We start from the raw sequence: 72,089 nt of genomic DNA on the forward strand, positions 1-72,089 counted from the left end.
ATTTTTGTAGTTATGCAAATGAGGCTTGCAAAAGTACAACTGGGCGTGTTTAAAAGTAAAAGTCCAAGTGGGCGTGTATTAGGTGCGTACATCGGGGCGTGTTTACTACTTTTACTAGCTGGGCGCTCTGACGAGAAGTATCATCCACTTCTCTTCAGAACGCCCAGCTTCTGGCAGTGCAGACACAGCGTGTTCTCGAGAGATCACGCTGTGACGTCACTCACAGGTCCTGCATCGTGTCAGACGAGCGAGGACACCGGCACCAGAGGCTACAGTTGATTCTGCAGCAGCATCAGCGTTTGCAGGTAAGTAGCTACATCGACTTACCTGCAAACGCCGATGCTGCTGCAGAATCAACTGAAGCCTCTGGTGCCGGTGTCCTCGCTCGTCTGACACGATGCAGGACCTGTGAGTGACGACACAGCGTGATCTCTCGAGAACACGGCTGTGTCTGCACTGCCAGAAGCTGGGCGTTCTGAAGAGAAGTGGATGATACTTCTCATCAGAGCGCCCAGCTAGTAAAAGTATTAAAAACGCCCCGATGTACGCACCTAATACACGCCCACTTGGACTTTTACTTTTAAACACACCCACTTGGACTTTTGCAAGCCTCATTTGCATAACTACAAAAATGGTCATAACTTGGCCAAAAATGCTCGTTTTTTTAAAATAAAAACGTTACTGTAATCTACATTGCAGCGCCTATCTGCTGCAATAGCAGATAGGGGTTGCAAAATCTGGTGACAGAGCCTCTTTAAAGTAAAAATGCTGTGGATTAAACTGTCCACAGCACAATGATTATTTTTCCCTAGGAGGTGCAGATTCTGCATGCTAATCCAGACAGAACACACAACGTGTGAACAGGGCCTTAACTTAGGTTATTGAACTGAACGTTGGTTGAGTTTGCACTTTGTAATTTGTGTCCGCAGTGGCAGCTACAGGGACAGCTTATATATGGTCAGGGTATGAGCGCACTTGCCAACTCATGGAATGTCCAGGAGAACTCGGTAAATAAAACACGAGACCTCCTAAGATAATAGACCAATCGTCCAACATTTACTTATCGCTCCATGTTCCTCCAGTCTTTACACCCGGGCAGACATCATCCTGATGCCAAACGGTTATTTAGGGGGTCTGATTTTTTGGTCTATTTAGATGGACTGGGCTCTTTATTTAAGCGATCTGTATTCATTTCAGAGTATGATGAAGGGGCCCATATGCACGATTGGTTCAAATTCTATAGGTTGGAGGCATATCTTGCATAAATAAATGGGTGGGACATACAGTAAAAATAAATTTTCACATGGAATAATCCCCGGAGCAGTAGTTTCAAGGATTTGCTTTCAAGGACCAATTTGTTGCCAGGACAGATCACATAAATCGGGTACATTTGTAATACAGAGCGTCTCAAAAAAAAAACAACAAATCATCATGTGTGTAAACAAATGCATATGCAAGATTTTTAGAAGTTGGCTGTTTCTGGTGTCTAAGGCCTCTTTCACACATTGCAGATTTGTTAGGTATTTTGTATTTGTAAGCCAAGACTAGGACTGAATCCTAAATAGGGGAAATATAATAAAAAGATTTAGACTATATTCACAAATTGTGGTCGATTACTGTTAAATCGTGGCAATATGCTTTGGTTTCCCAAAAACGGCAGAGTGTTGCGGTAATTGTAGAAATTAACCACACTTTGTGAACGTAGTCAGAGTGTTGTGCAATGTATGTAATGCCATAGGGTCCGCATAAAAAAAAACATCCAAATACCACGTGTTTTTACAGCTATTTGGTGTGGCTTTTTTTTTTTTCTATGTGGTTGCGTTTTCTATTAGGTTTATTTTGATGCCGTTTTATCCGGATCGCAATGTGTGAGTGGATCCATATAGTCAAATCTTTTCGGGCTAGAACGATACAGTAACCACAGTTATAATAGTAAAACAGCCTATAGTAATAGTGTAGGGAGCTAGGGTGGGGGCACAGGCAGCCTGTCTCACGAGGTCCTAACATTAGCCAGTGTCCTGATGTAGTGTGCGGCAGCGTTGTAGAGGGGCGGGGTAGCTGAGTGCAGTCAGAGTTGGGAGGGTAATGGAAGCCACTTTTAGTTAAAGTAAATGGAACAATCTCCTCTATGCATTGTGTACACTGTACAGCAGTGTCGGAGCTTCCTCCAGCTGTCAGGTCAAAAGAGGAGAGGGAAGGGTAAGGCGCACGAGTCATGGCACAGCAGTTGGCAGAGAAACACCACATCAGGGCCAAGAGGAAGCGGTGTCCCTCTTCTGTGATTTCTGAAACTGGTGATCAGCTACCTTATCTAAAGTATGCTCCTGACACTCTGCACGGCTGTCCTGATTTTTGGAAGCCTAAGGCCCCATGCATACGCCCGTAATCACGGGCCACAATTACGGGCAGGGACAGTCAGCTGCGTTACAAAGTATGGGAGCACGATCCGTAAAAAGCAAGATAGAACATGTCCTATCTCTTGCGGTACACTACTATGGCCTGGACAATAGAAGTTAATGGGTCCGTAACCGCGGCCTGCAACTACGGACGTTTTTTTACAGTCGTGCACACGGGGTCCTAATAGAATCTTCTCTTCCAACTGCCTGCATGACAGATCTTACATAGGTGTAAGCTGTATGCTTGCGGATACATAGGGGAGAGAATTATAGATAAGCCTTAGTGAATCATACCTTGTCAATAGTACTGCCTCATCTGAAATCTGTGTCTCCCATTGTCAGGTATAAACTTCTAGTGGGGGGACAAAAAGACCACCAACATGGAGGTACCCATGAACTGATGTAGGCCTCATGCACACAAAGGTGTGCATTTCAACCCGTAACATACTTGCCTTTTGTATTGGTATTACAGCTTTGTCCCATTCAAGTGAATGAGAAGAAGCTGCAATACCAAGCACAGCGGCTACTAAAAGTACAGCATTGTGCATCACGAACATAAAACGAAGAGGCAGCAGCGCTCGCCGAGAATCAATGCGCCTTCAAACATCTGATCCATAGGAGGTGCAGAGAAGGAGACGCCCACGGATCAAACATTAATGGCCTATCCAAAAAAATAGGCCAGCTTTTTTAAAAACCTAAATAACCCCTTTAACGGTTTGCAATGTTATTCCTAAACTTGTAAGGGTATAGGCACACTTGGCAGCAGGGTTTTTTTTTTGAGCAATTAGGCAGAAAGTGAATCCTTGCAAAGAGTTCCTATCACCACATTCACCCTATTCTAAAAAAAACAAAATAAATCATTTTCTAAAAGGTCACCTATTAAAAGAAAAAAAATAAATAAATATATATATATATTTAAAAAAAAATAAATACCTATGTAAAATAAAAAGGGCAAACATGGTACTCATGGACTTTCACATGGAGCTGGTGAATGTTTATGCTCAATGTGGGGCCCAGCTTTTTCTAGTTAGGCCACGGTTAGTACCGTTTCTGTGTTTTGGATCCATGCCTAGCTTTGGCTTACAAATACTGAAGGAAAACACTGCTTTGTGAAAGTGGCCCAAAAGAGCAGACAACACCAGATAGAAAACCGAAAGGGAACTTACGGTCTAGAAGCAAAGCCTTCGGTTGACCGATAACACATCTCGCAATAAATAAGACGCTCAGTAAACTCCTCCACGTTATTTGTCTCATTTCTCCAGCAGCCCAGCCCAGCTATGCAGCAATACCAGGGACCATCTGTCTGGGATTAATCTCACGTGTTTAAATTGCTAATTAATAATGTTAGTCATGTGGTCAGCTGACTGATAAATGATGTGGTCAGCTGACTGATAAATGATGGGGTCAGCTGGCTGATAAATGATGAGGGCTACACTTATAAATTCGTGCAGGGTCTTAGGGTTTACATACACAGCAGAGTCCAGTGCACGAAGCTGGCAGTGCACGGAGGTTGCAGTACGTACGGAAATATTGTTTTCTAAAGCAACGATTCCCGGTGAAAATATCTCTGTACGTGCGGCGCCCAATGAAGCTTTCCACGATTTTGTTTTCTGTTGTGTTAGTACAAAATCTATCACACGGAGACATACAGAGGTACACAAATGCCTCATGTGCACGTTTCCGTGTGTACAGCATGGATGGCCGTGGAGTGTCCGCAATTCTCGGACCGTGCACACGTTGGTTGCAATGAGCCCGGACCGTATAATGACTTGTTCTATTTTTTTGAGGCCCAGGCTCCCAGCCAATGCACGGACCATGGAAACCACGGTCGTGTGCATGGGCCAATAGAAGTGAATGGGTCTGCAATTCATCTGCATTTTTGCTGATAAATTGTGGACACAAAAACACATTCGTGTGCTTGAGGCCTAAGGCTGGGTTCACACGACCATGTTACGTCCGTAATGTACGGAACGTATTTCGGCCGGAAGACCCGGACCGAACACACTGCAGGGGGTCGGGCTCCTATCATCATAGTTATGTATGATGCTAGGAGTCCCTGCCTCTGCGTGGAACTACTGTCCCGTACTGTAATCATGATTACAGTACGGGACAGTTGTCCTGCAGCGAGGCAGGGACTCCTAGCATCGTAGATCACTATGATGATAGGAGCCCGGCCCCCTGCACTGTGTTCGGTCCGGGTCTTCCGGCCGAAATACGTTCCGTACTTTACGGACGTAACATGGTCGTGTGAACCCAGCCTAAAGGGCTCATGAGTCTCTATTGCACTAAGAGAGACTAATAAGGCTATGTTCACACTGAGTATTTTGCCGAGTTTTTTGACGCGGAAACCGCGTCGCAAAACTCGGCAAAAACGGCCCTAAAATGCCTCCCATTGATTTCAATGGGAGGCGTCGGCGTCTTTTTCCCGCGAGCAGTAAAACTGCCTCGCGGGTAAAAGAAGCGACATGCCCGATCTTCGGGCGTTTACGCCTCTGACCTCCTATTGACTTCAATGGGAGGCAGAGAAAGCGTATTTCGCTGTGTTTTATGCCCGCGGCGCTCAATGGCCGCAGGCGAAAAACGGCACTAAAATCGCCGCGAAAATCGGCGTGCAGGGAGAGGAAAATCTGCCTCAAACTTCCAAACTGAATTTTGAGGCAGATATTCCTCCTGCAAAATACTCCGTGTGAACATAGCCTAAGGGTATGTGCACACACACTAATTACGTCCGTAATTGACGGACGTATTTCGGCCGCAAGTACCGGATCGAACACAGTGCAGGGAGCCGGGCTCCTAGCATCATACTTATGTACGATGCTAGGAGTCGCTGCCTCGCTGCAGGACAACTGTCCCGTACTGAAAACATGGTTACAGTACGGGACAGTTGTCCTGCAGCAAGGCAGGGACTCCTAGCGTCGTACATAACTATGATGCTAGGAGCCCGGCTCCCTGCACTGAGTTCGGTCCGGTACTTGCGGCCGAAATACGTCCGTCCATTACGGACGTAATTAGTGTGTGTGCACATACCCTAAGGGCAGATACAGACGGACGTTGCGTTTTTGCGCGCGCAAACAACGCAGCGTTTTGCGCGCGTCAGCAGCGTGAGCAATGCGCGTTTTAATCATGTGTGCGTGTAATACGCGCGTAAGACATGCGTTTTTCCTGCGCGTGTAAAAAACGCACGCAGCTGTTCTGCTTACGCCAGCCTCAAAAAAGGCCAAGAATGCAACACCCCTGCTTGATGTGTGCACCTGTGTTTATTCATTTGTGTGCTTTTGGTGCAACCCATTGTTCAAACCATTATTTGCGGTTACTTTGTATGCCACACTGCTTTGATGCCACCTAGCTCTCTGGCCCGTGTCCTATTAGCATGGATGCTATCCCGGAGGTTTGGCCAACGCGGTAGCATTCTACGGCCACACCGGCGGAGATCAGGTAGGATGTGGGTTCACCCAATAGTGGCCCAACGCACCTCTAAGGGTATGTTCACACGGCCAAATTTCAGACGTATACGAGGCGTATTATGCCTCGTTTTACGTCTGAAAATACGGCTCCAATACGTCGGCAAACATCTGCCCATTCATTTGAATGGGTTTGCCGACGTACTGTGCAGACGACCTGTTATTTACGCATCGTCGTTTGACAGCTGTCAAACGACGACGCGTAAAAATACAGCCTCGTCAAAAGAAGTGCAGGACACTTCTTTGGACGTTTTTGGAGCTGTTTTCTCATAGACTCCAATGAAAACAGCTCCAAAAACGGACGTAAAAAACGGCGCGAAAATGGCGCGAAAAACGCCGCGAAAAATGCGAGTTGGTAAAAAAACGTCTGAAAAGAAGGGTCTGTTTTCCCTTGAAAACAGCTCTGGATTTTCAGACGTTTTTGTTGACTACGTGTGAACATACCCTAAAGGGCATTTTCATACCCTCTTTGCTGACCTCCGTCGTCACCCTGACAAATTTCGCGCCTTTTGCCGCCTGTCTGTGCCTGCCTTTGATATGCTGCTGGAGCTGTTTCGGCCTGGAATAACCAACATGCGACGCTGTATTTCCCCAGAGGAGCGTCTCCTTGTCACCTTACGGTATGTGCTGTTTTGTTATCCAGGTTACACATTGTTTTAGGTGCTTCACGTCCTACCTAACATGTTGGCTTTGTGGTTTGCTTTTATGATTTCCTGTAGATTTTTGGCGACCGGCAATAGCTACCATTCCCTTCATTTTGAATTCCTTCTTGGAGTGTCCACTATTTACGGCATTGTCCCAGCAACCTGTGTGGTCCTGTGGCTGAGATTGAAGAGCAGCGTGATCCCTCAGCCTACGGCCCAACACTGGCTTCAAATAGCAGTTTGAAACCGACACCCAATTTTCCCACTGTATTGGTGCACTCGATGGGAAGCACATCCGTGTCCGAAAACCCCCCCACTCTGGGTCTCGATACTTCAACTACAAGCAGTTTTTTTCCATAGTCTTGCTGGCCTTGTCGGACTGTAATTTGTGCTTTACAATCGTGGAAATCGGGTCCTATGGAAGCTCTGTGGATGCCCGCATTTTTCGCTCGTCCAGAATGGGCCAGCATCTAATGTCTAACCAACTTGATGTACCCGAGCCTAGCATCCTCCCTGGCACCAGCGGTCCACCCGTTCCTTATGTTATGGTTGCAGATGAAGGTTTTGCCCTCAGCAGACAAGTCATGCGTCCATATGCGCGCAGGGGCATGGATAACCGTAGGCGCATTTTCAATAAACGCCTATGCAGAGCACGGAAAGTCGTGGAATTCGCCTTTGGCATCATGACCAGCAAGTGGAGGGTCCTGATGACAGCAATGCAAATGTCGCCGTCAAATGTGACATGTGTGATCAAAGCCTGTGTTGTGCTGCACAACTTTACCCGCATCCATGATGCCGCTCATGATGGGGAATATATGTTAACATCTGCACCCACCACCAGCCTCGCCCAGGCTGCGCGGCCTGGGCGGCCACCGACATCTGGCCAGCGAGTGCGCCACCAATTTGCGGAGTATTTTGACAGCCAGCCTTGAGATGTAACCTGGCAAAACGTAGCCTTTTGAGGTGTGGTGAAGTTAGTATTATTTTCTCGAACGTGTGTTTATCCCTCTAGTCCTTTTTTGATTTGTTGGGGGGGGGGGGAGGGTTAGGGACTCGCAAAACTTGAAGCCCCTTGACGTGGGTTGCGAGCTTAAAGCTCGGGAGGCGCTTGGAATACCCTTTTTATAAGCCAATAATTCCTGGACATAACATCCTCTTGTGTAGACAATGGATTTCCTGCCCTATATGTCAGCGCCCCTTTCTGGGTGAGTAAAGGTAGGTATGGGCAAACTATAACTATACTAATAACACCTCAGTTCCTGGTATTCCAAACCCCTTCCGACCAACGAAGACCTCAACGATGTGCTGGAGAAATGTCATACCGTCCCAACCTCTTACAACATGGCACTTCATAGCGGTAGGGGCTGTAGAAATGGTGAGCTATGTAACAGAAGGATTGTCCACACGGGAGTGAAATATATAAAACTTTGGCGTTTATGTTTTTGGCACATACACGCCATAACAGAAAAATACACACGCGGGAGAACATAGCCCAACAAAAATTGGCACCAACATGATGCATATCATAAAGAACCATGGAAGGATTCCTAGCCTGTCATGGCTTTTTAACATGTGGCCTTAGAACACACGAGCCCCTACAGGTTGTGATAGGCATGGGGAAGCGAGGTGAAAGCAGACATATCCGCACCACTATGCTGTCCCCGGCCCTGATGAGGATGTTCCTGCACAGCATAGTGGGGGTGATACTGAGTTTGGTAGCCGTGAGGCTGCATGGGAGCCTGTAAACTTGGGGCAGGTAGGGAGTATGGAGGGAAGTGACGGACAGGGCCAGGCATTGGGCCAGGGGAGAGGTATCTTGGGGCTGGAGGGTATTGCGCCATCTGCGATATCCCAGGGGCAGGTTGGGAGGGCCCTGGCAAATGTACCCCCACTGAGGGCATAAAGACACTACGCCAGTGCTCGATAGATGTAAAGCACCGGCCTGGACTAAGCAGGGGGGGTAGCACTGTCGATTAGTGACAGCATATTTGATTGCAGCCGCACCAGCCTATCCACTGGTACCCGCCGCATTAAAGGTGCCATGCTGCGACAAAAAAAGTCGTGATTGTCCTCATCAGCAGCACGGCGCAGGTACTCCAGAACACGGGCGTCCACAAGTGCACCTGCGGGTGGGTTGACAGGGCGTCAGCGGCGGGGTGCTGCATGGCTAGGTGCCACTTGGTCCTGTTGCCCTGCTTCAGGCGCTGAGGCGACTGGGACAGGATCCTCTTGGGTGGGCTCCGGGGTTAGGGTGACCAGGGGAGCGGCGGATTCGGACACCTGGCTACACTCGGGCCGTGCCTCCTCTTCAGACGCATCCAGAGTGTCGCTTGTTCTAGAATATAGGGGAGACGTCAGTTGAGGAACCCAATTTACTGTGCAAACACAAAGCTGCTTTGGCGTATCTGACATTTTTGGTAGGTGACGTTTGCAAAAAGGGCCAATAACGAGTACTTACGGTCGCATGTCCATTATTTCCCGCAGGAACAACAGCTGCTCATAATAAATATAGCGGCATTTTCTGGTGCCACCTTCTCCGCCGCGCCCGCCGGAACCATATTCTCTCCGGAACTGGTCCCTTGAGCTTCGCCACCGTCTCTTTACATCGTCCACTGTATGATTAATAAAGAACACATCATTCAACAAACACACCAGATGTTACTGCGCACACAGACAGTGCATATAAACTACTGTACCACACGTCCACACAAGAACAAACCTAACTTGATGATACTATATAAAGATGCCACTGAACGGAAACGTTGCCAATGACAGGCATTGATTCACCAGGGACGCAATAGGCAATATGGATGTCATTATACACAGCGATGTCGACACACATATATGCACTCACCAATGCGTTGGCGGTCACGGGTGCGGCTGTCGGCCCACTCCTGCTCGAACAGCGCCTCTGCAATCTGCTCCCATGCTGCCTCCTTCACTGTGCGGTCATGGTAGGACTCCGCATGGGTGTTCCAGACCTCCGGACGCTCCTGAACTAACGCGATGAGCTTCGCCACATCCATCTGCCGAGGCATGCCTGCAAGCTGCTTGTGGTGCTGTAGTAAACGGTTTGGCCTCTTTTTGAAAACCTGCTGTCTAAGCTACTTCCTGCTTTTCTGCTGGTTTCAACTAGTTAGTTCAAACTCTTTAGCATAGAGACAACGTGTACTGCGTGAAAAACGTGCGTTCGGACCTGCTGCCACCGTATGACATGCGTGATTTTCACGCACCCATTGACTTCAATGGGTGCGTGATGCGCGAAATACGCAGAGTTATTGAACCTGTCGCGTTTAGTACGCAGCGAACAAACGCTGCGCAAAAATCACGCACTGTTTGAACTGCCTCATTGACTTCTATAGTGCAGTGCGTGGCGCGCGAAAAAAACGCGGCCTGCACGCACGCAAATCACGCTCGTGTCAAGACGGTCAAAGACACCTGTAGAGAGTGCCCCACACAATGCCCCCTGTATATAGTGTCACAACCCCCTGTATGGTTCCACACACAATACCCCTGCCATACATCCCCCTTGTAGATAGTGCCATGCAGTCCCCTATATGTAGTTCCACCCTGGTAATGTTAGCCTGCTGTAATCTGGCTAGTTATGAAAAATGCGGGGGCCGTGTTGTTTTTTCCAATTATTTATTTAAAAAAAGAGAAGAAGAATAAAAAAAATGATGTGGGGTCCCCCCACAATTTTCATAACCAGCCAGATACAACATAGCAGCAGGCTAGCATTACCAGAGTGGCTCACTGTTTTTGGCCTTTCACAGCCTAGTAATACCAGCCTGCGGCCGCCCCACCTTCGCTGCAGATGATCAGGTACTGGATCGTACCAGTCTCTTCCCAGTACCCCTGGTGGCGGTGGGTACCGGGGTAATAATGGGGGGTTAGTGTTAGCCTCTGCACCGGCTAGCACTAAGCCCCGCCTTAGTAATGTACGCTGTTTAAGGCGGTGCTAATAAAGTTGAAAAGAAAATACAAAGACATACTGTAGATAAAATATTCTATTGAAATAACCCCCCACACACAACCCTCATTAACCATTTTATTGAAAATATAAAAAGCCGTCATCGAACTAGTCCTTCAATCCGACATAGTCCAACGACCGAACCTGTAAAAAAACACAAACACAAAAAAAAACATTAGTAACACGTCGTAGGCATAGATACAGGGCCCATGTGTGATACTGTCTGTTAGACCAGGTATCTAACACTACCACAATGTAGGCTTAGATACAGGGCCCCAGCAGACAGTAATCTTATACTGTATAATATTACGGTCTGCTGGGGCCTTGTATCTAAACCTACTATGTGGTAAGCTTAGATACAGGGCCCATCAGACATGGGCCATGTATCTAAGAATACCTTGTGGTAGGCTTAGATACAGGGTCCATGTGTGACACGGTCTGTTAGACCCTGTATCTAAGAATACCACAAGGTGGGCTTAGATACAGAACCCAGCAGACAGTAATCTTATACTGTATAAGATTACTGACTACTGGGGCCTTGTATCTACGCTTAACATGTGGTAGGTTTAGATACAGGGTCCATGTGTGATACTGTCTGTTAGAACCTGTATCTAAGGCAGGCTTAGATACAGGACCCCAGTAAACCGTAACGTTACACTTACCCTCCTCTTTGGCTCCAGGGTGCAGCGAATCTCCCGACACCATCTAGAGTTATGACGTCATCCGCGGCGCACAGCGTCATGACACGAGAAGACGTCAGGACTTCCGCTGCGCTCGGGAAGGAAGATGGGTAAGTATGTGTTGTTGCTATAGTAACAGGGGCCCGTGTATTTTATTACACAGGCGCCAGTTACTATAGTAGTAACTTTTATAGATGCGGTGCGGACTGCCGCAGCACCAGTCGCGACCGCTGCAACCCGAATGTGGCAGTCGGTGGGGATCCGGGTCTTAAAGATACAGGTATTAAGTCCTAAAGATACGAGGCTTAGGCCCCGAAGGTCCGGTGTTAGCCACGCCCCTGGGCTCAGCGTCGGTGCTAGCGATACCCCTGGGCTCAGCGCTCACTGGAGCGCTTCTGCCGCTTCGTTTTAGCGATTGGTGGGGGTCTGAGTGTTCGGACTCCCACCGATCAAAACTTCTGACATGTTCCTATGTTTTCTGAAAGTTTAATTACTGTTTAAGAAGAGGCTGGACGCAGCTGCAGGCTTGAGGGAAGCCGACATGACCGTCCTGGTAGGGAAAGGGTTAATGTTAAGAGGTGAGGGAAAGGTGAAGGAGCTGAAGGAGGGACGGGGAGGAGCTAGGGGGGACGGGGGGGCCGTTACTGCGCTTCCCGCTGTTTCTCGGCATTGAGCCGGAAGCAGCGGGAGGAGTAATACACAAGAAGCAAAGCTCCCACCCTCCCACCCTTGTTTTGTTACTCCTTAGGTCTTCTGTACGTCCGTATATGAGCGTTGTGTTTTATTTTGTGTGTTTATTTAACATGTTTTTCTTTTTTCCGGAGTAGGTTCTGGTGTCATGGCAGCTGGCGGGGGGAGTCCTTGAGGCCAGTCAGTACAAAATGGTGGGGGGGTCGCATCGGGGGTATGCGTCCCCCAAAAAAGGTACATGGTTGAAGACTTCATCGGGTGTTATCCCTTTGAAGTGGTCTTCTGGTAGAAGGTATGTCACTTGAAGGCTTCATCGGGTGGTATCCCTTTGAAGTGGACTTCTAGTGGTCGGTATATCACTTGAGGGCTTCAACGGGTGTTATCCCCTTGAAGTGGACTTCTAGTGGTTGGAGCCATCTGCAGAGGTGAACGGTGCTTCCGAGCTGGTTTACGGCTGGAGGTAATTAGTGGTTTGCAGATGGCTAATTCGGTGTGTTCTTGAAAGGAACATCTGAAGGGGCTTCAAGGACTTCCTCTGCTCGGGTTAATGTTAACGTTTAATTGTTATTTATGATTCTGACCCATGTTGGGTCATGTGAATTATTAGGAGGAATTCTCTGGTGGATTCCTAACTAGTTATCCGAATGTTTCGGATTTAAATTGTTTTTATAAAACTGTGAAATTAATAAACGGCTGCTGTGGCCATTTCACATCCAACCTCGGTGTCATGTGTCGTTACTAAATGGGGGTGGGGGATAGTATGGTTTAAGGTTAACACACGACTCTACCTAGGCAGGTCAAAGATATTACCCAGAAAGAGATAAGCGGCGCTTACGAAGTGACCCTCGTCTCTGTATAATCTGTACATTTTGATGTCAGAATGTGTAAATTTGTGATTTACAGAAATAAAACCTATTTACTGTACCTTTTTATAGGATTACCTCCCTATAATGCCAACAACAGAGAAGATGCCCAGAATTCAGTTCCCATAGCTTTCCTGTCAGCTTACCGGGATGCAAAGGGGTTGTTTTATGTCTATATATTCTGCTCTATCTGCAGAATTAGGCGAAATTCACATGAACGTGTGTGTTTTGCGTCCGCAAAAAATGCAGCGTTTTGCGCGCGTTGCAGTTCCGTGTGGCATCAGTGTTTGGTGCGTGACTGCGTGTTTTTTTTGCGTGTATGGCCTCGTTATGACACATGGTTTTAATGTTTAGAAACATAAATGAAGGAGGTAGTTTTATTATTTCCTTCATTTCGTCAACAACTGTAGCGCGAATCATGCGCGTCCGTGTTCCTTTGCTCGATTTTCACGCACCCATTGACTTCAATGGGTGCGTGATGTGATTTTCACGCGCGTATCACGGACTTAAAATATGCTCGTGTAAATAAGGCCTTAGGGTATGTTCACACGGCCGTTTTTCAGGCCGTAAACGCCCGAAAAATCGGAAGCAGAACACCTCCAAACATCTGCCCATTGATTTCAATGGGAAAAACTGCGTTCTGTTCCAACGGGCCGTTTTTTTTACACGGCTGTTATGAAAAACGGCCGCGTAAAAAAACGGCTGCCAAAAAGAAGTGCTGGATACTTCTTGGGACGTTTTTGGAGATGTTTTTCATAGACTCTATTGAAAACAGCTCCAAAAACGGCCGTAAAAAACGCTGCGAAAATCGCGAGTGGCTTAAAAAATATCTGAAAATCAGAAGCTGTTTTCCCTTGAAAACAGCTCCGTATTTTCAGACATTTTTGAGTGTGTGAACATACCCTTAGGCTGGAGCGAGTTTGGTCGTGTGACATGAAGATGGCAATGCAGCATCAAAAGTAAGAATTGTGAATGTAGTCGCATTACAACGCACAACCTAAAGAGATTCTGTCATTGAGGGCAGGATGCGATAGTGGCAGAGACGCTGATTTCAGCATTATAAGTGCTATGTGTAGGTGAGGTGTACTTTTTGTAAAACATACATTTTAATTGGGAGGGTGGGGTTATCGGCACCTCGTGATTAAGATGTAAGTATTATAAAAGTATTACACAACACTTAGGCCTTATTCACATGGGCGCTGAATACGTCCGAGTGATGGCCATTAAAACAATGGCCATCACACGGACGCATGTTTTTTAGGCTCAAGTCTATGGGGATCCGTGAAAACGGGACCCACACGGGGGGCACCTTGGACGTCAAGTTTTTCACATCCGAGTTTCCCCATGCTCGTGTGACTCTAGCCCTATAGCGCTGAATTCAGCACCTTTGCCACAATCTTATGCTGTCCTCATCAAAGGCAGAAAAGAGGCGGTGACAGATGCTCTCCAATTCGACACGACAGTCGCAAAAAATCCAAAAGTGCTGGATTTTTGGTCGCCGATCACAAGTTGTACATGACTATAAAACAATACTGTCTCACTGCTTGATATTCTGCAGTGAGTACTCTGACCTAAAACGATCCTCTATGCAGAAGTCCACCAGAAGTAAAAGCACAATGTCCCACTCAGTGGGGTATTGCAAGGGTGTTGCAATGGAATGTTGTTAGGCTTAAACTATGGTCACAGTATCCAAAAGGGTGACTCTTCTACAGATTAAACCATAAGGCCCAGTTCACACAGAGTTTTTTTACGCTGATTTTGACTCAGAAGCAGCATCGGAATCAGCAGCAAAAAAAAAACATCCAACACCGCCTCCCATTGATTTCAAAGGGAGGTATTTTTTTACATGGCGGTTTTTAGCCGCTCGCAGTAAAAAAAGTAGCATGCTCTTTCTTGCCACGGTTCCACCTCTGAACTCCCATTGAAATCAATGGGAGGAGGAGAAAACATTTTTCGCCCGCGGTGCTCAAAGCCTAAAGCCCCTGTTACTGCGAACAATAAATGTGTCCCAACATAGCGTAATACGGCAACACATCTTTTAAAAGAGAAACGTTTTTATTATACTAGCAAACCGCAATTTAAAAACTAGCTCATCAGTATATAAAAGTGTGGCATGCCTTGTAACTGCCAGACCCTGGGTTTCGCGCTGTTGGCTTCTTCCGGGGCATGCAGACATGTCTCACAAAGTTTATTAACCCCGGGATCTGGCCGGTTCTTCACGGTTCTCCCCAAACGGTTGTAAAGGTAACAGCCGGTTCACAGAACCGGGGAGAAGCGGGTTCCCGACAAAGTACACAATTGTTTCCACATCCTTAGGATGCGGATATAATTGAGCAGTCTATATAGCGCTGGCAAGGCAAGGAACCCATCAGTTCCCTGACCTGTCATTCAATGCTTTTTTTTGCGATTCAGGCAATGCGATGCAGGGGCTGCCTGCCTCGTACCGCTGGAGCAGGCCTGGCCAGAGGAGGTCAGGCCTGCATTGCTGGATGACTGTATATTCAGGGGCAAAGTGTGTATCAGCATATTCAGGGGCACGGTTTATGGTGTAATTATATTCAGGGGTGTAATCTGTGGCACCATAAGGATTTTTTTCAGTTTATATGTGTGGATATATTGGAAAAGTGAGAAGCAGAAGATATCTGAGTGGTAAACTCTGGAGAGAGTTGTGATTGAGAGAAGTCGTCATAGAGGTCAGGTCTGGATGGAGAAGAAAAAAGAAACCGAACGATGACAGTCAGAGAAGACGTCACCTGTGAGTCACTGAATATAAATGTTATTCTTCCTCTGACTTTAGTCTTATCAGTTTCACAGTCATTCATGTGCTTTACAGCATAAAGATATGTGTCACGGCGCGGGGTGTGGACCCACTGGGCCGTACCGCGTAGTGGGATAGCAGCTGGCCAAACAGGTACAATACAATGTCTATAGTCCAGAAAGGGTACCTGAGGCAATACAGACAGTAGCGGTGGATTCAGGCTAAGATGAGGCTCTGACAGCAGACAGACACCCGGCGGGGTGCGACAGAATAGAAGCAACGGAAGACACAACACGACTCCAACTCTTGACAGCACAGAGGCACGGGTTACAGCAGGGGTCGGGAACCTATGGCTCGCGAGCCAGATATGGCTCTTTTGATGGCCGTATCTGGCTCGCAGACAGGGCTCCTACCTGTCTATGGGAAGGATGCAGTGGCGTAACTACCACAGTAGCAGCCGTAGCAGCTGCTACGGGGCCCGCGGCATGGGGGGGCCCGTGTCGCCCTGACAGGCACATTACATTATGTGCCAGGCCTGGAGGCACGGGCCCCTTCATGCCTAGTAGCAGCATCACTAACGTGACACTAGGCATCCGGGGGGGGGGGCGGGCCGGGGGCCCGGTGATAGCCGCAGGGGGGGTCCGGGAGCCCGGTGATAGCCGCTGCACTGCACACTGTGCAGTTGAATAGGACGGCGATAGGTGGTAGGAGGAGTGCTCAGGCAGGGGAGAGGACAGGGGGCGGAGCTAAAGGGAACGAACGACGCGAGACTTCGGGCGGAGGACAGTACAGTCAGGACTGCCGCTAGTCTATGTCTTCTATGAGGGACGGACCAGAGCTCCCTCAGCCATTACACACAGCGCTGACACTAAGCTCCTCCCATCAGCCTCTGTGTAACACGGATCCAGGAAGTGTCCGGACTGACTGTGTCTTCAGCTACAGTGGTGGAGGGGGAGCCCGCTGCTCCGTGAGGGCGGTAAAGTACAAACACAACCAGCTCTGTGCCAGTGCATCCTGCCGCCGCCGCCATGTTATAGGTGCGCTTACTGCTGTGTGTAATAAATGCACTAGTTGCCTGTGTAACGCTTACAGGGGGTGTTTGTGTTTAGCTTGGCATAGAGGACGATATTATACAGGGCAGACCAGAAGTTGGTGCAGGCTTTGCAGTGCCTGATGTTTCTATCCAGGCCAGGACCTGCGTTATGTGGATATTCTATCATATCCACAGTGTGTATGGTGATGCCGCTGTGTCTGGGTTATAGAGGGTTAATAATCACCTGCTGCATGAAGTCCAGTGCGAATGTTCCTTTGCTGAAACCTGTTACTGGAATGATTCCAGGGGTCATGCATGACTATGTAACTAAGGGCTGATTCAGACGACCGTGGCGTTTTTGCGCACGCAAAACACGCAGCGTTTTGCCTGCGCAAAAGCCACTTACCTGCTCCGTGTGGCAGCATCATATGATGCGCGGCTGCGTGGTTTTCGCGCAGCCGCCATCATTATGACATGCCATTCGGATGTTTGTAAACAGAAAAGCACGTGGTGCTTTTCTGTTTACATTCATCCTTTTGACAGCTGGTGCGCGAAAGAGGCAGTTCGCACGGAGGTGCTTCCGTGCGACCTGCGTGGTTTTCACGCACCCATTAACCAACTAAACAATAATTCGCTGTAAAATAATAAAATAGATAATTGACATAACTGACAATGCGTTGTGTGACATGTCCAACATTCCAGCTTCTTTCTTCTGCGAATGCCTCAAAGCTGGCATTCTCTCAACATCAGGTGGGAAGAATGCCAGCTTCCAGTCATGCGCAGGAAAAAGAAGAAGCCAGACTGCTGGACTGATGTCATGCATCGCAAGCTCACAATGTAAGTTATTTATTTAATTTTTTACTGCTAATTACCATTGTTTCAGTCCAGTTGTGGCTTTATACAGCAGGGAGGAGCATTCCTTGCTGTACTAAGTGAACATTGGAGCGATTGATCTGTCAATGGCCCTTTAAACATATTGTACGGCTCTCGCGGAATTATATTTCAAAATATGTGGCGTTTACAGCTCTCTTAGCCAAAAAGGTTCCTGACCCCTGGGTTACAGGGTACAGGCAGCAGGAATGGCTAACACTCGGAACTGGAAAACACTAGGAGACCATTTGCAATGGCAAGCTTTAGGTAACACAACAACGCTCAGGCAATGATCAAGAGGGCAGAGCCCTTTTTATAGTCCAGCAGCACTCTGGGCTAATTGCAGATTTTCTGCAACTGTGCGCGCACTGGCCCTTTAAGTGAAGTGAGTGCCGGCATCTCTCAGGAGTATCAGGAGGGAGATGCCGCCGAGAACTCACACGTCCATGGCCTCTCTCAGAGCTGTATTTGTGCTGGTATTGTATATGTATTGAGCTTGGTTCTGGTGCTGTATATACTGTATGTCTATGGTGGAGGAAAAGGTACATCACTAGCTGAGTGAGACTGAATGACCGCAGACCTCTGAAGATTTTCCAGCGTCTCCTCCCTCCAAGACGCTGGCACAAACTGCTCTCCTCTTCGGCTGATGCCCGTAGGGTGCGCGCGCTCGCTCCCGTTCTTAAAGGGCCTGCATGCGCACCAGAAAAACCTTCCCTGGCCTATCCCAGCACTTCCAGATGTTTAAAAAGAACCCTGCCCATCCCTTCCTTGCCCAAGCAATGTTGTGTGTTTCCTACGTTTATCTTGCAAATGGTTCCTTAGCTGTATCCTTTATCCCATATCCTGAATTCTGCTTCCTGTGTCCAGTATTTGTATCCAGTATCTGTACCTAGTTCTAGTGGGCAGCATGGTGGCTCAGTGGTTAGCACTGTTGCCTTGCCTTGCATGTTCACCCCAGGCTTCCTCCTACACCCTGAACACATACTGATAGGGAACTTAGATTGTGAGCCCCAATGGGGACAGTAAGTGTGGCTCTTTGTACAGACAACAAAGTAACTGCACTACTCCAGTCCAATGTTCTAGCCAAGTCCAGTGTCCATGATGACTACATTACTCCAGTCCGGTGTCCTAGCTGAACTTCATTATCCTGCACAGGCTTGCTTCCCTGTGATTGTCTGGCATATACCCACTTCTGACCTTCCAGGTACTTTATCTTCACTGACTCTCACAGACTCAATAAAGTCAGCATCTGCTCCGTTAATGGCCCAGTGGCCCAACCTGCAAGTTGTTACAATTATGTAATGTGTTATGTCTAACCTGCTCTCTGTTTACAGATATTATGCCTTTAAGAATGTTGTAATGTTTACTTAATTTCAATCGGGCATGCAGAGTTGGCGAGGTCTCCTATCAGGTGTGTAGTAACCATAGCATGGTACTACACGGGCTCCAAACTAGGGTGGAGTGAGACTATTTAAGAGGTGAAGTGTCAGTGAGTCGTCCGAGAGAGTCACAGGGACGAGTATGGACAGAGAGCCTGTAAGGTGCGAGAGAGGAATTGCATGGGCCTGACAGTGTGGCAGAGAATCGAAGGAGGTCTGTGAAAAGATTGGGTAATGCAAGTGTTTTCCTCTGCAAAGGCAGACCCTGTGTGTTGTGCTCCAGCATCTTCCAGTGCTTCCAGCATCTTTCAAAGTTTCCAACATCTCGACCCTACTGGACTGCTGTATGAATCAGGTCTGCCTGCTGGAGTTCTAGCCCTGCAAGTGTGGATGCTGTGAATGGTTTCAGACTACTTCCAGGATATTAATCACCCTGCTCGAGAAATTGACCAAAGACCAGAGACTTTGCTGCCAAGTCAATTGACGTTGGGTTGCGAGCTTTGCGTATTTTGGCCAAAATAACAACTAATACCCCATGTTTCATGGATATTTCTTACTACGTATACTACACTTTTTTTCAGGACGCAGCCGGGTCTTATATGCTGGGAGGGCATGATGTGCTGGCGTTTGGTTTGGAATGCAGAGCAGCCCGCTTTAGCTAACACTAGCGGCGTTACAAATAGGCTGTTATTCGGCAAGATACGCCATGCCTGACGACCAGCACATTATCCCTCCACGTATTACACATAGTACTGACACCCCATGTACTATTCACAGCACTGACCCCTATTCATCACATTTATTTTATTTATTTATTTTTATTACATTATTACACAGTTCTGACACTTTCATACATACATATTTATTTTTTACCATCCATTCACACCCTAGCACTACACTGACACACATTTATCACACACCTTTGAGCACTTAGTCCGCCACTCCCCTCAAGACTAGTGGGAGGGGCTATCACTATTTAATGCACACACCTTCTGCAGCATTCTTTGACCCGTCTGCGTCCTGATGGGAACGGGTTTTCACCCACCTACCTAGTGAGTATGGCCTTTTTTTTGTGGTTTTGATATTTATGTCCCATTTTTTCTGTTTGTGTTTTTAAATTAGGAACGAAAAGTTCTGGTTAGGGACTCGCAAGGCACTGGGGACCCTTGACGTTGGGTTGCGAGCTTTGCGTATTTTGGCCAAAATAACAACTAATACCCCATGTTTCATGGATATTTCTTACTACGTATACTACACTTTTTTTCAGGACGCAGCCGGGTCTTATATGCTGGGAGGGCATGATGTGCTGGCGTTTGGTTTGGAATGCAGAGCAGCCCGCTTTAGCTAACACTAGCGGCGTTACAAATAGGCTGTTATTCGGCAAGATACGCCATGCCTGACGACCAGCACATTATCCCTCCACGTATTACACATAGTACTGACACCCCATGTACTATTCACAGCACTGACCCCTATTCATCACATTTATTTTATTTATTTATTTTTATTACATTATTACACAGTTCTGACACTTTCATACATACATATTTATTTTTTACCATCCATTCACACCCTAGCACTACACTGACACACATTTATCACACACCTTTGAGCACTTAGTCCGCCACTCCCCTCAAGACTAGTGGGAGGGGCTATCACTATTTAATGCACACACCTTCTGCAGCATTCTTTGACCCGTCTGCGTCCTGATGGGAACGGGTTTTCACCCACCTACCTAGTGAGTATGGCCTTTTTTTTGTGGTTTTGATATTTATGTCCCATTTTTTCTGTTTGTGTTTTTAAATTAGGAACGAAAAGTTCTGGTTAGGGACTCGCAAGGCACTGGGGACCCTTGACGTTGGGTTGCGAGCTTTGCGTATTTTGGCCAAAATAACAACTAATACCCCATGTTTCATGGATATTTCTTACTACGTATACTACACTTTTTTTCAGGACGCAGCCGGGTCTTATATGCTGGGAGGGCATGATGTGCTGGCGTTTGGTTTGGAATGCAGAGCAGCCCGCTTTAGCTAACACTAGCGGCGTTACAAATAGGCTGTTATTCGGCAAGATACGCCATGCCTGACGACCAGCACATTATCCCTCCACGTATTACACATAGTACTGACACCCCATGTACTATTCACAGCACTGACCCCTATTCATCACATTTATTTTATTTATTTATTTTTATTACATTATTACACAGTTCTGACACTTTCATACATACATATTTATTTTTTACCATCCATTCACACCCTAGCACTACACTGACACACATTTATCACACACCTTTGAGCACTTAGTCCGCCACTCCCCTCAAGACTAGTGGGAGGGGCTATCACTATTTAATGCACACACCTTCTGCAGCATTCTTTGACCCGTCTGCGTCCTGATGGGAACGGGTTTTCACCCACCTACCTAGTGAGTATGGCCTTTTTTTTGTGGTTTTGATATTTATGTCCCATTTTTTCTGTTTGTGTTTTTAAATTAGGAACGAAAAGTTCTGGTTAGGGACTCGCAAGGCACTGGGGACCCTTGACGTTGGGTTGCGAGCTTTGCGTATTTTGGCCTAAATAACAACTAATACCCCATGTTTCATGGATATTTCTTACTACGTATACTACACTTTTTTTCAGGACGCAGCCGGGTCTTATATGCTGGGAGGGCATGATGTGCTGGCGTTTGGTTTGGAATGCAGAGCAGCCCGCTTTAGCTAACACTAGCGGCGTTACAAATAGGCTGTTATTCGGCAAGATACGCCATGCCTGACGACCAGCACATTATCCCTCCACGTATTACACATAGTACTGACACCCCATGTACTATTCACAGCACTGACCCCTATTCATCACATTTATTTTATTTATTTATTTTTATTACATTATTACACAGTTCTGACACTTTCATACATACATATTTATTTTTTACCATCCATTCACACCCTAGCACTACACTGACACACATTTATCACACACCTTTGAGCACTTAGTCCGCCACTCCCCTCAAGACTAGTGGGAGGGGCTATCACTATTTAATGCACACACCTTCTGCAGCATTCTTTGACCCGTCTGCGTCCTGATGGGAACGGGTTTTCACCCACCTACCTAGTGAGTATGGCCTTTTTTTTGTGGTTTTGATATTTATGTCCCATTTTTTCTGTTTGTGTTTTTAAATTAGGAACGAAAAGTTCTGGTTAGGGACTCGCAAGGCACTGGGGACCCTTGACGTTGGGTTGCGAGCTTTGCGTATTTTGGCCAAAATAACAACTAATACCCCATGTTTCATGGATATTTCTTACTACGTATACTACACTTTTTTTCAGGACGCAGCCGGGTCTTATATGCTGGGAGGGCATGATGTGCTGGCGTTTGGTTTGGAATGCAGAGCAGCCCGCTTTAGCTAACACTAGCGGCGTTACAAATAGGCTGTTATTCGGCAAGATACGCCATGCCTGACGACCAGCACATTATCCCTCCACGTATTACACATAGTACTGACACCCCATGTACTATTCACAGCACTGACCCCTATTCATCACATTTATTTTATTTATTTATTTTTATTACATTATTACACAGTTCTGACACTTTCATACATACATATTTATTTTTTACCATCCATTCACACCCTAGCACTACACTGACACACATTTATCACACACCTTTGAGCACTTAGTCCGCCACTCCCCTCAAGACTAGTGGGAGGGGCTATCACTATTTAATGCACACACCTTCTGCAGCATTCTTTGACCCGTCTGCGTCCTGATGGGAACGGGTTTTCACCCACCTACCTAGTGAGTATGGCCTTTTTTTTGTGGTTTTGATATTTATGTCCCATTTTTTCTGTTTGTGTTTTTAAATTAGGAACGAAAAGTTCTGGTTAGGGACTCGCAAGGCACTGGGGACCCTTGACGTTGGGTTGCGAGCTTTGCGTATTTTGGCCAAAATAACAACTAATACCCCATGTTTCATGGATATTTCTTACTACGTATACTACACTTTTTTTCAGGACGCAGCCGGGTCTTATATGCTGGGAGGGCATGATGTGCTGGCGTTTGGTTTGGAATGCAGAGCAGCCCGCTTTAGCTAACACTAGCGGCGTTACAAATAGGCTGTTATTCGGCAAGATACGCCATGCCTGACGACCAGCACATTATCCCTCCACGTATTACACATAGTACTGACACCCCATGTACTATTCACAGCACTGACCCCTATTCATCACATTTATTTTATTTATTTATTTTTATTACATTATTACACAGTTCTGACACTTTCATACATACATATTTATTTTTTACCATCCATTCACACCCTAGCACTACACTGACACACATTTATCACACACCTTTGAGCACTTAGTCCGCCACTCCCCTCAAGACTAGTGGGAGGGGCTATCACTATTTAATGCACACACCTTCTGCAGCATTCTTTGACCCGTCTGCGTCCTGATGGGAACGGGTTTTCACCCACCTACCTAGTGAGTATGGCCTTTTTTTTGTGGTTTTGATATTTATGTCCCATTTTTTCTGTTAGAGGCAGCCTCTGACATCACTGTCCATGTATAGACAGTAAGGTCAGTGGCTCCTCCAGGAGCGGAATCCCAGGCCAGAGCGCTGCCAACACTCTGGCTGGGGATTCCTCTCCTGGAGAAGCCCTTGGTATTACTATCCATATATGGAGAGTGACATCAGGGGCTACACCTGTATCAGAATCCCCTGCCACAGTGTTGCCGGTGCTCTGACCGGGGATTCCGCTCCTAGGGAGAACCCCTGATATCACTGTCTATATATGGACTGTGACGTCAGGGGCTCCTCCTGGAGCGGAACCCCCGGCCACAGCATGGCCGATGCACTGGCTGGGGATTCCACTCCTAGAGGGAGCCCCAATGGTGCTATCTACAGGGGGGATAGTGCTATCTACAGGGGGTGGCGCCATTTTCTAGGGATATGTGGCACTATCTACATGGGCACTGGCACTATATAGTGTGTTATACTTTATAGGGGTGGCTTTGGGGGAATTATACTGTATAGGGGAAGCTATAGGGCATTATAAAGTATGGTGCAGCTGTGGGGTCATTATGCTGTATGGTGACAGCTAAGGGGGCATTATAAAGTATGGGGCAGCTATACTGTATGAGGGAAGCTAAGGGAGCATTATAATGTATGGGGCAGCTATACTATATGGGGGAAGTAATAGGGGCATTTTACTATATAGGGCAGCTGTAGGGGCATTATACTGTATGGGGCAACTATGGGGCATTATACTGTATAAGGGCAGCTATCTGGGCATTATACTGTATGGGGGCAGGTGTGGGGGCATTATTTTGTATGGGGCGGCTATGGGGCTTTGTTCTGTATAGCGGAACCCCCGGCCACAGCGTGGCTGATGCACTGGCTCGGGATTCCACTCCTGGAGGGAGCCCCAATGGTGCTATCTACAGGGGGTAGTGCTATTTACAGAGCGATGGCACCATATTCAAGGGATATGTGGCACTATCTACATGGGCACTGTGGCACCATATAGGGGCACTATCTACAGATGATACTGTGGCGCTATTTACATGGGCACTGTGGCACTATCTACATTGGTGCTAGCACTAGGAGCAGCTAAGGGGGCATTATACTGTATGGGGGTAGCTAAGGTGGCATTATACTGTATGGTGACAGCTAAGGGGGCAATATACTGTATAGTGCATTATACTTTATAGGGGTAGCTTTGGGGGAATTATACTGTATGGGGGAAGCTATAGGGGCATTATATAGTATGGTGCAGCTGTGGGGGCATTATACTGTATGGTGGCAGCTAAGGGGGCATTATACTGTATGTGGTAGCTAAGGGGGCATTATACTGTATGGGGCAGCTATACGGTATGGGGAAGCTATAGGGGCATTTTACTATATGGGGCAGCTGTAGGGGCATTATACTGTATGGGGCAGATATGGGGCATTATAATGTATGGGGGCAGCTGTGGGGCATTATTTTGTATGGGGCAGCTATGGGGCTTTGTTCTGTATAGGGGCAGCTATAGGGCATTATACTGTATGGGGGCATCTGTGTTGGCATTATAGTGTATGGGGGCATCTATGTGGGCATTATATTGTATGGGGGCAGCTATGGAGGCATTATACTTTATTGGGGCAGCTATGGTGTCATTATGGGATTAAAGGCATGGCCTAAAAGGAAAAAAATTGCCACACCGTTGTCCCTCTTTGCGATACTTGAAAGTTTGGAGGTATGCCACACACATGAAAAACTGACCCTCACATGACCGAGTGCCACCCAATAGTTTTCACGGATACATTTATTTTAGCGGGTGAATTGGGTCCGTGAAATCGGACCCGACTTTCCACTCCATGGAAAGAAAGGACATGTCCTATCTTTCCACAGATCACTGACGGGACCCGGCCGGCACACACGTTCGTGTGCATGAGGCATTACAGATGTAGCAGTGGGTGGTGTCTAACACTGCACTGCTAAATTCTGGTGGAGGGGGACCTGAAGGCACAAGGAGGTGGGTTTATTTTTCTTTTCCTCTGTACATATCGGCTTGCCTTTCCTTAAAGGGGTTGTCCGAGATAAAATGACTATGTGTTAATGCTTGTAATTTATAAATGTAAATACATTTGTAATATACTTACATTTTCCAAAGTGGCCCTGTTTCCAGATCCTGCCGTGGGGTACGTGACGGGTGACATCACTCTCTGCACTGGCTCTGGCCGCTTCAATTCTTTTCCGGGTATACGACACGTCACTTGTGACGTGCCGTGTATGGGCTGGTCTGCTGCACAGACCGTAACGTGCATGCGCGGTCCCTGCTGTTCTTGCGGTCCCTGCTGTTCGAGATAATGCGCGTTACAACAGAATAGCCCATACACGGCTCGTCACAAATGACGTGTCGTATACCTGGAAAAGAATTGAAGATCAACACAGCGGCAGAGCCAGTGCAGAGAGTGACGTCACTCGTCAAGTACCCCATGGCAGGATCTGGAAACGGGGCCACTTTGGAAAATGTAAGTTTATTACAAATGTATTTACATTTATAAATTACAAGCATAAACACATTTTTATCTCGGACAACCCCTTTAAATCTCCACCTTTTAACATCATGTTTGTAGGTTAAAAATTCTGTGCTGATGAATTTATTAATATATCTTTATAACAGTCAGAGTTCCCCTTTTTCTGATACAGAAATCCAAATTCCCTCTATAGGGATAGATTTAAAGGGGTTTGCAAGACTTTGATATTGATGGCCTATCCTCAGGTTGCAGCCTCTTATTGCTTACCAGGCACAGCTCCTTACACTTGGTTGTGGCTGTGACTGGTACTGCAGCTCTGTAACATTCACTTCAATGGGACTGAGCAGCAAAGAAGTGCAGTACCAAGCACAGCTACTACCAAATGTACGGAGCGGTGCCTGGTAAACAATAAAGAGGCTGCAGTGCTTACTGGAGCTAGAGGGTGCTTACTGCATACTGTCCATAATAACACTGTATGCAGTAAGCTCCCAAACATCCTCTCGTAATGGCTGCATACAGACACAATGATGTTTTAAATCTATGTCTCTGCAGTGGTTTGGACCCCTGAATCAGAGAAACAAAGCTCTGACCACTATAAAGATATTTGTAGACACTGAACCGTTTAGGGAAAGTGTCAGGGACTGCAAGGGTTAAAGAGGACAGAGCCTCTTTAACCACATTATAAGTGCCCTATCTCCTACATAAGGAGATCGACGCTGTAATGTAGGTGACAGCAGTGCTTTTTATTTAGAAAAACTATCTATTTTTACCACGTTAGTAGCGATTTTAGCTTTATGCTAATTACTTTCTTAATGCCCAACTGGGCGCGTTTTTACTATTGACCAAGTGGGCGTTGTACAGAGGAGTGGATTCATTTACTCAGTGCATAGGGATCCAGCCAGGACACGATGTCTATTCACAATCCCGACACTTTGGTAACGTTTCTGTGGTACTTACAGCAGACCAAGCGTAATCTCGCGAGATCACTCTGTAAATGACAGGTTACAGCGACATTACGTTTGCTCTGCTGTAAGTACCACAGAAACATTACCGAAACGAAGTATCAAGATTGTGAATAGACATCCCGTCCTGGTTGGAGGTGATGTCTATTCACTGTCAAGACACTTCAGTAACGTTAATGTGTCAGTATAAGACAGCACACACTGATCTAGCAGGATCCCTAAGCGCTGACTAAATGAATGGAGAGCAGTGTATGACACTGATTGGTCAGCGTCATACACTCCTCTGTACAACGCCCACTTGGTCTAAAGTAAAAACACGTCCAGTTGGGCATTAAGAAACTAATTAGCATAAAGCAAAAATCGCTCCTAACGTGGTGAAAATAAATAATTTTTCTAAATAAAAAGCACTGCTGTCACCTACATGATAGTGCCCATCTCCTTATGTAGGCGATAGGGCACTTATAATGTGGTGACAGAGCTTCTTTAAGTAAAGGAGTTAACATATACTAAAAATGCCCAGGACGAGGATTGGTTTACAAGGGGTAAGAGGGGTGTGGTAAAGGTAATATAAGCATGGGGTCTGGGGCAGAACGCCCTCTTACCTTCAGCTGCAGCATGAGGAACATCCTTCCGTTGGTGCTCTAATATCTTCAGCCTCCATTTTCCTTCTTGCATCGGTGGACGTCCTATTCCAGATGGCTGAAGATCTTTTGCACCAGGTGGCACAGTGGGTGGCCTCAGAAGGGACGGCCTGGCTAGAATCCCTGTTGGCAAGGGGAAGATGGGAAGAGATGGATCCGGTCGCTACCCGAGGTAGGCCGCAGCGTGTAATCTGTCCCCCTGTCCGTTTGAGCCGCAGCCCTGCCTATACCCATGGTCGTGCAGTGGGTTCTGCGCCGCCACATGCTGGGATCAGCACAGGTCCTAAGCCTGTTTCCTCTGGCACTTCGTCAGCGAATGTAGTACCACCTCCCCCCCCTCCCATGCGTCGCGCTGGCATCCCTCCCCACAGTGCTAGGAGGGCTGCTGTTAAACCGGCATCTGCTCAGTACAACCCCCCTCAGACGGAAGCTGCGGATCGGGATGCGGTGCGCAGCGTACCTGCACGTGGGGTGAGTGTAGTAGGTCCAGGGGATTGGTCCGCCATGGTCGCCTACTACGAGGATTGTGCGCTGGAGCTGGGCCTTGCTTCATGCTCGCGAGAGCAGCCGGCGATGACGTCATCGCTCACTGCTATGGCCTCTGTTCAACAGGAAGTAGTTGGGGAGAGGGCAGAGATGGGACTTCCGGTTCAGCTCTGGGAATGATGAGTCGGCATGCGGTGATGCATGGCTTAACAAAACTATTATCTGGAAATTATTTGGTTTCTGTGTTAAAAGCCGTGGAGGCTGGCTTAAGTGCAAATGAGGGAGTGCCAGTTCCCTCTGTTCCACCAGGGGGGGGTGGTGAAGCCCCCATCTGAGAGAGAGGCTAATTTATCGAGCTTGACGTTGACATTGGTCAAGTAAAAATGGCAGGATTGTTGTCATTTATTCTCACTAATCTGGCGCGTTTTCAACAACTGATTGTGCGGTGTGTAGTAGTGTGGTCCGAAATTGTGGCGCGTACAGTTTGGCGGGGTGCCAGGAACATGGCGGCTTTGGATAGAGTGCGCAGGTTACTCAACGCGCGGGTGTCGCATTATGTTAGCTCCATAGGTGGAGTGAGATTGCAGCATCAGTCCTTGGAAGGGGATAACGCAGATTTGCTTGCGCTGGATGGAGTGCATCTGAATGATATCGGGCTCGATATCTTCCTTTTGGACCCATTGGATGGTGCCGAGCGGGGACCGGCGTTGCTTAGTGGGGGTGGTCGGAGGACTGAGTAGGTTTCTCAGTTCCCCTCCTTGGTGGAAAAGTATGGCTATGAAGGCGGATTTAGAACCCTACATGCCTGATGGATAACAGTGATCATCGGCATTACAGGATTAAGAGGAGAAAGGCGATAAAGATGTTTTCATGCCGAGTTGTGTCATAGTCAATAAAGCTGTGGCCACTTCCACATTTCCACAAAGAAGGTGTCTGAGTTTTATTTATAAGTTAAATAATGGTGTAAGGTCCTGGGCAGGTAAGGTTGGTAATATATCCTGGCAGTCTTGTAGACACTGAACAGTTTAGGGAAAGTGTCAGGGACTGCAAGGGTTAAGTAAAGGAGATAACATATACAAAAAATCCTCAGGACGAGTATTGGTGTACAAGGGGTAATTGGGGCGTGGTAAAGGTAATATAAGTGTGGGATCTGGGGCAGAACACCCTCTTTTTTTTAAAGGAAACAAACATAGAAAAAAAAAAAAGAGCTCTTTGATGTAAACTAAAATTGTGAATGCTGTTGGTCGTATCTTATGAATAAAGTAATAAATGATGGCTGGATGTTATAGGTCCAAAGCCTGGGGCTGCACTACTGAGAGATTCTGAAGATAACATGTCCTCTTCTGATTTTGGTCATTTACAGCGTGTTGTCATGACCGCCTTCTGTGGATCGAAACCACCAAATACAACAATATCTGTTACTACCTGGCATGAATAGTGGCAGTAATGTGTATACAGTTATATATTGGGCAGTTATATGGGTGCAGAGATAACAGATGGACCTCAGCCCTGGTGCCTAAGGGGGGCACAAAAATCCGCTTTTCCACTTAAGAAGACCCTAGTATTAAAAATGGCACAAAGTAGGTAGAGGGCCTGTTACTTATTTTCCATTGGAGCCAAGGAGTTTCAAGTTACACCTCTGATATGGGGATCACAAAGTATTTGGTGCTTTTTTTCCACATAAAGTTTTTATAACAACACTCCATCTGACAAAAAAAAAAAAGCAGGAGATGTTGTCACCAGAATCTCTCTCATTAAGGGATTATGCTGTAAATTAATTATAAATGTCCCCTTGTGTGCCTGCTGTCTGTGGTGATGTGGTTTGTGTGCCCCTTGTCTGTTTCCCCTGTCTATCCCCTCTGTGTGTCTTGTCTGTGTTTACATTAGTGGTGTGGGTGGACTAAAAGGGGAGAAGTTATAGGGGGGCGGTCCCTGGAGCCAGTGGCAGTTGGTGAGGCGCCATTTTGGAGTGAGGAGCTCCTGGGGACACAGTGAGGGAGGAATACCTAAATTAAATTGGCTTTTCCGTGGCAGCACCATGAATTTCTGACTCCCTATAGTGTGTATGAGCCCTTCACAATAAGATAAAGAGACAGATTGTGCTGCGGATGCATAGAAGTGCCCTTCCTGTTGGTGTTAAGGGATGCTATACCCCTATTTAGGTCACCTTTTTGCAACCAGTGACTGATGAGGAGATGTGGGAAGAAGGTGGTGGCTAGCCATCAAGGGGAGCCACCGCGCCATCTGCTAAGGTAGTGGGGGGGGGGGAAGGGGCACCACAGATCCTCTAGAGCAGAAGACCCTCTTTGTAGCTGCACTCCACTCTAGTTAATCAGCATTGTGAGAAACTAGACATGGACCGCAGAATCCACAATATATACATTGATCTGAGCCGCTAGGCATAATTTAGAAACATGAACATGAGGTTCTTTGTAAACATTTTGATTAAACTGTATAAGCCCACTTGCCACTTCATGGCGACCTCTTTAAAGTGGGTCCCTACTCTATCGTCTGCAGCACAGCATGGCGGCCCCTGCCACCGCAGCACCGCTCCCGCAGAGGGAGCAACCCAGTGGTCCAAAAGCACCCATGCTAACAGACCGTGCCAAGTCTCCTTGGCTCTGGGCCACGTCCCCCCACAAGTTCAGCACTACAGCAACAGACACCACCACAACATGTGAACAGATGGAATGAGCTCACCTTGCCATGCGCCCCCAGTGGCCAACTGAGAGCACAAGCAAGAGCAGGAACAATTATGAGGTCATTCCTGAATTAAAATCAGCTGGGTATTTTTTCAAATGTGTGGAGTGCTGGTACCAAGTAAAACAAAAGAAATGAGGAGGATAGACTATACAATATCAGCATTGTGAGAAACTAGACATGGACCGCACAATCCACAATATATACATTGATCTGAGCCGCTAGGCATAATTTAGAAACATGAACATGAGGTTCTTTGTAAACATGGCAGCACCATGAATTTCTGACTCCCTATAGTGTGTATGAGCCCTTCACAATAAGATGAAGAGACAGATTGTGCTGCGGATGCATAGAAGTGCCCTTCCTGTTGGTGTTAAGGCATGCTATACTCCTATTTAGGTCACCTTTTTGCAACCAGTGACTGATGAGGAGATGTGGGAAGAAGGTGGTGGCTAGCCATCAAGGGGAGCCACCGCGCCATCTGCTAAGGTAGTGGGGGGGAGGGGGCACCACAGATCCTCTAGAGCAGAAGACCCTCTTTGTAGCTGCAATGCACTCTAGTTAATAGTTGAGGATCCTGAACTTTAAAAATGGGGTTTCAAACCAGATAACCACTTCTGTTGACTCTCCCACTTCCGATGAAACAGCATATAAATTTGGCACACGGATCATTATCACTCATCTAAGATTAGTGAGATTACAGCAATATATGTAACATGTGCTAGATCTACAGCTGTTAGAGAGCAACATCTTGGCTAGTAGTACATGCTTCTATCAGAGCATGCAGGTAATTGTAGTTCCACAGCAGATGATTGAGAGCACCCGAATACCCGTTAGGGTGCAGTCACACACTACAGATTTTTGCAGAGAATCCGCAGGAGTGTTTCTGCAGCAGGTGTACAGATTTCGGCAAGTTCCATTTACATGAATGGAACAGATTTTTAGTCGCAGAAATTTCTGCAACAAAATCTGCCGTGTGCAAATCCACCCTTACAGAGCAGGACAGTGATTAGTGAAGCTTTCCTAGACGTGGTCATTTGAGCTGAACCTTCCATGCGCCACAAATGTCACAGCAATGACCTCTACATTATACACATGTTATGCAGCAGCTGATCAACGACAGTCAAGAGTAAAGATCATGAAAGCATATCCTGTATATTTAGTCTATTTCAGGCTCCGTTGATCTACACGGCTATAAATACTGTGCCATAAATAAGCTGAGGACAGTGTGAAATTTTAGATTTCCTAATAAAGAAAGTAATAGGGCATAGCAACTAACAAGCAATAACATACGTTCAGAAAATAAATATCTCTCTGCAATTAGGCGGCCCGCTAAACCCCCCGCTGCATGATTGGCTTACCTATTATTCCTATTTATAACTAAATTTAATGACATCAGTTGTCACCTGTCATTAGATCAGTGTAAGAAATAGACATGATATTTAGGATTCGGATTAAGCTTTATTATGAATCACCCCAAAAAAACTGTGCTGTAAATTAAAGTTTCAACTTTGATTAACATTGGCTGTATGGTCAGCACATGTAAAATCCAGCTGTTTTGTTTATTTATATATGTACTTTCTAAGTGTACAGCATAGAAATAAATCTGTTGTAATCCAAAAACAATGCTATTGACTGATCTTATTTGGCTGGGTTTGCTCTGTGTAATGCTGAATTTCTCCTGTGGTGGCACTGCAGGGAAATTGAACACTTACTGCTAGGTTTCCCTAAAGATTACAGCTGATTGCTGGGGGGTCCCAGCAGGAATATACTTTGTGATCATCTTATTGTCAAGGGAACTGTCTAACAAACAGGGGTAGTCCAAAGCGGACAACCTCTTTAATTTCATTAATGCGGTAACCCACTAATTTAATTAACATATAAACAGTTTCATCAGTGTTAATAAGCCAGGCTGATTTAATAAGCCAATCAGACCCACAGCCCAATCACAAGGATATAGTATTATACTATATATCTGACACGCAGCAATCAAGAGTTAGAACGCTCTGGCTTACCAGTACAGAACCGAGCCAGAACACTTTGATAAGCACCAATAACCCTAATGAAGATCATCCTCGCACCCATTACCCCACCGCTGGTCTCTTCGGTCAATAGCGCTTCTGCGTTTACAAGCTGGCATCATGACATGTCATCCATATCCATCCATAGCAGTAGTGATATGCCCCGGCGGTCACATGGTATGTTATCTTCATCCTTAACTGGCGTTCCCATCCTTTGGTGACTCTACCATTACCACCTCCTTCAGGCTGCCACAAGATTTAACAGCTTCCATTAGTTAAAATGAGTCCATCATAATTTGCCTGCAGCTTCTAGCAACCGCAACATTAGAGCTGTCATAGGCTATTAGGTCTGCATTTTATATTATGTTGACACAAACACCCAAATCCCCTCTCATGAAGAGTCATCCTATCTACTTAAAAAAAACAAAAAACATTAGGTTGCAACATCTACGGAACATTGGCTGAAGGATTGGCAAAGCTAATGCCCAAATGAAACTCATCATAGTGCTAATAGATTATCTATAGAGAAAGAATACAAATAAATAATAGGTACTACACTACAAGCATCAACATAGATATATTGTCACGATCTGTGGGTATGTGGACCCACTGGACCGTAGCGGGATAGCAGCTGGCCAACAGATTATCAAGTCAATATATAAATAGTCCAAGCACAAGGGTACCTGTAATGCTTGAGACAGTAGCAATGGCTAGACACAGATGGCTGCATCTTTGTGGTTGTCAGCAGATCGGCAGCTGTGCCCTGCAATTCCACGGCTGCCGACTGCTACTATGGCAACAGGAGACCTAACAATGGCCTCCTGCTCTGCCATTACGGAAGCCGATTAGGCCCCGCCCAAGACTAATCGGCTTGCTGTCAGTGAATAACTGACAGATCTAATACATTCCACTACATAGGTAGGGCAATGTATTAGGCTGGGTTCACACGACCACATTAACGTCCATAATGGACGGACGTATTTCGGCCGGAAGTCCCGGACCGAACTCAGTGCAGGGAGCCGGGCTCCTAGCATCATAGTTATGTACGATGCTAGGAGTCCCTGCCTCTCTGCAGGACAACTGTCCCGTACTGTAATCATGTTTTCAGTACGGGACAGTAGTTCCACGGAGAGGCAGGGACTTCTAGCATCGTACATAACTATGATGCTAGGAGCCCGGCTCCCTGCACTGAGTTCGGTCCGGGACTTCCGGCCGAAATACGTCCGTCCATTACGGACGTTAATGTGGTCGTGTGAACCCAGCCTTAGAAAAAAAAAATCTGACAGTTGGACCTTCGTGTTCCCTAGTAAGACTAAAGAAAAGTGTAACAAGTGAAAAACAATGGCCCTTTTTAAATCACTGTCAGTGATTCTCAGTTTCCGTTAGTTTTCCCCAACATGAATAGTTAGCGTTTCTTTGCTATCTATTTCTGCCGCAAATCTTCAGGGGCCTACAGCAATCAATCTATTAGATCTTCTAGCATTCAAGAAGTCTAAGTGTACAATGCACTGAATGCAAGAAATCGTGCTACAACGTGGACATAGTAAGCTAGCCCTATGCGGCAGAAATAGATAGCAAAGAAACGCGTAGGGCTAATAGTGGGTAGGATAGGAATAAAGGGTCTTAGCACTTGAACAATATTCCTTGCACCTAACTTGGATGTGCTGGACTTGGATTGAATTTATTTACCCTGAGAAGATCTCTATAGGTGTGGTTATTGGGCCCCACCTATATCTTTGATATTCTATGTCCAGTTTACAAACATATACAAAAACAAATAAAAATATATAGCTACTAAGATACAAACTGGACATGAATATATGTGATATGTTAATATTTTTAGCATCATTACCTACCACACTAGATTAATTTATTTTGTGTCTATGCAAAGTGTGGAAGCACTACTGTAGACACATATTCTTGATATATTGTTTCATTTATCTTATATAAGCTGACATATCTACGATACAAATATTGGCGGTGAAGCGTTGACTGCCAAGTTATATATCCCCTAAACGACTCATTGACAATAATCGTAACAATAGCCCTTTTTCACTTATATTATTGAAAAAAAAAAAAAACATACATATTTGGTATCGCCGCGACGGTAACGGCCTAAACTATAACAATATTATGTTATTTATTCAAACGGCGTAAAAAAAAACAAAAAATAATGCCAGAATTTCTGTTTTTTGGTCACTTTGCCCTACAAAAATTTGAATAAAAAGTGATCAAAAAGTTGCATGTATCCAAAAATGGTACCTATAAAAACTGTAGCTCGTCTCACAAAAACCAAGCCCTCATAGAGCACCATTGATGAAAAAAAAGTAATGTTTCTAAGAACATGGCGACAGAAAAAAATACATTCTTTTTACAAAAGTAATTTTATTGTGCAAAAAGTTGTAAAACATAAAAAAGTGCTATATATTAGGTATCTCTGAAATTGTACTGACCCGCAGAATAAAGTTAACATGTAATTTATAACGCATGGTGAATGATGTATAAAAAAAACTAAAATAACGATGCCAGAATTGCTGTTTTTTGGTAACCTTGCCTCACAAAAAATAGAAATGCCTTGAGGGGTGTAGTTTCCAAAATGGGGTTACTTCTCAGGGGTTTATTTTTATTATTTCACATCAGAGCCTTGAAATTGTGAATCAATACTTTGTAAGTTGCCAAATTGGGCCTCAATTTCGCATGGTACTCTTTCACTCCTGTGCCCTGTCGAATGTCCAGGCAAAAGATTAGTGAACCATGTAGGGTGATTCTAAAACCGGGAAACACAGCATAGTAATTAGAGAGCTGTCATGGTGGAGCTTGTTATGGTGGCACAAGCTGGGCACCACATATTGGCACCGAGCGAGTGAACACTAATTTCTGCAAAACACCTGCGGGGTTAACATGCTCACTACACCCCTAGGTGAATATCTTGAGGAGTGTAGTTTCCAAAATGGGGCCACTTCTGGGGGGTTTCCACCAGTGGCGGATTAAGTAGACCATAAGCCCTGGGCAGTTTCACAAACTTGGGCCCCCCTTCCCCACCGCCGCTCTGCCGTGTCTATAGTGAGCACCACCATTTTGTGCGAGCTTTGACAAATGGGTGTTATGATTCCCCTTGTCAAAGGGCTGTGTCCCTACATACTGACAGTCTCCAACCATCGCTGACAGTATCACACTTTGTAGGGACACATCCTCTTGACAATGGAAATGGTAACACGCATTTGTCTATTAGTCCTGGGTACACAAAGATATGTAGCATACAAGGATTTCCTACAACAGACATGTCAGGAGAGGGGACAGATCCCCTATAGATCCAGTGACTCACAAGTGACGTCTTCTCTGATGGGAGCCGTTTTCTTTTCTTCTCCATCTGACGCAGACCGTTATGGCGACTTCTCCTGATGAGACATCTTTGCTCATCACTTCTGCAGCCATTTCCGGCCTCTATAGAAACACACAAATTTAGACACCAATGCCCAGGACCATACATTAAAGGGGTTGTCCAGGCACAGACCGGTTTTTATACTGATGACCTATTGATGTGCCCGGACAACCCCTTTTACTCAGACTAATAAATTTGGACCCCAGACTAGATCATAGAATACATAGAGACCCAGACATTCTAAACTATTACAGTCCCCAGACCAGACCCCCCCTAAACAAATACAGACCCCAGAACAAACACCGTAAATAAATACAGACCTCAGACAGGACCCCTAAATACAGACCCCAGACCCGACCCTCTACACTAATAATGACCCCACACCTGACTCCCATAATACAGACCCCAGACCAGATGCCCTAAACTAATACAGACCCCTAAATAAAGACCCCTAAACTAATACAGACCCTAGACCAGGCCCCCTAAATACAGACCCCATAAACTAACACAGACCCCAGACCCCTAAATACATACCCCAGATTTCAAACTAATACAGACCCCCTAAATACAGACCCGACACCTGACCCCCTGCACTAATAATGACCCCAGACTTGACTCCCTTAGTTAATACAGACCCCAGACCAGACCCCCTAATCTAATACAGACCTCAGACCAGACTTCTAAATACAGACCCCATAAACTAATGCAGACCCCTAAATACAGACCCCAGGCCTCAAAGTAATACAGAACTCCTAAATACAGACCCCAGACCTAACCCCCTACACTAATAATGACCCCAGACCTGACTCCCTTAAGTAATACAGACCAGACCCCCTAATCTAATACAGATATCAGACCAGACCCCCAAATACAGACCCCTAAATAAAAACCCCTAAACTAATACAGACCCTAGAACAGGCCCCCTAAATAGACCCCTCAAACTAATACAGACCCCAGACATCAAACTAATGCAAACCCTCTAAATACAGACCCCAGACCCCTTAAACTAACATAGATCCCTAAATATACAGACTCTAAACCCCTTAAACTGATACAGACCTCAGATCACCTAAATACAGACCCCAGAGACCCATTAAACTAATAGACACCAAACTTCCTAAATACAGACCAGACCCCCTAAATACAGTCTACAAACCAGACCCCCTAAACACAGTCCCCCTAAACAAATCCATCCCCTTATACTTACATAGCAGCTCACCTCAGTCTTCTCTGTGGAGTCTTGCTGCTGCTCATGTATCTGCGGCCATGTGACCAACAGGTCTCTAAACAGTAGTAAAAACTTCAGAGATGAGGTCATGTGACCTTATGTCTAAAGGTCCTTTTGCAGGACATATACAATGCTGTTTCGTCGCGGTATTTGCCGCAATTCGCGGCAAAAAACGCGACAAAACTATATTGTACTATGGGTGGCCATGCACCCCCCGGGAGCCTCGGACCCTGGGCAGGCCGCCCAAAATGCCCGATGATGATCCGCCATTGGTTTCCACTGTTTTGGTCCCAAAGGGGCTTTGCAAATGGTGCATAGCGACCAGAAACCAATCCAGCAAAATCTGCACTCCAAAAGAGAAATGGCACTCCTTCCCTTCTGAGCCCTGTTATGTGCCCAAAAAGCAGTTTATGACCACATATGGGGTATTGCCGTACTCGGGAGAAATTGCTTTACAAATGTGGGGTTCTTTTTCTCCTTTATTTTTTGAGAAAATGAAAAATGTTGTGCTAAAGCTGCGTCTTATTGGGAAAAAAAAATTAGTTTGCTTTTTCACTGCCCAATTCAAATAAAATCTATGAAACACCTGTGGAGTCAAAATGCTCACTACACCCCTGGATTAATTCCTCAAGGGGCGTAGTATCCCAAATGGAGAGCCTTTTGGGTAGTTTCCACTGTACTGGTAACTTAGGGGCTTTCAAAAGCAACATGGTGACAAGAAACCAATCCAGCAAAATCTGTGCTACAAAAACTAAATGGTGCTCCTTCTATTCTGATCCTTGCCGTGTGCCCAAACAGCCGTTTATGACCACATATGGGGTCTTTTCGTACTCCAAAGAAGTTGCTTTACAAAATGTTGGGGTTATTTTTTTCATTTATTTGTTGAGAAAATGAAAAATTTTGAGCTAAAGCTACGTCTTATTGAAGTAGAAGGATTGTTTTCATTTTCACTGTCCAATTCTAATAAATCTATGAAACACCTGTGGGGTTAAAATGCTCACTACACCCCTAGATGAATTCCTCAAGGAGTGTAGTTTCCTAAATGGATTCACTTTTTGGGCGTTTTCACTGTTTTGGTCCCTCAGGGGCTTTGCAAATGTGACATGGCCTCCGTAAACCATTCCTGCTAAATTTGAGCTGCAAAAGCCAAATGGCGCTCTTTCCCTTCTAAGCCCTGGCGTGTGTCCAAACAGCCGTTTATGACCACATGTGGGGTATTGTTTTACTCGGAAGAAAATGCTTTACAAATGTTGTGGTGCTTTTTCTCCTTTAGTCTTTGTGGAAATGAGAAAAAATTTAGCTAAGCCTACATTTTTGAAAGAATGTAGATTTTCATTTTCACGGCCCAATTCCAATAATTTCTGGAAAAAATCTGCGGGGGTCAAAATGCTCACTATAACCCTAGATAATTTCATAAAGGGGTGTAGTTTCCAAAATGGTGTCACTTTTGGGGGATTTCAACTGTTTTGCCACCGCAAGAGCCATTCAAACCTGACATGGTGCCTAAAATATATTCTAATAAAAAGGAGGCCTAAAATCTACTAGGAGCTACTTTGCTTCTGAGGCCGGTGCTTCAGTCCATTAGCGCACTAGGGCTACATGTGGGATATTTGATAAAACTGCAAAACCTGGGCAATAAATATAGGGTTGCGTTTCTCTGGTAAAACTTTGGGTTACAAAAAAAATGGATTAAAAAGGAAATTCTGCAACAAAAAAAAAATTACATTTCTAAATTTCACCTCTACTTTGGTTTAATTCCTGTGAAACGTCTAAAGGGTTAAGAATCTTTCTAAATGCTGTTTTGAATACTTTGAGGGGTGAAGTTTTTAAAATGGGGTGACCTTTTGGGGGTTTGTAATATATAAGGCCCTAAAAGCCACTTCACAACTGAACTGGTCCCTGAAAAAATAGCCTTTTAAAATTTTCTTGAAAATGTGAGAAATTGCTGCTAAAGTTCTAAGCCTTGTAACGTCCTAGAAAAATAAAAGGATGTTCAAAATATGATGCCAATCTAAAGTAGACTTATGGGGGATGTTAATTCGAACAAATTTTGTGTGGTATAACTGCCTAACTTACAAGCATATACATTTAAATTTAGAAAAATGCAAATTTTTGCAATTTTCTGAAAATTTTGGTGTTTTTCACAATTAAATAGTAAATGTACCGAGCAAATTTTAACAGTAACATAAAGTCTAATGTGTCACGAGAAAACAATCTCAAAATCGCTTGGATAGGTAAAAGCATTCCGAAGTTATTACCACATAAAGTGAAACATGTCAGATTTGAAAAATGAGGCTCTGTCAGGAAGGTCAAAAGTGGCCAAAGCGGGAAGGGGTTAAAATAAATATAAAAGGAGGCTCAAAAATAATAATAATAATAACAATAATAATAAACAAAACAAAAAATGTATATAGATTTTTTTAGATTTTTACATAAACAATCAAGTGAAAATTCACACTAAGTGCCTGTTCACATCAGCGCTGCCCTTCCGTTGAGGGGTTTCGTCGGGTTAACCCATCAACGGAAAAGGCAAACTGAAACCTCAGCTTCCGTTTCCCTCACCATTGATCTCAATGGTGACAGAAACGTTGCTAATGGTTTTTGTTTGTCACCGTTGTGACAGAGTACCGTTGTTCTTGACAGAACCAATATCGCAGTCGACTGGATAAGAAGTGGTGCAGTCGCACATACCTTTTGGGTGTTATATGCCTTCAACAGTATTGTGAGCATACAGAACAATGAAGCAGGCCAAAGGAGGAGCGTCCGAGTGCTAGAAGCGGCTCTGCTACAAGACTCCAGCTCTGGGGAAGCCCCTGATGTCACTGTCCATATATGGACAGTGATGTCAGAAGCATAGTAGGAGTTCCAGGCAGAGCGCTAGAAGCGACTCTGCTCCGGGACTCGGGCTCTGAGGAAGACCCTAACATCACTGTCCATATATGGACAGTCATGTCAGAAGCAGAGCTGGAATCTCAGGCAGAGCGGACTCTGGTTCTGGGGTTGGCCCTGTCATCACTGTCCTTAATGGACAGTGATGTCAGGAGCAGAGCTGGAGTCCCAGGCTAGTAGAGCTCTGCCTGGGACTCCAGCTCTGGGGTTGCCTCTGACATCACTGTCAATATATGGACAGTGATGTCAGGGGCTTCCCAAGATTACCAGAGCAGAGCCCATACTAGCGCTCTGCTCTGGGACTCCGGCTCTGGTGTTGCCCCAGACATCACATTCCGGTCCAGGAGGATCAAGGGCTCCTTGAGCAGAGGAATCCCAGGCCAAAGCATCAGCAACGCTCTAGCTGGGGATTCCACTCCTAGAGGGAGCCCCAATGGAGCTATCTACTGGGGGGTGGCAGTATCTACTGTGTCGTTATCTACAGAGGGCACTGTGGCATTATGTAGGGGGGTGTGGCATTATTTAGAGATGGCACTGTGGCACTATCTACAGAGGGCACTGTGGCATTATCTACGGATGGGTGTGTGGCAGTATCTACAGAGGGCACTGTGGAAGTATCTACAGGGGGCAGTGTGGCATTATCTACAGAGGGCACTGTGGCATTATCTAGGGGGGATGAGGCATTTTCTCCAGAGGGCACTGTGGCCTTATCTACAGAGGGCACTGTGGCATTATCTATGGGTGGGTATGTGGTAGTATCTACAGAGGGCACAGTGGAAGTATGTACAGAGGGCACTGTGGCATTATCTACAGAGGGCACTGTGGCACTATCTAAAAAGGGTCTGCCCAATCTTGACATTCTTGTGTCTGCCAAACGCTGCCAACTGAGCCACCAGACTGCATTTAGCGACACTTAAACTGGAAAACTTTAATAAGCACATGGAGTAAACGTGCACATTTAATGAAAGTTTAAACCGAACGGTATTATTATAGTAATGTAGTATTATAGTAATGTAGTATTGTTATAGTAATGTAGTATTATAGTAATGTAGTATTGTTATAGTAATGTAGTATTGTTATAGTAGTTCAAATAACTAATTGATTAACAAATAATTTTGCATTGTATCAAATTTTAAAGTAATGCAGCCCGTCAACATCAAATGTTTTCGATGTGTGAACCATTTACCCTGCCAAGTTTTAGACCCCTGGATTAGACTATGGAGCGGGGTGTTAATTATCTCATTTTTAGAATTGACTTTTACCAGGCTATGATATACATGCCAAATACTGTTAAAAAAACAACTTAATTAAAATGCTATCTAAGATTCACTAATGAAAGGAAAATCTAAGCACCGCAAGAGGTATATTTTATTTCCTATGTTACCATCATTCATCTCTTGTGCTGGAGAGGCTGGTGACTCACGCCGAGAACAGCTCATCCTTAACAAGCAAACGGGGGCTATTCTGTAAACAATTAGCCCTTCACCGTTACATTTTTAACAAGGTCACCCTTAACCCCAAAGATGGAGGTCAGAGGGTTTCCTGGACATTTTGATATTGAGAATTAAATACAAGACAACAGGAAGAGAGAAGAAGTAAGGGGGTTAAGCAAGAGGTCCATTATTTCTGCTGACTTTGAATTAAAACGAGCAATATTGGATTCTTTCCTTGCAGTCCTGACACCAATCTCTCTCCTTTGCCTCTGCAAAGAACACTCAACTAATTTTTGCATGTCATTATACACTTCATTAAAGTGTCCAAGTTACCCCCATTCTGGAGTTAATGTCATCTCTTGAAAAATAAATGCTAAGAATAAAGTCACTACTTCTACTGTTTTTCTATGTCCTCCTCCCCCATGTCTCAACACTAGAACACATCTTGGTAGTTGTGAAAGAGATATCGAGAAGACCCATGAGCAGAGGTGACACAGTCAATTTTGTACATATAGAAACAAAAAAATGGCAAGAGACGTCATCTCATAACCATACTTACGTATCTATAAAAGGAAAGGAAAGCTTGGGGACTACGCAAAATATCATTGTACTTCTGCCTATCAGCTCAAGACTACTTGTCAAGAAAACAAGGGGAAACAGATACCCAGGTAACCTCCAATCTTATCTTTATACTATTACAATTAGGGACAATTAGGGACATATAACTGTTGTATGTTGTCCAATATTGTAAAACTGTTCTCCTAGGTAGAGGTAAAAAGGAAAGAAGGCTTAAGATGAAGATGCAGCGACTAAGACATGAGAAAGTTATTAGTCATCATTACAGTTCTTAAAGTTATGTATAAAGGATTTATTATTTTGGGTTCTTAAAGTCATTTGATTGAATTTTTTGCTTTTTGAGTTCTCAATTTAGATATTTGTAGTCTTTTAATTAATTGTATATTCTATCTAGATGATAGAAGCTGGACAGACTGATAGACAGATAGAGAGACAGATACAGAGATTAAATCATACTTTCAAGCCTTTGTGCTAGACACAATTTAAGGATCCCTTCTTACTTTATCATAAGTGAGAGTCATGTCCAGTGCAGGTCCCTTTAGGGCCTGGGAACACTCATTGAAAACAATCATCAGAATGGACTTCTCGAAAACTGTAATTGCGCCTTCCACAAACAGCTAAACGGCATTGGAGGTTTCCAAGAAGCAAGACCTTCCCTCCCGGATATGAAATAGGGTTGCTTAAACCAGATTCAAAATAACTACATAAAGATGCTAATTAATGATATTAGAAGCTATGTAGATATCATCACCCATTCATTGTGATCAATTGAGGCCATCAAACATTCAATAGATAGAAACTTGCACCTTTTTTATTCACATGATCTTTTCATAAAATTTGACTGTGCTGTTGAAATTTTCAGAACTATAGCCGGGACTTGTACCAAAAATAATTATGCCTATACTAATAACTATCATGTAATGGGGTAAACTGATGTACTTCAGTCAATTGACAACATTTATAGTTGTATTATATATCTACAAGCTTGTACTTCTACACTGCTCTGAAATTCTATGCTGCCCCCTGGGTCGGATTATAGGTAGGGCATAGGGGTAATTGCTCAGGAGCCTTCACCACTTAGGTTCCTCTACCAGCCATTTCCTGTAACCTTTCCCAGACACTCCCAGCAGCAAGACAGAGGCATTTGAAAAGATTTAAAGTTTATCTCCAACAATATAAAAGCTTTATATGTGGCAGAACAGCTGATTATGAATCTTTTAATAATATTTATTACTAGGGAGTGAAGCTTCATTCTCCTGTAATCCAGTGATCAAGTATGCATGTTAATTGTCATAGGAAATGGAGATAAGCAGCTGCCAGATACATCTGGCATTGCTGATCTGGTTAAACAAAGGTTCGGGCATATTAAAATTTAACATGCCTAACATTGTTTTTCCCAACAGCAGGCATCAGGGGGCAGTGGGGCTACCTTCACACACATTAGATTGTTGGCAGGATAGGTCGACAATTATCTAATTTTAATGTCCAGTGTGAAGCATCTAATGTGTATGGGGGAGTCCAACAATCCCAACATCATATGTTGGCAAAAAAGAAAGACCAGTCACGTTGGATTTCAACATAGATGATCCTTTGCTGAAACAGGAGATAAACTGCAGCCAGACACCTTTGGTTCATTCCTCTCTCACTATTAAAATTCACATTCATGAATATCTGATCCCCATCTTCGTGTTTATGGGGGAGTTAGGAGAGCTAGCTGTCAGCCGACAGTTATCTAATGTGAATGGCTAGTCATTATATGACATTGATATTGGGTAGGGGACCACCTCCACTTTTTTACCTACTGTCCTGACTGCCCCCTAAATTGCACAGACTTGTTTGTAAGGAAACTAAAGGGTCTTTTACACAGGCCAATTATCGGGCAAACGCTCGTTCATCTGCTGATCGTATCGTTCTAGCTGCCTAAAATATTATCGTTGTCGGCAGTACATCTCCCTGGCAGACGTGCTGCCGACATGATAATAATGTATGGGGACGAGCGATCGGAGTAAAGAGTGCTGATCCCCATACTAGCTCCTTGTGAAAAGAGCAAACGAGCACCGATCAACGAGCTGTCTCATTGATCGGCGCTCATTTACACGGCCCGGGACCTTAACTCTATATAGAACTAAGCACTGCTGCATTTCACTATACACAGACCCTGGTAAAATAAAACACACATATATGAGTTCTCAAGTTTTTATTTTCTTACACGTCACTTACAAAATATTGTTACCCTAAGCAAAGTCATAAGTAGCTAAACCCTTTTGTCTCTAATTTGCCTCTTGAAGCCAAAAGGATCTGGTTGTGCAAAAAGTACTCCTGTGTTGAGGATGGCTTTTGGGGTTCCATTATTTAGACCCCCAACTGATATTATTTTCTAAAGTGTTTAAGTGACTGGTTAGAACACAACACAATTGGGGAACATCTTTAAGAGGTTGTCTTATCAGAAACATCCACTTTTGCAATGGAGCAAACTCGGTAATAAGCTTATTTTGTTGGGGGAAGCCGCAGCCAGCTAGTATTACATGGCGGCCATTCAGATGAATGGTTGTTCCCCGAGACTGACAGAATTTGGAGCTGCTCTTACAGAGCGGCTCTCTGATCTGACTTATAGGGGGATCTCTAAAAGGTCATATGGACAGGGACTGTCTTCATGCGACAACTCCTTTAAATCATGCAGGTATGTAAAATATAGTATGGATGTAAAAATTATGGTAGTAATATCAAAACATGTATTTTTATATATTTAAACAGGGCATGGAAAGAATTGCTGTTGGACGAGGCTCTCTTCTGATCACGGTCCTTCTGGGATACTGCATTGTGTTGTCTTCTCCAGCCATAATTCCCACCTGGAACCCTAGCAGGCATGTACTATTGTCCTCCTCTATAATAAGCTCTTAAACATTCGACTATCAATCTATAGAACTGGAAAACGATTGCAATGGATCATGAGACTGCATATGTGTTTATCAGATGTTTCTGCAGAACTTCTTTATACTGTATTATTTCACAAGGTCTTTAAAGGGATTGGATGCAAGTCGCAGCTTAAAGGTTACAAACCTTAATTGCATATGTTGTGGCAAATTTTAGTCTAAACACCATGAATATCCAGGCACTAGTTCTTTTTTACATAAGCTATCATTTGAGATATTTATAGTTCAATACAGTCTACACACTACAGTGTCAGTTGCCTGTTCATTATCTAGTCTGATCATCTGAATGCTCACAGCAGTGTTGATCTTTTAGTAGTTATTGATCTTCCCACTATGTTGATTATGCTTGTAGGTATAGGACTACATATAAGGTTTTAATAATGTAGCCTTGAGAACATAGACTGAAAGAAATTAGAAGTATAGTAGCATGTTCCATCAGCAGAAGAGGTTCTGTTAAGTATGAGCAACCCCATTTGTCACCATACATACATGTTAACTAGCTCCCAAGTTAAAGGGGTATTTTCCAAACCTCCCAAACGTCCAGGATTCAGCGCAGTGTCCCGCTGTTCCGGGCGGCTGGCGGTTTGTCCCTCTGTAAACTGTATCTGCGTCCTCAGGATGCAAATACAGTTGAACCCAATTCTGAAGCAGGGAATCATCATTGCCATTGCCGATGATCTGTCCGGGCATTCTGCTCATGAGGAAACTCCTGAGGTCATTGTCACTATCTACAAGGGCACTGACACTAGGGGCAGCTTTGGGTGCATTAAGCTGGATGGGGCAGCTATGGGGCAATATACTGTATGGGGGTATCTGTGTGGGCATTATACTGTATTGGGGCACTATGCTGCATGGGGGCAGCTATGAGGCATTATGCTGTGTGGGGAAGTTGTTTGACCAATAAACTGCATGGGGGCATCTCTATGGGCGATATACTGCATGGGAGAATCTGTGTGGGCATTATACTGTATGGGGGCATCTGTATGGGCATATACTCTATGGGTGCATGTGTGTTGTTTTTTTACTACTGTATGGGTGCATCTATGGGGCAGTATACTGTATGGTGGCAGCTATGGGGGCATTATACTGTATGATGGAAGCTATGGGGGGCATTATACTGTGTGGGGGCAGCTATTTGGCATTATACTGTGTGGAGGAACTATGGGAGCATGATACTATGTGGTCTAAACCAGGTGTATATGGGTGCGGATTGGGTGGGATTAGAGGCGTGCATATAGGGGCACTATCTACAGGGGACACTGGGGCTATCTACATGGGCACTGTGTCACTATCTACAAGGGCACTTGCACTAGGGGCAGCTAAGGGGGCATTATACTGTATAAGGACAGCTAGGGGGGCATTATACTGTATGGGGCAGCTATGGGGCATTATGCTCTATGGGGGCAGCTGTGGGGGCATTAAGCTGTATTGGGCAGCTAAGGGGCAATATACTGTAATGGGACATTATACTGTAAAGTTGGAAAGTATGATTTTTATTTGATTATGTTATGGTATATTACTAGGATATGTCATCACATTATGACCGGTGAGATTCTGACATCTAGACTAGACTTATTCCCTACACAATGGTTCTCCCAGCCACCCGTTTTGCAAGTGAATGGGGCTGTGTTGTAGTTCCCTGCAGAGTAGGTGGCTGGGTATGTCAGGGTCAAAAGCAGTTTTTTTTTAAAGGGAGGTTTCCAAATGTATACTTTTTAAAACAAGTTATTTTCACAATGCTCCCGCTGCCCTCTGGTTTCTACGCTACGAGTATTGGTCTGCACGTATCCACTATACTAGCCCTTTATATTACACGCTCTAATATAAATATCTAGGCTAGTGGACATGTGCTGACATAGTGTAAAAACTAGCGTAGATAGTTCCACACTCAATGCCCACTGTAGATAATGCCCCCTGAAGATAATGCCACAGTTCCCCATGTAGATATGGCCACACACTGTCCTTGTAGATAGTGCCACATTGTCCCCTGTAGATTGTGCCACAGTGTCCATCTAGACAGTGCCACAGTGTCCACATAGACAGTGCCACAATGTCCCCCGCTTCAATAACCACATATCTGTTAACCGTTCCCACGCCATCCTCCAGCGATGCAGGCCTACTCTTTTGTGACCATTCCTGCTTCAGAAGAACAACGCAGGCAGCGTGATTGCGTCATCACAAGAAAAGCATCCAATGGTGGTGGCATTGAGTCCGCTCCATACTTTACCTCCCGGCCTCCGCTGTATATATACATATCGGGAAGGGGTTATAAGGAAAATCAAGAATAAACAATTTTTTTTAAAAAACATATGATTCGATTTTTATTTATTACTTAACCTGTTTGACCATGTTTAATTCTAATAAGGCATTCATGAAACCACACATTATCCTACAGTAGAAACTTTAACCTCTTGTAATCATCAAGCAGGGATCGTCACAGGCCGTGCTTGTTTATCACATCAATAATTGGCAATATAATGTAATTACAATTTTAGAGTGGTAGTAGATGTTTTTGTCTGACAGTAGCAGGTAGTGCACTTTACTAATCCTAGATGGGAAGGTACAGAGGAGCGGTTAACCATAGCAACCAATCAGATTACTGCTTTAATTTTCAGAGACCTTGGAAAGTTGAGAGCTGGTTGGTTGCTATGGGCAACTGTCTAATTTTTCTTTTACACCAGTTTATATAAATCATTCCCCTTTGCATCTTATGCTTTTTGGGCACATTTTAAAGTTGAATCTTGAAGGGGCAGCAACTGCCAGTTGATCTTCCTGACTTCGGTGGGATCCTTTGGACACACTAAGAAGCCTTGATAAATAAAACCAAGTCCAGTGGAGGCTTAAAGCCACTCAGGCCGTGAGATTTTGATTTCACATTTCTAAAGTGTATTGCACTTGGCTTCTAAGCCATCTACTACACATTCAGGATCCAAACTTAGTAAATTTGAACTCAACTAACCGTTAACTTCAATTTGCAAAATGCTGCCAAAGAGAACTCCCTCAATTGGCAGGAAGTTTGAAGTGGCCAGTAGGAAAGCTGCATCACGAGCTGCAAAGACTCCTCAGCAAACTCTTGCCTGACTGCAAGCTGATCAAATGTGTCATACTGCTGCTCGAGCTGCTGAAACTCCTCAGCAAATCAGGGTCTGGCTTTCTCAGCAACAAATTAAACAAGTGACTTTCAGAAGTGCAGAGACTCCTGCCCAAATCCAGGCCAGAAAGCAAGCTAAAAGAGCACAGCATGTTGTTCAGCATGTTTCTTGCATGGACAATTGTATGTTGACTGCTTCAGAGTTGGATCAGGTAAAAATATTTATGTCTCTGCACCTGGCAATAAAACTGCCAATGTCGTTTATTAATAGGCTCTGTCATAGTGTCTTATGACTCCATCTCCTACCAGTTTAGCTGTTAGGTATTTAGTAAATTGAAAATGAAATTAACAGTGTGTAACTACAAGGGTATATAGGGCTACTAGCGATTTACCCTTAAAAAAAATAACGAGGGCATGGATTGGCCTCCTGGGTACAACTGGAACAAATCCAATGAACACACAAACAGACAGACCAACACGTTATACCCGGGCAGCACCGGTTACTTTTTCTAGTCTATATTTAAATGTTAAAATCCCTTGACAATAAGTTGATCGCACAGTGTCCCCCTGCTATGACCCGCTAAGCGGAAACTTGGAAGTGTTTGTATTTCCTGCAGCAGAACCATAGGAGAAACCAAGCATTACACAGTGCCTATTCATATAAATGGGTTGTATGTGTAATGCAGGACAGGTCCTCAAGAACGAGATGCACTCTTTGTAACTGCTTTCCACTCTGGCCAAGAAATTAGGCTCCTGAAAAGAAGACCCCAATCTTTTTAACTTAGAATTCCCTAATAGGGTATATGAAACAGGGTTTTCTAAACTGAACAACTCCTTTAAGCCCTTTCCAAAATTTGACGTATACTTACGTCATAGACGGCAAGGGGAAAGATGGAGCGGGCTCACTGGCTGAGCCCACTCCATACTAAGTGAGTGTCAGCTGTATGAAAAGCCAACACTTCGTTACAACACTCGGGATCCCATTTGTTTAACCCCTTAGATGCCGCGGTCAATAGCTGCATCTAAGCCATTAGAAAGGGGGGTGGCCTCTGACAGCCCATCTCACATCCCACAAAAAATGGAATAAAAAGTGATCAAAAACGCTCATGTACCCCAAAATGGTATTACTCAATCTACAGAAAAATAAAAAAAGTTGTGGCTCTCAGAATATGGCAACACAAAACATTATATGGTACAATAAATAGTGCCATGAAAAACTACAACCCGTCCCGCAAAAATCACGGTTTATCAATGGAAAAATAAAAAGTTATTGCATTTGGAAGGTTGGGAGGAAAAAACGACAATGAAAATCTGAAAATTGGCTGCGGATGGAAGGGATTAAGGAGAACATTGACAGCAATATGCTTTGTTATGCACTAAAAAAATCTCCTCTACATAACTTAGCACATGAGCTATTCAGGAGTATAATAGAGTTAGGTGACAACACTTATAGAAACTGGAATAGTTATTCGTGGCAAGAGCATATACATATTGATAGCCAGGGCATCGTTTATGGGGCCCAGTGAAATGGGGGTGGGTCATAAATGTATACTGTGTTAACAAAACAGGGAGGGGAGGAGAGATCCCGTGGTCAGACTGCTCTTCTTTTATACATGGAAAGGGTAGGGATTCTCAAAATAAGCACTGTCTCTGGATGTAGAACTGTGATGGTGTGAACATACTCCAGGAAGGCAGCCATATTTAAATTGTTGCTATGGGTTTCATTACTTCTATGAAGTTCCTGATTAGTGGTTATGATTTATGAAAGGCATAGATGTAAGAAACAGAAGTTTAATAGGGCAATATTATCAATTTATTAGGATTTATTAAGATTTATTTATGTCAATTTTCAGGCTGAACACATTATTTGATGAAGCCCCTAAATCACTTTTTCCTACGCAACAAACTCATTTATCAAATTTTTCGGACACTTTTCTGATTATTTATTTTTATTTCCTGTTGCTTATGTAGAGCCAACTTACTCCACAGCGTTGTACAGAGATTGTCATTTTTTACATTGGTCAATCAGTGTTAGGGTAATTTACCTATCAGTATGTTTTTTAGTTTGGGAGGAAACCCATGCGAATACAGGGAGAACATACAAATTCCCCGCAGATGTTTTGCTTGGTCAGATTTGAACCCAGCATACCAGCAGAAGATTTCAACACTTCTAATAGAGAAGTGGTGGAAACTTCAGTCCATTATTTGAAGCTTGAGCCATGTTCCTCAAAAGAGCGCACACTGCACTGAGGAGAAAATGGTGCACCGTTTGGAGTGTGCTCCAATATTACTACGTTTATCTATTGTTTGACTGTGAATCTGCTATAACTAATATTTATATCAGATTTGTTATGGAAGCATGATCCCATTTATAAAAAGGTCAATCAGTGTGTTTTGTGCAACTTTAGAATTCGTTTTTATTAAAAATTATTTTAAATTTTTGAGATACAGCTGCTTTATATCCTGTATGCAGTATGTATCGTGTGCTAAGACCTAAATCCGTCAGGTCTGCGGGACTGATGGGTTCAGTATTAGGCCCCATTCACATCGTGTTTGTGCTATCTGCCGAGCATATACGTTTTTTTTAATAAAAACATGAACCATTGAAATCACATACAAACGTGTACTATTTTCTGTTTACGTCTGTGTTTTTTATAGCATGCACGTTTAGCATATACTCATGCGCCGGTATACGTTTTTGTCCGTTTTTTCCTAAAAAAAAGTATACGTTTTTGTAAAGTAAACACTGATAGAACAAAAAAACAAAAAACCGGATACATTTACTGTATGTAAACGGATAGAAACGTATAGCATTTTGTTTGCATACGTCGTACATTGAGATCAATGCAAAAAAAAAATGTTCCGTCGCGTATACGTTTTTTGAAGTACAGAATAGCGTAGCAGACTACGCTTTTCAGTACTTTCAAAAAACAGTAGCCCAACGTAAACCATGACAAACATAGACCAAGCGGATGCTATTTTGGTCAGCGTTTGACCCATTATAGTCTATGTATACGCTAAGCTATACGTTTCAATACTAGTGTTTAAAAATACGTCCGGCGGATAGCACAAACGCGATGTGAATGGTGCCTTAGCGGGACCTGCGTGTCTCTGACACACAGGATCCACCTGTAATCAAACACATTTAAGTTATGAACTTAGATGTGATCGGTATCAGCTCGATCCTGTGTGTCAGAGACACGCAGGGCCCGCTAACACTGAACCCGTCAGTACCGTGGACCTGACGGGTACGGAATTGAGCGTAAGGTACAGCTGTTCTGTATACAGCATACAAAGCAGCTATATCTCAAAACTAAAAACAATTTTTAATAAAAACGAATTATAAAGTTGCACAAAACACACTGATTGATCTTTTAATTAAAAAAAAAATTGAACTCAAAGGTTTACATAGCCTTTAATGAGAGGGATTATGATGATTTCCTTGTAACGTCATGCTGTGTGATATTATTAATCTGATTAGCAACTGATAAATTCCTTTTTATTCTAGACTCTGGAAAAGAGACCTCTCTGACCAATCTCTTAGTGACAAAGAATTAAATCCCTTCCTGACTAGACCGGACTCCTGGGACCAACAAGTTCCCTCTATAACATTTCATGACTGGAGCCTTAAAATGCTGTCATCAGATGTGCTCCCGAATGAATCACCAGACGAGAGGGCCAGAAAGTTGCTCATGCAGCCCATCACTAGACAACTCCTGTTTGGATCCAATGATGTTCCGAAAAAGGTTATACCAGATGATGCCAGGCTTAACAGAGGAATGACAGACCAAAGATGGCTGTCGATGTGGCCTACTAATGAAGAGATGGAAAAACGAAGCATAGTGGTGGCGGATGATGCTGCTTTCCGTGAAAAGAGCAAAATGCTGACTGCAATGGAAAGACAGAAATGGCTAAACTCATACATGCAGAAACTTCTAGTTGTCAATTCCACTTAGCTGTTGTCACTGGCGAGCTGTGTATTATGTGTCCTCTATATTCAGTGAATAAAAATTAGAATGAGTCCTTGGTACTTGCCAAATGTGCACAATACTCCTCCTTTCGCTCTGTCTCTCTTTTAAAAAAAATTCTTCTGCATTTGCCCTAAAAACAGACAGATAGATGGCTTTTTTTTTTTTTTTCATAATAGTAGAGTCTTTATGTTTGCAGTTTATAAAATGAGTTCCCTACTTGTGAAGGAGGTATCTCCTGCTAGGCAACAATACAAACTGGACAGATGATAGATAGATAGATAGATAGATAGATAGATAGATAGATAGATAGATAGATAGATAGATAGATAGATAGATAGTGTAGCGTCCATGGCCGTGGACCATTGGGATTACTCTCCCCCCGACAGCAGCAGCCATTTTTCTATGAGCGCTGGCCCACATCTCCTCCCCAGGAGATGCTGGCGCTCACTTCCAGTCTGGTCCGCTGTGTCCCGTAGGGTGTGCGCTCGTGCCCAGCCTTAAAGGGCCAGCGTGCGCACATGGGAATAATCATTAATTAGCCCATGATCACCCTGGACTATCAGGAGGGCCCTGCCCCTTTGCTCATTTCCTGAGCGTTGTTGTGTTTTCCTACGTTAGTCTTACAAATGGTCCCTTAGTGTTATCCCGTTCCCGTGCCCTGCTACCTGTACCCTGTATCCCGTGCTATTTGTTCCTGTGCCTTAAACCTTTTGGAGTTGTGTTGTGCCACTGGTTCTGCCTGCTGTGTTACACCACGCCTGGTGTCTGCTGTCAAGGTCCCATCTGTTCCTAGCCGTTGCTACTGTCTGAACCACTACAGATACCCTTTTGCTTGGACTATTTATATATTGACTTGGTATTCTGTTGGCCAGCTGCTATTCCGCTTCGGCGGTACGGCCCAGTGGGTCCACATACCCACAGATTGTGACAAATAGATACAGATGTAGCAATCCTAATCATGACTCTGATAACTTGCTACAGCGTGATAACTTCTCACTTATTTTATCAAGCCACTAAAAAAGTCAAGTTAAAGTCTCTTACCACTGTGTATCTAATGCGTTAAAGATAGAAAGAAAGATAGATATTGAGGATAGATGTAGATATATATATAGCTAGACAGCTGTTATGCCCGCGGTTGCTGACCATCGGCACGTCCTACTTGCCGGTAGCCGCGTTTTCAGGACTGTATATTCATGTCGGCGTTTCCCTCCTCAAAGATGCCAACACACATGGCTGCAGCGCTCTCCTGTGTCTCATAGGGTGCGCGCACTCACTCCCTGCCTTAAAGCGCCGGCGCGCGCACTCACTCCCTGCCTTAAAGCGCCGGCGCGCGCATCGATCTAAAGTTTCCCAATCAACCCAGTGACACCGTGGTCTTTAAAAAGGGCTCCGCCCTTCCTCTCCTTGCTTAAGCGATGTTTGTATTCCTGTGTTCATCTATGCAAATAGTCCCTTAGTTGTATCCTGCTCCCAGTATTCCCGCATCATTCTTCCCGTATCCTGTATCCTTTTGCTATGTTTGTTTCTGAGCCTAAGCCTATTGTTGGAGTCGTGTGTGCTTCATCTGCCACATCTGTTGCCATCTGCCACGTCTGGTGTCGTCTGCTACATCTGGTGTCATCTGCTACGTCCAGGGTCATCTGCTACGCCAAGCATCATCTGTGCCTACTTCACCACATGTCTGCTACGTTAAGTATCTGTCTGATCATCTACCCAGGTACTCATATCCGAGAGACTGTTATTGACTGTTGTTTGGCCAGTTGCTTCTCCACTACGGCGGAGCAGTCTAGTGGCTCCAAATAATCTACAGCCGTGACAACAGTTAGATAGATATATAGATAGATATAATGGCGTAACTGTAGCCGTAGCAGCTGTTATGGACCCAGGGTTTAAGGGGGCCCACTCTGGTGCTCAGATGCAAAAACACTGATCCTTTTTGTGGGGAATAACATGCTTTCTGCTATATAGCAATATTATGGGGATTCTCTGCTGTATGGCACTATTATCCATACATTTAATTATTGATACTTATGCTTTCTGTTTCAATTTCCTGTCACTAGGTAGTGGGGACACATTTCATTTCGCTATGGGTCCTATGAATTCTAGTTACGCCCATGGATATATAGACAGACATAGATAGATAGATAGATAGATAGATAGATAGATAGATAGATAGATAGATAGATAGATAGATAGATAGATAGATAGATAGATAGATAGATAGATAGATAGATAGATAGATAGATAGATAGATAGTAAGTGTTAGAATAATCATAATTGATCACTCTAAGTTCTTTTAAAATAAGAGAAGTTGTCCAGGACCATCAAACTTGCCACCGGCCTGGAGAAAACTGCACGCCACACAAGTTTGTGTACAAGAAGTCTGCGAGGATGCAAACTGAGCCTTTATTTATACCTTTACATTTTCAATTAATATAGATCAACAAAACAAATAATGACAACTGTAGCATATGGTAACGCTTTCCTTCTTAGCTACAAATACATCTGGAATATCATGATGTCATCTACATCCTGTCTCTAGGTGATGGGGGATGTTATTTTTACCATTTAAAACATTTACATATCTCTTAAATGGTTAAATGCAGCTATTTTCTCAGTGAATATAATTTTATAGGTGTGGAAATGTTGGAAAGGGAAGAGCCAAAGACATCTGAGTGCCAAATTCTGCAGAAATGGGTCATGGCTGGGAGAAGTCGTCATGAAGCCTGGACCAGATGGAGAAGAAAAGAGGAAAAAAACTACTAGACTCTGAGAAGTTGTCACCTGTGATTCTCTAAATTTATAGAGAATCTGTCACCTCTCCTGAAATGTTTATTATCAGTCTAGGACTGATAGACAAATGAGTGTTACCATTCCCCTTGTCAGGAGGATGTGTCCCTACACAGTGTGATACTGTCAGCGATGGTTGAAGACTGTCAGTATGTAGGGACACAGCCCTGTGACAAGGGGAATCGTAACACCCATTTGTTAATGCTTGCACAAAAAGGTAGTGTTAACAATAGTTACGGCGCGGCAGAGCGGTCGTGTAGAAGGGGGACCCACGTTTGGGTAACAGCCCAGGGCCTATGGTCTACTTAATCCGCTACTGTCTGACTCTGTCCAATCAGCTATGGACGGTATCAGAGCGGCTTGTGCTGTGTGATCTCTCTCGCGAGATCAAACATTCTTGTAGTAGTTGATTCAGTAATGAGTTATTTTTTTCTTTTCCTTTCTCTCCCTCTCTCCCCTACCCATGCAATATTTTCCAGGGTTTTAGTGGTGATTGTTGAATTTTCAGTATTATCTAATTGGTCCCATTTTCACGCCTCCCAATAGACTTGAGTCCATGGAGAGATCCGTGAAAAATGAAGAAAACTGAAGAAATTAGGTAATGTTCTATTTTTCAACGGACCCTTCACGGTCCATTGAAATACCTGCGTCAGTGTGACTGCCGTTGTTTTAATGTTCGTCTGAATAAGCCCTCAGGGAGTGGTGGGCCTTTCCAAATTTACTGTCACCACATTTCTCACAAATTTCATTCACATGTGGGTGTGAAACATTGCAAGAACATACCCAGGTATTTTGTCTTGTTTTTCTCAGTGAAAGAGTGTAGGGAGTATGCGGAACTGCAGGGCACTGAATGGCAGCTGTCGGTGAATGAGAGCAAGCACCCCAACACTAATTAACCTAGTGGTTTGTCATTTCTACATTTAGAACAAAAGGGGGCATTTATAGGATTGCATTGACTATCGATGGTGCACTCCCGCCCACTGTAGGTAACACTTTTAAAGATCTGGATACAACCGAGATCCTTCCCTTATAGTCTTTTCCATATTGATACCTGAAATGGGGGTAGGTGGGGATATAACCTGCACCTGTCCTGTGGGAGGTGGAGGTTCAGGTATACAGTGAAGGAAATAAGTATTTGATCCCTTGCTGATTTTGTAAGTTTGGCCACTGTCAAAGATATGAACAGTCTAGAATTTTTAGGCTAGGTTAATTTTACCAGTGAGAGATAGATTATATTAAAAAAAACAACAGAAAATGACTTAGTCAAAATTATATAATTTTATTTGCATTGTGCACAGAGAAATAAGTATTTGATCCCCTACCAACCATTAAGAGTTCAGCCTCCTCCAGACCAGTTACACGCTCCAAATCAACTTGGTGCCTGCATTAAAGACAGCTGTCTTAAATGGTCACCTGTATAAAAGACTCCTGTCCACAGACTCAATTAATCAGTCTGACTCTAACCTCTACAACATGGGCAAGACCAAAGAGCTTTCTAAGGATGTCAGGGACAAGATCATAGACCTGCACAAGGCTGCAATGGGCTACAAAACCATAAGTAAGACGCTGGGTGAGAAGGAGACAACTGCTGGTGCAATAGTAAGAAAATGGAAGACATACAAAATGACTGTCAATCGACATTGATCTGGGGCTCCATGCAAAATCTCACTTCGTGGGGTATCCTTGATCCTGAGGAAGGTGAGAGCTCAGCCGAAAACTACACGGGGGAACTTGTTAATGATCTCAAGGCAGCTGGGACCACAGTCACCAAGAAAGCCATTGGTAACACATTACACTGTAATGGATTACAATCCTGCAGTGCCCGCAAGGTCCCCCTGCTCAAGAAGGCACATGTACAGGCCCATCTGAAGTTTGCAAATGAACATCTGGATGATTCTGAGAGTGATTGGGAGAAGGTGCTGTGGTCAGATGAGACTAAAATTGAGCTCTTTGGCATTAACTCAACTCGCCGTGTTTGGAGGAAGAGAAATGCTGCCTATGACCCAAAGAACACCGTCCCCACTGTCAAGCATGGAGGTGGAAACATTATGTTTTGGGGGTGTTTCTCTGCTAAGGGCACAGGACTACTTCACCGCATCAATGGGAGAATGGATGGAGCCATGTACCGTCAAATCCTGAGTGACAACCTCCTTCCCTCCACCAGGACATTAAAAATGGCTCGTGGCTGGGTCTTCCAGCACGACAATGACCCGAAAAATACAGCCAAGGCAACAAAGGAGTGGCTCAAAAAGAAGCACATTAAGGTCATGGAGTGGCCTAGCCAGTCTCTAGACCTTAATCCCATCTAAAACTTATGGAGGAAGCTGAAGGTCCGAGTTGCCAAGCGACAGCCTCGAAATTTTAATGATTTACAGAAGATCTGCAAAGAGGAGTGGGCCAAAATTCCATCTAACATGTGTGCAAACCTCATCTTCAACTACAAAAACTGTCTGACTGCTGTGCTTGCCAACAAGGGTTTTGCCACCAAGTTTTAAGTCTTGTTTGCCAAAGGGATCAAATACTTATTTCTCAATGCAAATAAATATATATAATTTTGACTATGTGATTTTTATTTTTTTTAATATAATCTATCTCTCACTGGTAAAATTAACCTAGCCTAAAAATTCTAGACTGTTCATGTCTTTTACAGTGGGCAAACTTACAAAATCAGCAAGGGATCAAATACTTATTTCCTTCACTGTATGAGGTATCATTTGGGCAGAGTTTTATTATTTATTTATTTCAGTTACTTATATAGCGCCAACATATTACGCAGCGCTGTACAGAGGTCCACTTTTTTACTGTCCCCATTGGGGCTCACAATCTAAATTCCCTATGGGTATGTTTTTGGGGTGTGGGAGGAAACCGGAGTACCCGGAGGAAACCCATGCAAACATGGGGAGAACATACAAACTCCATGCAGATGTTGTCCTTGGTTGGATTTGAACCCAGGACCCCAGTGCTGCAAGGCAATAGTGCTAACCACTGAGCCACCGTGCTGACTGTCACAGTGACAGATATGTCTCTAGCTGCAGTGTTCTTATTATTATTTCTGACCTTGTGTGTTTATATCTGGTTCTGCTACGAAATTTTCCCTTTACGCTTCATCACTTTCTCTGACACTTCTTCATATCCCTTTTTATAGAGCCAATCACTCTCACTTACAGCAAATTCCACATCTTTCCCTTCCTCAAAACCTTCCCTTATTCCTTCTACTGCCCATCCTCCCTTTCTGTGGTCTCACTAGATCCATAGCCCCGGTTCTCCTCGCCTGGCCCTCAGAACCTAATTTGCTATTTAGTGAGCCCATTTTCCAGACCTCCAACTCTAGGGTAGCGAGCCCTGATTCTTGAGGTCTAATCCTGGAAATTTAACCTAAATTTACGTTATCTAAGTTCCCCTTATCCTGGCCTTTTTCCTGGAACTTTTTTACTTTTAGGATGGGTTTCTGACTTTCTGGGATCAATATTTAAAACACAGATAGAATAACACGACAAGTAAGTACAACACTGCAGCTACTATGGCTATATCAACAGGACTGAGTACCAGTAATGGCTATATACTGATGTAGCCATCCTTATTCCGACTCTTTCAATTACCTTTTTTGTGTGATATAATGCTGCAGCAATTAATCAGCACAAACTCGGCTACACCTGTATCCTCTTAATCTCTATATGTGACCAACTTTTACCTAACAAACACTTGACAATTAAATGTTATATACACTTGCCCAAATGTAGTAGGACCTTGTCCTCGGTTTACCAAAATATTTAAGTCTACAAATGCCAAAACCCACTTAAAAAAACACTACTTTCTAATAATGTTACAGAACATACACATACAGGACAAGACAAATTTTGATCACTGGCTGCAAGCCCCTCATATGGGTGCTTCATAGAACCTCAGAGATTACTTAATCATTCGTGCTGCAGGCTTTATACAATGCCACTTCTAGCAGCCTGAGTAGATAGTCAGTCAATTCTTCAGTTTCAGTGTCTGGGGCACCCAATATCCTGGCCTGACAAGCCAGCTGCAGTCCTTCGGTTAGTCTTTTACACCATAATGAAGAGGACTATTCCACTGATTGGCTCATATCATGTATTCACAGAATCATGCACCTATGCCTCATGGATTTTCCTATTCTCACTCCTGGCCATCTGAGCCTCATATGGGCCACATATTGGAACTGCAGAAGAGCTGTCCAGAACCAATGAGCAGGGGTGGATACCTGTCACTTCTCACAAAGTTCTACAAGTGTAGTCCCCCTCATGGTTCAATCACACATTTAGCCCACATAAAGCACAAGCAGTTAATTTAATATTCTCACTTCTGGCCATCTGAGCTTCATATGGGTCACAGATCGGAACCGCAGAAGAGCTGTCCAGAAATGATGGACAGGAGTGGATACCTTTCACCACTTCCCAAAGTTCGACACGTGTAGTCCCCTCATGGTTCAATCACACATTCAATCACACGCTTATTCTCCATAAAGCACATACAACAAAGACAAGATCCTAGACAAATTCACTGAGATTCCCTGCTGCCCATCAGACCCGAAAGGGACTTACCCCACAGAGGGAGGGAGAGAGTTAAAAATAGTAAGACAATGGCTTACTCACTGCGGTTTTTGTGTCTCTCCCATCCTCTAGAAGGTGCTTCCATAATTGTTTCGGTTAAGGCAGGGGTGATGGGGGAATCTCGCTGGGGCCTCCAAATTGTTAGCATAATCATAATTGACCACTCTGAGTTCTTTTAAAATAACAGAAGTTGTCCAGGACCATCAAATTTGCCACCAGCCAGGAGAAAACTGCACGCCACACAAATTGCTGTAAAAGAAGTCTGCGAGGCTGCAAACTGAGCCTTTAATTATAACTTTACACTTTCAATTAATACACATCAACGAATCAGATCATGACAACTGTAGAATACATACGTCACTTCTAGATATGGTAACGCTTTCCCTCTTAGCTACAAATACATCTGGAATATCTCATGATGTTATCTGCATATGGTAATACTTTCCTTCTTAGCTACAAATACATCTGGAATATCTCATGATGTTATCTATATCCTGTCTCTATGTGATGGAGGGTGTTATTCTTACCATTTAAAACATTTAAATATCTCTTAAATGGTTAAATGCAGCTGTTTTCTTAGTAAATATTCATTTTATATGTATTACTCTCACAATAGATAGATAGACAGATAGATAGATAGATAGATGCTGGATAGATAGATATAGGCGCTACTTGTTATTGTTGTGTAAATCATATTGTTATGGCCGTGGTCGCTGACCGCCCGCATCTTCCACAGACACAGCCACAGACCTTATGAAGATTTGCTCGCGTTTCCTCCCTCCTAGGCGCCGGCACACATTGCATTCCTCTTCAGCTGATGCCCATAAGATGCGTGCGCACCGCCGCTCTTAAAGGGCCAGCGCGCTAGGAAAACCTTACTTAGCCTATCCCAGGACTTCCAGTACTTTATAGGAACTCTGCACACTCATTCCTTGCCTGAGCAATGTTGTGTCTTTCCTACGTTTGTCTTGCAAATGGTTCTTTCGCTGTATGCTGTATCCCGTATTCTGAATCTTGTTTCCCGTATCCAGTATCTGTGCCTATTTATACTGCCTAAGTCGAGTGTCCAAAACAACTTCACCATCTGTGCCCGATGCCCGTGACAAACTGAGTGCCCGAGACTACTTCACCATCTGTGTCCGGTGCCCATGCCAAACCGAGTGTCCGAGACTACTTCACCATCTGTGTCCAGTGCCCGTGCCAAACCGAATGTCCGAGACTACTTCACCATCTGTGTCCAGTGCCCGTACCAAGTCGAGTGTTTGAGACAACTACACCATTTGTCCGGAGTCCTAGCCAGGTCCAGTGTCCGGGACAACTCCACTACTCCAGTCCGGTGTCCTAGCCAAGTCCAGTATTCGAGATGACTGCACTACTCCAATCCAGTGCCCTAGCTGAACTTCATCATCCTGCACAGGCCTGCTTTCCCCTGACTTTCTGTCATATACCCACTTCTGACCTTCCATGTACTTTATCTTTATTGACTCTCACAGACTCTGTTGATCAGCAGCTGCTCCGTTATGGTGGGGTGGTCCAGTGGGTCCACACACCTGCAAGTTGTTACACCTATTTCTTAGATTTTAGTCAGTTTAATTAAATATCATACAGCAATACACATGAAAAATGTTTGCAAGAGTGGATGCAATTTTTTGCAAGGAAAACTATTCAGAGATTTGTAGATGTCTTGCAACGTATGGCATTTAAAAACAAGCATGCCGGTAATTAACAAAAATCGATCATATCAGGGCAAACTTTTTCCAGGAACTTTTTGATCTATTGTATTCAAATTTCTTATGGAAGCAATATATTGTTCTTGGGTATCAGGCATTAGTGTTCTACAGTTCTTGGATTTGGGTATAAGCAAGCTACTGTTTTTGTATGTCAGTATGTTTTGTTGCTCTTAGATCTCAGGTATAAGCCTAGTTCACACAGAGTTTTTTTGCAGGCAGAAAAAATATGCCTCAAAAATTCCTTGAGGAATTTTAGTTTTTTTTAGCAGTGATTCGTGCTCGCGGTATTCGTATCTAATGCAAAAACTGCGGGCAAAAAAAAGCTTAAAAACACGCGCCACAGGTTTTTTCTGCTTTCCATATATTTCAATGGGAAGTCAGAGGTGGAAATCGTTCGAAGAAAGAATATGGCGCTTTTTTTTTCAGCGAATGCCCGAAAGCCCAGGAAGAAAAAACACCTCTACCTCCTATAGAAATCAATGGGGGCCATTTCCGCATTAATATCAGTGCCAACAAATTCAGTGTGAAATAACCCTAAGTCTTAAGTTGTTCATGAATCTTAGGTCTAAGCGTGGGGCGTAACTAGAGTCATGTGGGCCTCAAGTCAAATATTACTATACTATTAATTATCGCCACACAGTTGCTGAATATTAGCCCCATACTGAAATTGAGTATTACCTCCATACTGTTACTGAACAATACCACCATACTGTTACTGATTTAAAACCACTATCAACAACCAATATTATCAGCATAGAGTGGGAGATTCTACAGAGGTGCTTTGTAGACCATACAAGTGAATACAGTACAGTTAAATCCAGTGACTCACAGGTGACGTCTTCTCAGATTGAATTACTTCACTTTCCCATTTCTTCTTCATCCAGGGAAGACTGCCATGGCGACGTCTTCCAGCTATGACTCGTCTCTGCAGAAATTACAGCACAGACATATTTGGCTCCTTGCAGTTTTAGCACCCTCCCTCCCTACCTTTCCCCCACCCTCTAGATAAACCTGCAATTCGTATTGCCAAAGATAGTAATAATGCCCCTTTGGTGCTCCGCCCAGTATTAATGCCCTCCAAAGAGTAATTGTGCCCCTTTAGGCCCGCACAGTAATAGTCCTCTTCTTAGTGCCTCACATAGTTAAAGTGCCCACACACAGTAGTATGTCTCCCTTTGTGTTCCCTACAAAGTAATGTCTCCCTATGTGCCACCACACAGTAGTAATGCTACATTTGTGCCCCCATACAGTAGTAATGTCCTCCTTTGTGTCCCACACAGTAGTAGTTTTCTTCTGTGCCCCTGCACAGTAGTTGTCCTATTAGGTGCCCCCGATATAGTAGATAGACTACAACAGGTTCTCCCAAATAATAGTTAGGTCGTGCCTCCTTACAGCAGTTAGTTTTTGCCCCCATTAATAGTGCCCTCTTTGCGCCAATAAAAATAAAAGATACTGCAACTCTCCTAACCCCATTGCCATGATGAGCAGCTGAGACCTCTCTCTGCAGTCCGGCGCAGGGGCACAATGCAGTGATGTGTTTGCGCCACCTTGTCGAAGATTCTGACCTCTTTAGCATCCTCTCCATCTCTAGTAGGCAACAGGCCTAAAACAGTCTGCGGTTACAAGAGTAAGAGGCAGAACATGGAGACAATCAGGGCTGGCTCCAGATTTATGTGGGCCCTTGGGCGACACAGACTTAGTGGGCCTTTTTGTGGGGGAACTCACAGAGACAGTAAAATGCCAGAAATCGTCACTTTGTGCCCCAATATAGAAGTTAGGTCCCCAGTTTGTACCCCAATAAATGTAGTGCCCTCTGTAGATAGTGCCACACAGCCCCCCTCCCAGGTAGTGCCACACAGCCTCTGACGTCACTGTCTATATATGGACAGTGTTGTCAGTGGCAACCCTAGAGCCATAGTCCCGGGCAGAGCACTACTAGCACTCTGCCTGGGAGTGGCGTAGCTAAAAGCTCATGGGCCCTGGTTCAAGAATTCAGCGTAGGCCCCCTACCCCTCCCCAACACCAACAGACCCCATGCCTATGCCCAGCTGCCTTGCTCGATAGACCCCATGAATGCCCCCACAGTATAATGCCCCTATAGCTGCCACACACAGTATAATGCCATCCATAGCTGTCCCCACAGTATAATGTCCCCTATAGCTGCCCCACACAGTATAATTCCCCTCATAGCTGCCCCATACAGTATAATGCCCACATAGCTGCCCCATACAGAATAATGCCCCACATAATATAATGCCCCCCATAGCTGCCACATACAGTAAAATGCCCCATGCAGTATAATGCCCCCATAGCTGCCCCATACAGTATAATGCCCCAATAGCTGCCAAATAAAGTATAATGCCCCATATAGTATAATGCTCCCCATAGCTGCCCCATACAGTATAATGCCCCATAGCTGCCCCATACAGTATAATGCCCCATAGCTGCCCCCACACAGTATAATGCCCCTATAGCTGTCACACAGTATAATGCCCTCCATAGCTGCCCCCACAGTATAATGTCCCCTATAGCTGCCCCACACAGTATAATTCCCCCCATAGCTGCCCCATAGAGTATAATGCCCCCATAGCTGCCCCATACAGTATAATGCCCCACATAGTATAATGCCCCCATAGCTGCCGATACAGTATAATGCCCCCATAGCTGTCCCATACAGTATAATGCCCCCATAGCTGCCCATACAGTATAATGCCCCCATATAATATAATGCCCCCATAGCTGCCCCCACACAGTATAATGCCCCCATATTATAATGCCCCTATAGCTGCCACACACAGTATAATGCCATCCATAGCTGCCCCACAGTATAATGTACCCTATAGCTGCCCCACACAGTATAATTCCCCTCATAGCTGCCCCATATAGTATAATGCCCACATAGCTTCCCCATACAGTATAATGCCCCACATAATATAATGCCCCCCATAGCTGCCACATACAGTATAATGCCCCATGCAGTATAATGCCCTCATAGCTGCCCCATACAGTATAATGCCCCCATAGCTGCCACATACAGTATAATGCCCCATGCAGTATAATGCCCTTATAGCTGCCCCATACAGTATAATGCCCCCTAGCTGCCCCCACACAGTATAATGCCCCTATAGCTGTCACACACAGTATAATGCCCTCCATAGCTTCCCTACAGTATAATGTCCCCTATAGCTGCCCCACACAGTATAATTCCCCTCATAGCTGCCCCATACAGTATAATGCCCCATAGCTGCCCCATACAGTATAATGCCCCACATAGTATAATGCCCCCATAGCTGCCACATACAGTATAATGCCCCATGCAGTATAATGCCCCCATAGCTGCCCCATACAGTATAATGCCCCCATTGCTGCCACATACAGTATAATGCTCCATGCAGTATAATGTCCCCATAGCTGCCCCATACAGTATAATGCCCCACACAGTATAATGCCCCCATAGCTGCCCCATACAGTATAATGCCCCCATACCATATAATGCCCCCATAGCTGCACCATACAGTATAATGCCACCCATAGCTGTCCCATACAATATAATGCCCCATACAGTATAATGCCCCCATACAGTATAATGCCTCCCATACAGTATAATGCCCCCTCAGCAGCTACAATAGGACCCTCCTCCATACCTAGTATATTGCCCCCATATGTACCTAAAATAAAAATAATAACATAATTACTTACCTACCCCCGTCCCCACGAGTTTGGATCCTTTTCCTCCTCTGCACTGCCCTGTGAGTGACTCGTCACAGACAGACGCGATGACATCACTACATCGCGCCTGCCTGGGCCGAGCTGCTCACGGCACAGTGAATGCTGGAGCGAGGCTCCAGCAATCAACCCAACTGGATCTGCGTCCTGCGGACGCAGGCTCAGTTGGTGGCTGGACCAGCGCAGTCATACTGGGACACTGCTCTGGTCCTGGCATCACTGTCCATATGCTAGCACTCTGCCTGGGACTCCTCTCCTTCTTACATCACTGTCCATATATGGGCAGCAGTGGCGGATTATCATATGGGCGATTCGGGCGGCCGCACGGGGCCCGAGGCTCCCAGGGGGCCCATGGCAGCCCGAACCGCACATATCTTACAAACCTATTCAGCGCGCTAGCGCTGCTAACTGCCGAAGATGAGGAGGGGAGGAGCAGGGAATTGGCCGGGAAAGGGGTAGGACACGCCTCCCTGACAAGTGCGGGCGCCGCCATGAGTAACAGAACAGCGACGGATGGCTGTTCTGTTGCTCCAAAGCTGCAAGAGAAGACCCGGGCGGGCGGTCACCGGAGCTGAGGTTAGTTGGCTTATCCTCCTGCCCAACTGGTTCCCGACCGCTGGCTGTATTTTTACGGCCAGCGGTCAAGGACGGGTCCTTAAAACCCGAGCCATAGACTTTCTACGGCTCGGGTTTTAACTTGCTGCCCGCGCAATCGGGCAGCTGAATGTCGGGTCTCCGGCTGTCAGTGACTACCGGGTACCCTGAGGAGAAGACAGAAGCAGCTTTCGCTGCTTCTGTCTTCTCCGATGTCTTCTTACACAGCGTTCAATGAACGCTGTGTATAGGAATAGAGACAGCAGCAGCGGCGCTGTCTCTATTCCTCCCGGTGATCATGTGACTGGTCACATGATCGCCGGGTGCCGTTAGTGACTGTTGCTGGGTCTAACTAGACCCAGCAGAGCCCTATTAGTGACAATCGTCACTATGAGAGGGCTGATTTCCCCTGTAACTGGGGCTGCTGTGCAGCTCCAGTTACAGTGGAAAAACATGGTGTAAAAGAAAGAAAGAATATATATAAAGTTCCCCAAAGGTCTTTTTTGACCTTTGAGGAACAGATCATAGTAATAAAAAAAGAATAAAGTAAAGTGCAAAAAAAATTAAATAATAAATACACATAAAATACCCACCCCAATAAAAAACGTTCCCCCCGCCAATCATTGTTGTAACGCTGACCCAATTACCCTAATATATACATGTAATATATTAACATTTACGGTAAACAATGACGATTACAAATAAAAGGTCTATTTTAGGGTAAAACTATGTTATTACCCAAAAAAATAGCTGAAACGTAAAAAAGCTTATTTTTTTACTATTATTTTCAAACTTTATGAATAAAAATTCTAAAATAGCAAAAAAGGTGTGCATAAAAACGATAAAAAACGAAACCTTCATTGTCCACGGAAAAAACGTCGCAAAAATCACGTCGTTTTTATTTATTTTTTATAAAAATGTGTGTTTGGTGCAACTTTGTAATTACGTTTTATTAAAAAATATTTTCACTTTTTGAGATACAGCTGCTTTGTATCCTGTATCCGTCAGGTCAGCAGGACTGACGGGATCAGTGAAACGGGCCCTGCGCTAAATTATAATCTTAGATGTGATAGATTTGAGGTGGATCCTGCGTGTCACTGATCCTGTCAGTCCTGCTGACCTGACGGATACAGGATACAAAGCAGCTGTATCTCAAAAAGTGAAAATATTTTTCAATAAAATCAATCAATCAATCACACACATACTAATATATATATATATATATATATATATATATATATATATATATGAATATATATATATATATATATATATGTATATATATATATATATATATATATATATATATATATATATATATAAATAAAATTATGATATAAAGTTTTTAAATGTGTACATAACCTTGTGGCACTATATACAACGGGGAGCGCTGTGTGGCACTATATACAAGGGGGAGCGCTGTGTGCCACTATATACAAGGGGGAGCACTGTGTGCCACTATATACAAGTGGGGGCTGTGTAGTGCTATCCACAGTGGTATGTGTGTGGCGCTCTTTATAGGGGGGGGCTTTTTGGTGCTATTTACAAGAGGGGGGGCTGTGTGGCGCTCTCTACAGGGGGCTGTATGGCACTGTCTATATTGGGCTGTGTGTAACGCTCTCTACGGGGGGGGGGGTGTGATATATAGAGGGGGCTGTGTATGGCGATATCTATGGGGGTGTGTAATATCTACAGGGGCTGTGTGTGGCACTATGTACAGGGGGCTATGTGTATGTGGTGTTTTACAGTGTGTGGTATTATTATATTCAGGCACGCAGTGTTTGGTGCTATTATATTTAGGGGCACAGTATGTGGCACCATGATAACTTTATTTTCGTTTATAGGTGTGGAAATGTTGGAAAAGTGAGGAGACGTCTGAGTGGCAAATTCTGCAGAAATGAGTCATGGCCGGGAGAAATCGTCATGAGCGCTGGACTGGATGGAGAAGAAAAGAGAAAAAAAACTACTAGAATCTGAGACGTCGTCACCTGTGAGTCACTAGATTTATAGAGAATCTGTCACCTCTCCTGACATGTTTATTATAGGAATCCTTGTATTTCACAAAAAGTCTTTCTGCAGTCCAGGACTGATAGACAATTCCCCTTGTCAGGAGGTTCTGTCCCTGCACAGTGTGATACTCTCAGTATGTAGGGACACAGCCCTGTGACAAGGGAAATCGTAACACTGTTAATGCTTGCCCAAAAAGGTAGTGTTAAAAATAGTTACGGCAGGGCGGCGGTGAGGAAGGGGGGCCCGAGTTTGGGTAACAGCCCAGGGCCCATGGTCTACTTAATCCGCCACTGATGGACAGTGATGCCTTAACGACGGCAGAGTCAGCACCCGGCAGCCGAGTGGGCCCCCCCAAGTGGAGTGGGCCCCGGCACTTGCCCGAGTTTGCCGGGTGCTGATGCCGGCCCTGGAGCCAATGACTCTCAATCTGTCATAGTAAGCGGTGCTCACCTAGGGAACTAAGTAAGTGTTCTGTTGTTTTTGGATCTCTTGTAAAAGTTTTTCTATTGTTCTTGATTCTTCGGTAGTGTTGTATAGTTTTTGGACCCCCAGGTATGTGTTTTCTTGTGTTTGGATCCCAAATGTAAGTGTTTTGTTGTTCTTGGATCCTGGCGTATAAATGTTTTTTTGTGTTCTTGTTTGTATCTCCCATTGTTCTTGGGTCTCAAGTGTAAGTCTTCTATTGTTCCTCAATCTTTTGTTATTGTAAATTAGGTATGTTTGGATCCCAGATAACTGTGTTCATATGTTTTAGCCAGGCAAATCTTTTTTTATAGTGACTAGAACATGTAGTTTCCTATAAATTGTCCTACATATCTTTTATATTTATATCTCCAGTTTATAATATAATTATTTACATATTTTATTATTCTTTCTCAAAGTGGAAACAATTGTGTACTAGATGTAAAACGTTTATACAACTCTACTTCAGTATAGTGCACATTTTTCCATACAGTTCTTTTCTATTTACCTGCTGGAAAGAAAAGTGGTGACTAAATGCTTGTGTATCTTATAAGTGCAATACCCACCAGAACCACTAGAAAGCACTATTTATCAATAGATAGAAACAACAGTACACAAGACAAGAAGATCAGCAATTTTGCTTTGTGTGTTCTGGTGCTTTAACTACTTGATAGTGTTACAAATGATTTCTAAGTAGTAAAGGGTATTAAAATAAATACAAGCTCTTAAAATGTTTTGTCATAGTATGTACGTAGCCCCAATCTGAATCTTAATATGAAATTACCCAATGGCAAAGAATTATATGTGTCTGAATGTAAAAAGTGGAGCAATGTAAGCGGAGGGTAAGAAGCATGAACAACAGTAAATCTTTCTATAAAGGCTGAATATGGCCTTAATAGAAAGTCAACTGCACTATTGTTTCCGCAAAAAAAACAATGAAACCTTACGGAACTGAGACAAACGGAAACCATTTGTAACGGAAGCTTTACCATTGATATCAATGGTAATGAAAATGGAAAGCTATGGTTTCTGTTCATGGGTTCCCCTGACAGAAAGGTCTGACGGTTGTCTATCTCTACACAGCCCCTATTGGAAAAACCATCATCCGATTTGGCTTCCAGTACAATTCTCTACGCTGATGACACTCAATTATATGCCTCTTCCCATGACATCACCCCTGCTCTAATAAAAAAACACCAGTGATTGTATATCTGCTGTCTCTAACATCATGTCCTCTCTCTATCTGAAAATTTATCTTTCTAAAACTGAGCTCCTTGTGTTCCCACCATCTACTAACCTACCTAAGCCTGATGTCTCCATCTCAGTGTGTGACACTACAATAACTCCTAGGCAGCACGCCCGCTGTCTTGGGGTAATTTTTGACCCTTTCCTTTACTTCGCACATTCAATCACTTGCATGCTCCTGTCACTTCACCTCAAAAACATCTCCAGAATCCGCCCTTTTCTTCTTGCGGAAACAGCCAAAACTCTCATTGTCGCTCTGATTCACAACCCTGGGATTGTGGAGTTCGTTCAGTGTAGGGAAAATTATGACCTCCCTTCTCACCCCCCTAAAATGGCCAGATCTCTTAATTTACCCAGCCCATTAAAAACACACAGACACATTTGGATACATTTTGGCCACAGCAGCCATTTTATTAACAAACATAAATAACAATAAACAATTTACATACACTGCGTTCCAAATTATTATGCAAATGTTATTTTTCGCTGATTTTCCTAAATAGTCGATGCAAATGACAGTCAGTATAATCTTCAAGCCATCAACCGTTGGAGTATAATGCAAATTTTATTGAACAAATCTCCTAATGATAACAGATTTTTTTTTAGAAGTAAAAAACTAAAAATGCACTGTTTCAAATTATTATGCACAACAGAGATCAAAACATTTTAAAGGTTGTAAAGAGAACTAACATGGTAATTTGTTGAATTTGCAGCATCAGGAGGACATATTTACAGAACTCTAAAGCTCTTTCAATAAAAAAAAACTTAGCAGGCCAAGTTACATGTTAACATAGGACCCCTTCTTTGATATCACCTTCACAATTCTGGCATCCATTGAATTTGTGAGTATTTGGACAGTTTCTGCTTGAATATCTTTGCAGGATGTCAGAATAGCCTCCCAGAGCTTCTGTTTTGATGTGAACTGCCTCCCACCCTCATAGATATTTTGCTTGAGGTTGCTCCAAAGGTTCTCAATAGGGTTGAGGTCAGGGGAACATGGGGGCCACACCATGAGTTTCTCTCCTTTTATGCCCATATCAGCCAATGACACAGAGGTACTCTTTGCAGCATGAGATGGTGCATTGTCATGCATGAAGATAATTTTGCTACGGAAGGCACGGTTCTTCTTTTTGTACCACGGAAGAAAGTGGTCAGTCATAAACTCTACGTACTTTGCACAGGTCATTTTCACACCGTCAGGGACCCTAAAGGCGCCTACCATCTCTCTCCGCATGATTCCAGCCCAAAACATTACTCCGCCACCTCCTTGCTGACGTTACAGCCTTGTTGGGACATGGTGGCCATTCACCAACCATCCACCACTCCATCCATCTGGACCATCCAGGGTTGCACGGCACTCATCAGTAAACAACACGGTTTGAAAATTAGTCTTCATGTATTTCTGAGCCCACTGCAACCGTTTTTGCTTGTGAGCATTGTTTAGGGGTGGCCGAATAATAGCTTTATGCACACTTGCAAACCTCTGGAGCATCCTACACCTTGAGGTTCGCGGGACTCCAGAGGCACCAGCAGCTTCAAATACCTGTTTGCTGCTTTGCAATGGCTTTTTAGCAGCTGCTCTCCTAATCCTATTCATTTGTCTGGCAGAAACCTTCCTCATTATGCCTTTATCTGAACGAACCCGTCCGTGCTCTGAATCAGCCACAAATCTTTTCACAGTACGATGATCATGCTTAAATTTTCTTGAAATATCCAATGTTTTCATACCTTGACTAAGGTATTGCACTATTTCACGCTTTTCGGCAGCAAAGAGATCCTTTTTCTTTCCCATATTGCTTGAAACCTGTGGCCTGCTTAATAATGTGAAACGTCCTTCTTAAGTCGTTTTCCTTTGATTGGGAACACCTGGAAAACTAATTATCACAGGTGTCTGAGATTGATTACAATGATCCAAAGAGCCCTAAGACACAATACCATCCATGAGTTTAATTGAAAAACTAATAATTAAATGTTTATGACACTTAAATCCAATGTGCATAATAATTTGGAACACGGTGTAGAAGAAATAAAGAGGAAAGGGGAGTCCTTGGAGCCTCAAAAATCTTGTGCCAAAATATTTCCATCTAAATAACGTTTTACACCCGGCTGTCATAAACTGCAGATGGCTGTCCATAAGTGCAACCACTCCCTGGGGCACCACCCAGCAGGAGCCCAAATTGAGCCAGACCACTGATTAATTATCTAATTCGGGAGGGTCCATACCCACACAAGTTACCACCAACTCCAAGGACCCCCAATCCACCACACGAATATACTCAGAAAACCTTCAAGTATGAGAGCCTCCCACACATCAGTAAAGCTCGTTCTATTCCCTCCTGGATCCGAAGGGCCCAAAGGTTGATGCCGACTGCGTTAAGGTGGACGCCATTACCCAACCAAAAATTCCCCTGGCAGTCTCCGAAGTCATAGTGACAGACAAAAATACCCCCATTCCTAACCACAAACCCAGAAACCACCCGATTAACCTTAACACGTGGCTTGTTAAGATGCGCCACGGACTGGGCGTGCCGCTAGGATTTACAACGGAAAAAGCAGAGAGGAGGAAAAAGGGAGAGTAGAGGAGGTTGACACGACATAAAATTTCACACCAAAACAAACAGATATATTATGACAAATACTGAGGACACACGTAAGACTGAAACCTGCAAGAATCCCATCGGCCAATGCACTTCACCACTTTCAGTCCTCACCCCCAGGAGGCCACCTATATAGCGGCCCCGATACGAAAAGAATGAGGAGCTAACAGCGACCCATCTAGCCCCAAGACCTCCAAACAACGGCGTAAAACCCAAGTAAACTGATAACGCGACAAATAGGAATCATCAGCATGGCATAAAAGATGTCCACTGGCACTCT

The 72,089-nt window shown here is 44.3% G+C and overlaps 1 protein-coding gene and 1 pseudogene across 1 annotated transcript; one reads left to right on the top strand and one right to left on the bottom strand.

Moving 5' to 3' along the window:
* The window catches only part of LOC142661440 (uroplakin-2-like), a 17,433-nt pseudogene extending 13,738 nt beyond the window's left edge, over positions 1-3,695 (bottom strand).
* Positions 3,696-17,247: 13,552 nt separating this feature from the next.
* On the top strand, positions 17,248-52,122 carry PTH2 (parathyroid hormone 2). The gene is made up of 4 exons (XM_075838834.1): positions 17,248-17,332; positions 41,945-42,175; positions 44,838-44,947; positions 51,616-52,122. The coding sequence occupies exons 3-4, from the start codon at positions 44,841-44,843 to the stop codon at positions 52,061-52,063; spliced, it is 555 nt and encodes a 184-aa protein (XP_075694949.1). The 5' UTR covers positions 17,248-17,332; positions 41,945-42,175; positions 44,838-44,840; the 3' UTR covers positions 52,064-52,122.
* Positions 52,123-72,089: the final 19,967 nt, after the last annotated feature.

Source organism: Rhinoderma darwinii, chromosome 10 (genome assembly GCF_050947455.1).
Source record: "Rhinoderma darwinii isolate aRhiDar2 chromosome 10, aRhiDar2.hap1, whole genome shotgun sequence".
Taxonomy (NCBI): domain Eukaryota; kingdom Metazoa; phylum Chordata; class Amphibia; order Anura; family Rhinodermatidae; genus Rhinoderma; species Rhinoderma darwinii.

What these genes read in the sequence shown, in the direction of transcription:
- PTH2 (XM_075838834.1), top strand. Translation starts at nt 44,841, where the DNA reads ATGGAAAGAATTGCTGTTGGACGAGGCTCTCTTCTGATCACGGTCCTT. An exon ending in CCCACCTGGAACCCTAGCAG is followed by an intron (nt 44,948 to 51,615) that starts GCATGTACTATT and finishes TTTTTATTCTAG; the next exon opens with ACTCTGGAAAAGAGACCTCT.